Genomic DNA, 72,089 nt, shown 5'->3' on the forward strand with positions numbered 1-72,089 from the left:
GTTTTGGTAACAGTACCATGCTGTTTTGGTTACTGTAGCCTTGTGGTATAGTTTGAAGTCAGGTAGCATGATGCCTCATGCTTTGTTCTTTTTGCTTAGGATTATCTTGGCTCTGCAGGCTCTTTTTTGGTTCCATATGAACTTTAAAGTAGTTTTTTGCAATTCTGTGAAGAAAGTCATTGGTAGCTTGATGGGGATGGCATTGAATCTATAAATTACCTTGGGCAGTAAGGCCATTTTCACGATACTGATTCTTCCTATCCATGAGCATGGAATGTTCTTCCATTTGTTTGTGTCTTCTTTTATTTCATTGAGCAGTGGTTTGTAGTTCTCCTTGAAGAGGTCCTTCACATCCCTTGTAAGTTGGATTCCTAGGTATTTTATTCTCTTTGAAGCAATTGTGAATGAGAGTTCACTCATGATTTGGCTCTCTGCTTGTCTGTTGTTGGTGTAAAGGAACACTTGTGATTTTTGCACATTGATTTTGTATCCTGAGACTTTGCTGAAGTTGCTTATCAGCTTAAGGAGATTTTGGGCTGAGAAGATGGGGTTTTCTAAATATACAATCATGTCATCTGCAAACAGGGGCAATTTGACTTCCTCTTTTCCTAATTGAATATCCTTTATTTCTTTCTCCTGCCTGATTGCTCTGGCCAGAAATTCCAACACTATGTTGAATAGGAGTGGTGAGAGAGGGCATCCTTGTCTTGTGCTGGTTTTCAAAGGGAATGCTTCCATTTGTTGCCCATTCCGTATGATATTCGCTGTGGGTTTGTCATAACTAGCTCTTATTATTTTGAGATACATTCCATCAATACCTAGTTTACTGAGAGTTTTTAGCATGAAGCGTTGTTGAATTTTGTCAAAAGCCTTTTCTGCATCTATTGAGATAATCATGTGGTTTTTATCGTTGGTTCTGTTTATGTGATGGATTATATTTATTGATTTGTGTATGTTGAACCAGCTTTGCATCCCAAGGATGAAGCTTACTTGATCATGGTGGATAAGCTTTTGATGTGCTGCTGGATTCAGTTTGCCAGTATTTTATTGAGGATTTTTGCATCAATGTTCATCAGGTGTATTAGTCTAAATTTCTCTTTTTTGGTTATGTCTCTGCCAGGCTTTGGTATCAGGATGATGCTGGCCTCATAAAATGAGTTAGGGAGGATTTCCTCTTTTTCTATTGTTAGGATTAGTTTCAGAAGGAATTGTACCAGCTCCTTTTTGTACCTCTGGTAGAATTCGGCTGTGAATCCGTCTGGCCCTGGACTATTTTTTTATTGGTAGGCTATTAATTATTGCCTCAATTTCAGAACCGGTTATTGGTCTATTCAGAGATTCTATTTCTTCCTGGTTTAGTCTTGGTAAGGTGTATGTGTCCAGGAACTTATTCATTTCTTCTAGATTGTCTAGTTTATTTGCATAGAGCTGTTTATAGTATTCTCTGAAGGTAGTTTGTATTTCTATGGGATTTTAAACTAAAGAGCTTCTGCACAGCAAAAGAAACTGCCATCAGAGTGAACAGGCAACCTACAGAATGGGAGAAAATTTTTGCAATCTACCCATCTGACAAAGGGCTAATATCCACAATCTACAAAGAACTTAAACAAATGTACAAGAAAAAAACAAACAACCCCATCAAAAAGTGGGCAAAGGACACGAACAGACACTTCTCAAAAGAAGACATTTATGCAGCCAACAGACACATGAAAAAATGCTCATCATCACTGGTCATCAGAGGAATGCAAATCATTTTTTATCGTGGCTATTTGATTCTTCTCTCATTTCTTATTAGTCTTGCTAGCGGTCTATCTATTAGGTTGTTCTTTTCAAAAAACCAGCTCCTGGATTCACTGATTTTTTTGAAGGGTTTTTGTGTCTCTATCTCCTTCAGTTGTGCTCTGATCTTATTTATTGCCTTCCGTTAGCTTTTGAATTTGTTTGCTCTTGCTCCTCTAGTTCTTTCCATTGTGATGATAAGGTATTGAATTTAGATCTTTCCTGCTTTCTGTTGTGGGCGTTTAGTGCTATCAACTTCCCTCTACACACTGCTTTAAATGTATCCCAGAGATTCTGGTACATTGTGTCTTTGTTCTTATTGGTTTCAAAGAACATCTTTATTTCTACCTTCATTTCGTTATTTACCCAGTAATTCAGGAGCAGGTTGTTCAGTTTCCATGTAGTTTTCCAGTTTTGAGTGAGTTTCTTAGTCCTGAGTTCTAATTTGTTTGCACTGTGGTCTGAGAGACAGTTTGTTGTGATTTCTGTTCTTTTACATTTGCAAGGAGGGCTTTACTTCCAATTATGTGGTCAATTGTGGAATAAGTGCGATGTGGTGATAAGAAGAATGTGCATTCTGTTGATTTGGGGTGGAGAGTTCTGTAGATGTCTATTAGGTCTTCTTGGTGCAGACCTGAGTTCAAGTCCTGGATATCCTTGTTAGCCTTCTGTCTTGTTGATCTGTCTAATATTGACAGTGGGGTGTTAAAGTCTCCCATTATTGTGTGGGAGTCTAAGTCTCTTTGTAGGTCTCTAAGGACTGGCTTTATGAATCTGGGTGCTCCTGTACTGGGTGCATATATATTTAGGATAGTTAGCTCTTCTTTTTGAATTGATCCCTTTACCATTATATAATGGCCTTCTTTGTCTCTTTTGTTCTTTGTTGGTTTAAAGTCTGTCTTATCAGGGACTAGGATTGCAACCCCTGCTTTTTTTTTGCTTTCCATTTGTTTGGTAGATCTTCCTCCATCCCTTTATTTTGAGCCGATGTGCATTTCTGCACATGAGATGGGTCTCCTGAATACAGCACACCGATGAGTCTTGACTCTTTATCCGATTTGTCAGTCTGTGTCTTTTAATTGGGGCATTTAGCCCATTTACATTTAAGGTTAATATTGTTATGTGTGACTTTGATCCTGTCATTATGATGTTAGCTGGTTATTTTGCCCGTTATTGATGCAGTTTCTTCCTAGCATTAATAGTCTTTACAATTTGGCATGTTTTTGCAGTGGCTGGTACTGGTTGTTGCTTTCCATGTTTAGTGTTTCCTTCAGGAGCTCTTGTAAGGCAGGCCTGGTGGTGACAAAACCTCTCATCATTTGCTCGTCTGTAAAGGATTTTATTTCTCCTTCACTTATGAAGCTTAGTTTGGCTGAATATGAAATACTGGGTTGAAAATTCTTTTCTTAAAAACGTTGAATATTGGCCCCCACTCTCTTCTGGCTTGTAGAGTTTCTGCCGAGAGATCCACTGTTAGTCTGATGGGCTTCCCTTTGTGGGTAACCCGATCTTTCTCTCTGGCTGCCCTTAACATTTTTTCCTTCATTTCAACCTTAGTGAGTCTGACAATTGTGTGTCTTGGGGTTGCTCTACTCAAGGAGTATCTTTGTGGTGTTCTCTGTATTTTCTGGATTTGAATGTTGGCCTGCCTTGCTAGGTTGTAGAAGTTCTCCTGGATAATATCCTGAAGAGTATTTTCCAACTTGTTTCCATTCTCCCTGTCACTTTCAGGTACACCAATCTAAAGTAGATTTGGTCTTTTCACATAGTCCCCTATTTCTTGGAGGCTTTGCTCATTTCTTTTCACTCTTTTTTCTCTAATCTTGTCTTCTCACTATATTTCATTAATTTGATCTTCAATCACTGATACCCTTTCTTCCACTTGATTGAATCAGCTATCGAATCTTGTGCATGTATCACGCAGTTCTCGTGCTGTGGTTTTCAGCTCCATCAGGTCATTTAAGGTCGTCTCTACACTATTTATTCTAGTTAGCCATTTGTCTAACCTTTTTTCAAGGTTTTTAGCTTCCTCATGATAGATTCAAACATCCTCCTTTAGCTTGGAGAAGTTTGTTAGTATCGACCTTCTGAAGCCTACTTCTGTCAGCTCGTCAAACATATTCTCTGTCCAGTTTTGTTCCATTGCTGGCGAGGAGCTGCAATCCTTTGGAGGAGAAGAGGCGCTCTGGTTTTTGGAATTTCCTGCTTTTCTGCTCTGGTTTCTCCCCATCAGGCAAGGCTAACATCGGGACAAACAAGTGTTAAGGGGTACAAATATATAATCTATAATGATAAAAAATGCAGTTCACCAGTTACAATGTTATGAATACCTAAGCACCAAATAACTTAGCACCAACATGACTGTTAATTAAAACATAAAATCACAGGATATACAAGAAAAAATGGAAACATTGTAGTAGAAGCCAAAACGACAGAGAAGGGCTAAATAGCATAATTAATAACACAGATAAAACTTGGTACTCAAGAAAGGAATACACCTTTTTTTAAAGTATCTGTGGATAAGTCACAAAAATTGACCATTTATTAGGCCAAAATGAAAATATTTGTGAGGTATAAACTATAAAAATAGTACAGATAACATTATCTAAATACAAGGCATTAAAAAAGAAGAGAAGAACCAGGTGCAGTAGCTCATGCCTATAATCCCAGCAGTTTGGGAGGCCAAGGCTGGTAGATCCCTTGAGCCCAGGAGTTCGAGACCAGCCTGCACAACAAGGTGCAACCCTGTCACTACCAGCAACAAAAAAAAAACAGAGAACACTTTATAACTTGTTTTATGAGGCCAGCATAACCTTCATATCCAAAACAGACAAGGACATTACAAGAAAGGAAAATTACAGGCTGATGTCTCTCATCAACATAGATGCAAAAATTCTGAACAAAATATCAGCAAATCTAATTGTATTAATACATTCAAATTCAAAGCATGTATAGTTTTTTTGTTGTGTTTTTTGTTTGTTTGTTTTTGAGATGGAGTTTTGCTCTTGTTTCCCAGGCTGAAGTGCAATGGCACGATCTTGGCTCACCACAAGCTCTGCCTCCCAGGTTGAAGCTATTCTCCTGCCTCAGCCTCCCGAGTAGCTGGGATTACAGGCATGTGCCAAGACACCTAGCTAATTTTTTGTATTTTTTGGTAGAGACGGGGTTTCTCCATGTTGGTCAGGGTGGTCTTGAACTCCTGACCTCAGGTGATCTGCCCGGCCTCCCAAAGTGCTGGGATTACAGATGTGAGCCTCCACACCTGGCCAAGCATGTATAGTTTTTAAAAACTCAACAACATGATCTGATGTGCGGTCAGGTTTGATCCACTGTTGTACATGATACAAGATGTCATCATCACAGACCATAATAGTAAATTCCCAATTGAATTGCCAGTTTAGAAGCTTGACTTTTCCCAGTCACTTCAGCATTATGTAGGAAAAGACTGAACTTTAAAATCAGACTGATCAGAGATGGAATCACAATTCTTTTTGTTGTTGTTGTTGTTGTTTTCACAGATTCTCGCTCTGTCACCCAGGCTGGGGTGCAGTGGCTCAATCTCAGCTCACGGCACACTCCACTGCTCGGGTTCACGCCATTCTCCTTCCTCAGCCTCTCCGAGTAGCTGGGACTACAGGCGCCTGCCAACACCCGGCTAATTTTTTGTATTTTTAGTAGAGACGAGGTTTCACCGTGTTAGCCAGGATGGTCTCAATATCCTGACCTCCTGATCTGCCCGCCTCAGCCTCCCAAAGTGCTGGGATTACAGGCATGAGCCACCGCGCCCAACTGAAATCACAGTTCTTAGAATTTACTAGCTATGTGATTTTGGACAAGTTACCAAACCTGTTAGTGTCCCTTTTTTTCAGATGTAAAATAACAATAATGCTAACTCTCTGTAATGTTCATTTGTGGAATTAAGGAGACAGTATTTATACAGGCAATATGTTGGGATGACACCCCAAAGTATCCCTAAAACTTAGAATAAAATCAATGGGACCCAAATAAAAAGGATGAGGTTAGACACCAGTAGAAATGACACAGCCAAAGAGATTATTGGATTATTTGTGGGTGCGTAATAGTTTCACCAACACCCAGATCAAATTTAAGTGGCCTGGGTATACTGTCATCTCTGGAAAATAGGAACTGGACTGCACTGGATTAGGTTAAGTCTCAACCTAATCAGTTGCATAATAACATAGGAAGAAAACAATGTGCCAATCCCCACAGTAGGGACACCCTAATAACAGACACGGAGGCATCAGGCCACTGAAGCAGGGTGGCATCAGCCGTTAGAACCATGGAGCCTCCCCTACTCCACCCTTCAGGTTTTATGCTCACTGGGCCACCTTCTGGTGACATTTTTACAGATGTGCCTATGGAAAGGGGATGACATGATGAGCCAACAAGCACATCCATCAAATCCCCTAGAGCGGTATCAGTGGAAATCTAAAAGCCCTAGGACTGGGACCTTGGCCACCTCACTGCCCTTAGTGCCTGGGTGATGCTGGAGAGGATATTTGTAAGCCTCCATCTTTTTCTCCCATCCCACTCTAGTCAGTTTATATGGCAATGAGGTGAGGAAAGGAAGCTTTGGTGATTCAGGTTTCTGGGGTGGCCACTACATGATTCATCATGACAAGACTGTGATGATGATTTCTCAGACTTAGCAAATACTAGCACTTACTCCTTCTGAAGTAAAGCAGGTCCATTATGAGATGGATTTTAATATGGCCACTTCTGGTATCTTCCATTTTTCAGAGAAAATCTTCTATAACTCAAACTCCTTCTCCTCTCCTTCCTTAGTGCTGCAGCCTTGTTTGCTTCTTTCATCTCCCAGAATGCAGTCTGAACTTCAATCACTTCCACTGCCCCCCTTTTCCTCCACACGACCCTTTTTCCCATGATCATTCAGAATACTTGTCACTGACCCTGTGGAGCTCTCTTTCTCCACAGTTCATTTCCCAGTTTCACTTTCTCCTACTCAATGATGTCCATCTCCTACCCATTCCCAGGATGTGCTGAGTTTAACCACAGTCCATCATGCCAGAAAGACTAGTATGTGCTGCATGAATGAAACACTGTTTATTTTTCATGAGACAAAATGTAATGTTTTCCTGAAGGGTTGTTGTTGTAATCTCTACCTGTACCAGACCAACAGACAGGCTGACCTTTAGAAGGTAAAACTAAACTTCCTTTTCAACTCACCCCTCTCACCATGCCAGCCTCTAGGGGTTGGCAAATAAGGAGGTAGAGCTTGTTCTGTTTGATCAGTATTCTTGCACTTAATGATCCTTATGTGCTCCAGCTTTGGCAGTTAAATCAACGATATTAATTTTGTTTTCAGTATGTGCAGAGCACCAAACCACAAGAGAAAGTGCATGACAGACAGACTCCTTGTCCTGAAAGAGGTGACACTCTATGGGGAAAGACCACCCCTACTCCAAGAATACATACAACAACTCAAATGATTCAAATGGAAAAGTAGAGTGAGTGTCACCCTTACCACAAGTGCAGTCATAGGTGTGCTCCCCAAATCAGCCTGTACAGAGGCTAAGAGCATGGGCTCTGACACTTGCCATCTGATTTTAGGCAACCGCTTAAGCTCTCTAAGCCTCTTTCTTCTCTGTAAGATGGGATACCCGTAGTCTCTGCTTCATAGTGTTGTAGTGAGGATTAATTAGCACATAAAAAGTGCTTAGCACAGCAATAATAATAGCTAGTTTCTTAAGCATTTACTTTATACAACTGTGGCGGCTAAATAATGGCCGTGAAAGATATCTAGGTGCTAATCCCTGGAATCTGTGAATGTTACCTTAATGGAAAAAGGGTCTTTGCAGATGTTATTAAGTATCTTGAGATGGGGAAATTATCTTGGATTACCTGGGTGGGCCCTCAATGTAATCACAAGTGTCCTTGTAAGAGGGAGACAGAGGGAGTAAAATCTAGGAAGGGTTTTACTGAGGAAGGCAGCAATGTGATGATGGAAACCAGATGCTATGCTGCTGGCCTGAGGTGCCACCTTCATCCTAACCTAATATAAAAATCCAGATTTACAAAACAAGTCAGTGAAAAGATAATTATTTTTTCCTTGTTGCAACTTCTTTCACTCTGGACCCTGGGTTATGGGGTTATGGGATTCGTGAGGAGTGGTTTTGGAGAAAGCTGTGGCTTGAGGCTCTTCAGGTCTCTCCCTGGCCTAGAATAAAGTGAGTCAGGAAGGTTCTGCACATGTGAGTACAGGGTGTGGTGTGTGGTGAAGCCTAGTGAGGATGGTAGATTAGTAAGTATGATCCCTGGATTCACCTCCCCACCATCAGTGAGGAGATGGGAAGAGGTGAGAGTTGGATGAACCAATACAAGGGAGTTCTTTAGAATAGTGCCTGGCTGTATTCTTTTCACATGGCTGCTGTTATAAATTACCACAAACTTGGTGGCTAAAAACAATACACATTCATTCTCTCACAGTTCTGGAGGTCAGAAGTCTGAAATCAGTGTCACTGAGCCAAAATCCAAGTGTCTGCAAAGTCGAGCTCCCTCCAGAGGCTCTAGGGGAGAATCTGTTTGTTTCTCCTTTCCAGCATCTAGAGCTGCATTCTTGGGCACCTTCCTTCATCTTGAAAGCTGGCAGCATAGCATCTTGTTTCATTCGTCACCTTGCCACCTTTTTCTGTATAGAAGAAGTCACCTAGGTAAGCAGTATGCTAACTGATTAATGATCAAAAGCTTAGTTGCTATTATAGAAGACTCTACCAGACTGGCTCCTTATCATTGCCATTTAGAAGCTATTTGTGTCTTCAAGGAAGCTGCTTGAAAGAAACACAAAAAACAAACCAACACCCTGTCACATTTGTCCTTGTCGCCTGAGTCACAGGGAAACCCAGAACGGAGAGAACCAAGTTTCCTCTCTGTGACCTGACTCCGCCATAGCCTAGACCCCAGTGATGCCTATAGCACTTCCAAAGTCCCTGGGAGTTTGGATCCAGGTCAGGACTGGTAAATACCAGTGGGACTGGGTCCCGGCTCAGTATCAAGATCTATCTGTTTCCCCCAAGGGTTTTCCAAATTTCCCAGGGTACCTGAGCCTGGGGAACAGCCTTTAGAACAGCACTGTCCAATAGAAATACAGTGGTCTCTTGGGATATGCAGAGGATTGGTTTCAGGACACCTCCAATACAGCTACCAAAATCCACGATGCTCAAGTCCCTTATATCAAATGGTGTAGTTTGTGCTTATAACCTACACACATCTTACTGTATACTTTAAATCATCTCTAGATTACTTGTAATACCTAAGACAATGTAATTCTATGTAAATGGTTGTTATATTTTTAAAATTTATTTTTATTGTTGTATTGTTATTTTTTTCTAGATATATTTGATCCGCAGTTGGTTGAATCCACAGATGCAGAACCCACAGATATGAAGGGCCAACTGGATAATGTGGGCCATGCACAGTTTTATTTATTTATATTTTTAGAGACAGAGTCTTGCTCTGTCACCCAAGCTGGAATGCAGTGGCACAATCATAGCTCATTGCAACTTTGAACCCATGGGCTCCAGTGATCCTCTTCCCTCAGCCTCCCGTGCAGCTGAGACTACAAGGATGCATCACCATGCTCAACTAATTTATTTATTTTTATTTTAGAGATGAGGGTCTACACCCTATATTGCCCAGGGTGTACCTAACTTTAAATGGTCAAGTAGCCACATTAAAAAAGTTAAAAAAAGGCCGGGCGCAGTGGCTCACGCCTGTAATCCCAGCACTTTGTGAGGCCGAGGCGGGTGGATCACGAGATCAGGAGATCGAGACCATCCTGGCTAACACGGTGAAACCCCATCTCTACTAAAAATACAAAAAAGTAGCTGGGCATGGTGGTGGGCACCTGTAGTCCTAGCTGCTTGGGAGGCTGAGGCAGGAGAATGGCATGAACCTGGGAGGCGGAGGTTGCAGTGAGCCGAGATCATGCCACTGCACTCCAGCCTGGGCAACAGAGCAAGACTCCATCTCAAAAAAAAAAAAAAAAAAAAAGAAACAGGTGAAATTAATTTCAACAATATATTTTATTTAAACCAATATATCCTGAATATTATTTTAACATGTAATCAACATGAAAATTATTCTGTTTTTGGCTGGGCACAGTGGCTCACGCCTGTAATCCCAGCACTTTGGGAGGCTGAGGTGGGCAGATCACTTGAGTTCAGGAGTTTGAGAATAGCTTGGCCAACATGGTGAAATACCACCTCTACTAAAAATTCAAAAATTAAAGCAAAAAATAAAAATAAAATAAATACAAATACAATTCAAAAATTAGTCGGGCTTGGTGGCACATGCCTATAATCCCAGCTGCTCGGGAGGCTGAGGCACGAGAATCACTTGAACCTGAGAGGCACGAGGTTGTAGTGAGCGGAGATGGTGCCACTGCACTCCAGCCTGGGTGATGGAGTGAGACTCTCTGTCTCAAAAAATAAAAATAAAAATAATTCTTTTTTTGTGCTAAATCTTCACAGTTCAAGGTGTATTTCACCCTTAATACATCTCAGTTCAGACTAGCCACATTTCAAGTGCCCACTAGCTACATCTTGCTATATCAGACAGCACAGGTCTACAGCAACTTGACTTGCCTGCTCCTACCCACTCTACCTCGCACTCTCATCAAATGCAGAGACAGAGCCAGGGATTTGATGAGAGGTGGACCAGAAAAGCTCAGGGGGCTTTTTTTTTTTATATAAGGCAATAAAGTATGTTGCCCAGGCTGGCCTCAAGCAATCCTCCTGCCTGGGCCACCCAAAGTGCTGGGAACCTGTAAAGGTGTGAGCCACCATGACCGCTCACTTTTTTTTTTATTTTAACAAATCTTTGTTGTATATATTTATGGCGTACAATGTGATGTTTTGATATATGTATACAATTGCCATGATTAAATCAAGCTGATTAACATATCCATCATTTCACTTACCTATTATTTTTTATAGTGAGACATTTGAAATTTACTCTTAGCTAGTTTGAAATATATATTACGATTGACTATAGTCACCCTGATGTGCAGTAGATCTCAAAACCTGTTCCTCCTATCTGAAATTTTGTACCCTTTAATCAACAATTCCCCATTCTCTCCCTGCCCACCTTCCCCCAAGCCTCTGTTAACCATCGCTCTACTTTCTACTTCTATGAGTTCAACTTTATTAGATTCCACATATAAGTGAGATCATGTGGTATTTATGTTTCTGTGCCTGGCTTATTTCACTTAGCATAACAGATTCATCCATGTTGTTGCTGGAAATGACAGGATTTCCCCCTTTCGGGGCCTCGTTGTTGTTATCATGGTGATGCTATGAGTCCACCAGGAAAAACAAAGTTGCCCTTCTTCTGAACCATCCTGATTTTTTCCAATATCCCTCTTTTCTGCCCTGCAGAAACCAAGGACTAGTGCTCTCAGAGAATTTGACCTATATGTTATTCTAGCACCTACTTCACTTTGCCTTACAGTCAGTTGTTTATATTTCCAACTCTCCAACCAGATTATAAATGCCTTAATGGAAGGGTCCCACTCCCTGTTATCTCACTTTACAGGAAAAGAAAAAAAAAAGCTGTGAGTTTAGCACTCAGTCATCAACAAATGTTTGTTGAATGAATGCATAAATGAATGAATGAGACAACCCTAGCAGGGTTGATGAATGTGTATTATGGAAGCCTTCGTTTTATCTCGCACCTCCAGGTCCATACAACCTGCTTCCTAATAGTGAAACCTGTCAGGGTTGGGTTGGGTCCAAGTCTGGAAACTGCAGGAAATACTTTCCTTTATCTTCTGGATTCTTACACGTATGAATTCAATTCATCATATAGTTTCTGAGTAACTCCCATATTCCAAGCACTGTGCTGGGTGCTGTGGGAGCTGCAAAGATTAGTAAGAAATAATCCTTGCCTTCAAGTACCTAACAATGTAGTAGGGGCTTTTGGCAGGTGAACACAAATAATTATAACTTTAGGTTGAGTAACCTAACTGCTCTGAGTGGACTAGACTCCTGTGGGAAGAGGGGGCAAGAAGAGGAGGTTGCCAAAGAAGTTTCATTCAGAGATATCCTTTGAGATGATGCCTGAAAGAAGGACAGTATTTGGACAGATGGGAATGGGGAGAGGGAAAGAAACAGCTTTTAAAAACCTGACAAATGGGCTGCGTGTGGTGGCTCGCACCTGTAATCCCAGCACTTTGGGAGGCCGAGGCAGGCGGATCACGAGGTCAAGAGACACAGAGCATCCTGGCCAGCATGATGAAACCCCGTCTCTACTAAAAATACCAAATTTATCCGGGCGTGGTGGCGCATGCCTGTAGTCCCAGCTACTCAGGAGGCTGAGGCAGGAGAATCACTTGAACCCCAGGAGGCGGAGGTTGCAGTGAGCCGAGATCGCGCTACTGCACTCCAGCTTGGCCATAGAGCAAGACTCCGTCTCAAAAAAAAAAAATCTGACAAATGACGAAGAAACACAATACAGAGTAGGTATGGTGAGGAGCCTAACTAGGACAAGGAAATGAACCCGATTTTAAAGATAAGAGCAAAGTTAAATAAATCAAAACACTGTGACAAGGAAATGGACCTCATTAAGAGGGGTGAGGGCCCCACAGTTGGCAGGCACCCTCGTTTAAGTCAGCAACACCATGAAGAAAAGCTCTTGAGACTGGGAATTCCAGGAAGACATGAGATCTGTGTCACACCTTCATCTGTGTCACACCCTCATGACTGCAGAGGCAAGGAATGGAGGAATGAAGGGCTCTCTGATCAAGAAAGAGGGAATCTCCTAAAGACTGTGACACAACCGGCCGGGCACGGTGGCTCATGTCTGTAATCCCAGCACTTTGGGAGGCTGAGGTGGGCGGATCACGAGGTCAGGAGATCGAGACCATCCTGGCTAACATGGTGAAACCCCGTCTCTACTAAAAATACACACACACACAAAAATTAGCTGGGCATGGTGGTGGGCGCCTGTAGTCCCAGCTTCTCCGGAGGCTGAGGCAGGAGAAGGCGTGAATCCAGGAGGCGGAGGTTGCAGTGAGCCAAGATCGTGCCCCTGCACTCCAACCTGGGCGACAGAGTGAGACTCCATCTCAAAAGAAAAAAGAAAAAAAAAAAAAGATTGTGACACAACCAGATTGAGCAAAGCCCCCGAGTGACAGAGAAAGGATGAGAAGAGATCAGATACGCTGGCAATAACTTTATGTAACACGGAAGACATGGGCAATATTCTGGCTAGTGAGTACTACATGCTCTGGAGATTAGGGGAATCATACGAACAGGAAATCAAATAGCAAGCTGGGAAACCACGCCAGAGTGGGGAGATGGAAGAAGAATGGAGACAGTAATAATGAGGACTGGAGTGTAAATTCTAAGTGATAGCCTCTTCCAAGCCACTAAGGTCAGGATCCAAGGTCTAGAGTAGGGTAGGTGGTTCTGTACATATCACAAAAATTGTACCCACAACAGCGGGAAAAAATTCCAAGACTGATGTTGAGGCAGGTGTGCAAAACAAAAGCAGAGACAAGCTGATTTAAGGCAAAGATTGATTTACTTTCAATTTTATTTTTAAATTTCAGATCCACCTAATGCCCTGAGCAGTTTTACTTCAGAACAAAGAGGAGGCCCCTTTACCTTTCAGAGCATGCACACAAGGGAGCCTGAAGAACACACACATTCTGCATTCAGTGATACACCATAGCTGTAAAGAAACTAATAAAAGCAAGCATGCATTGATCATGTGGCACATGCTAGGCCCTGTGCAACGCACTTTTACAGGCATTTTCTCATTTAATCCTCCAATATTACTAAGGCATTATGTTACTATCTTCATTTCTCAGATGCAGAAACAGGTTACATAGCTCACTAAGATGACAAAAACTAGTAATTAGTGGGGCTGTAGGAAGATTTTTAATATTATAAAATCATTATTTTTCACAGTTATAGGACTGCTCAGATTTCCTCTTTTTTATGGTAGTTTTTGTAAGATATATTTCCTAGAAATTTAAATAGTTCATGTAAATGTTCAAATTTATTGACATTAATTTAGTCATAATTTCCTCTAATTTTTTTAAATGTCTCCAGAATCTGAGATGTATTCCTCTTTTCATTTTTGATATTATCTGTGCCTTCTTTCTTTTTCTTGGCCAATCCTGTCAGAAATTTATAAATTTCTTTTAGTCTTCAAAACTCAACTTCTTGATTTGTTGATCATTTCTATTGTAAGTTTGTTTCCTATTTTATTAATTTCTTCTATCTCTATTATAATTCCGTATTATTTCCTTCCTTCTATTTTTTGGGGGGTTTTTTGGTGATTTTTCTTTTTTCAATTTCTTTCTTTTTTCTTTGTTTCTTTCTTTCTTTCTTTCCTTCTTTTTTTTTTTTTTTTCAGATGGTCTTGCCCTGTTGCCCAGGCTGGAGTGCAGCAGCACAAACATGGCTCCCTGCAGCCTCAACATCCCAGCTCCAAGCAATCCTCCCACTTCAATTTCCTGGGTAGCTGGGACTACAGGTGCACGCCACCACACATAGCTACTTTAAAAAATTATTTGCAGAAATGGGGTCTCCCTATGTTGCCCAGGCCTGTCTCGAACTCCTGAGCTCAAGCAATCCTCCCGCCTCGGCTTCCCAAAATGCCAAGATTACAGGTGTGAACCACCACGTCCAGCCCCTATTTTCCATTCTTTTACTTTCAACATTTTAACATCCTTAAATTTTAAATTTCTTTTAAGAACAGCATATAATTATTTTAAAGCCCTTGCTGCCGAAAGTGGTGTTTTAATTGAAGCATTTAATCCACTTACCTTTAAGATAATTGTTGATATACTAGGGTAAGTAATAAACATTTCTACCATATATCTCCCCTAAAGAGAGAAAAAAATTTCCTTGGGAAGAAATGAGGGATATTACACTGATGCCATCTACTGAAAAAACTAAAAAACTACTCCCAAGTAACATTGTTTCCATTAAGCAAACTTTTAAAAAGCTTTTGTTCAAGGTTTCAACTATGTTATTGTATTGGATAAACACATTCTGCTTTCAGCTATTCATAGATTCCTATCTCTTCCAACCTGTTAGGGTAAAAATGGAGCTGTCATGAACTCTTTGTGTCTTAGGAGGTAAAAAGCTCCCTAACTCTATCTGCTTTCCCCACACTCAATAACCCCAATTTGAGTGTTTTTTGGTTTGTTTGTTTTTTAGACAGAGTCTGTGTCACCCAGGCTGGAGTGCAATGGTGCGATCTCAGCTCACTGCAACCTCTGCCTCCCAGGTTCAAGCGATTCTCCTGCTTCAGCCTCCCAAGTAGCTGGGACAACAGGTATGCTCCACCATACCCGGCTAATTTTTGTATTTTTAGCAGAGATGGGGTTTCACCATATTGGCCAGGCTGCTCTCAAACTCCTGACCTTAAGTAATCCACCCACCTTGGCCTCCCAAAGTGCTGGGATTACAGGTGTGAGCCACTAGTGCGCCCAGCTTTGAGTGTTTTATTGAACTTAATTTTTTAAGTAAAGACTGGGTTCTTGCTATGTTGCCCAGGCTGATCTTGAACTCCTAGCCTCCAGAGATCCTCCTGCCTTAGCCTCTAAAGTGCTGAGACCACCATACCTGGCCCCAATTTGAGTTTTCAAAGTACCAGTTTGATAATCATTTATCACTTACTTTGTGACAGGAACTAGAATATGCTAATAATAATGAAGCTGTATAGCTTTTTTATTGAGCACTTACTAAGTACCAGGTACGGTCCTAAGCACTTCACAGGTATTACCTCACTTAATCCTCACAATTTCCCTATAATTTTGGCATTAAGATCCCCACTTACCAGGAAACTGAGGCACAGACAGGTTAAGTAACTGGTCCAAGATCAAAAACTAGGTAAGAGTTATAGTTGGAATTTAAACCAAGACAGTCTCTGACTCTGTGGTCTTAGCCACTCCCTTATACTGCTACTGAGATGCAATGCCCTCTCTAATACAAAGGGTATGAGTTCAAGTATCATTTACAAGCATGTTTGCTATGGTTTAATGTAGAATGCAAAGTAAACACAAAAAAATAAGGTATTCTAGGGAAGTTCTGTAGATTTTAATAAAATTATTAATAGCTTTAGGTGGGTTCTCCTATCCAGCAGTAACAGGATGATACCTGTATCGCTGGGCCACTAGGCCTTTCATTTAAGTACTTCAAGGAATCACTCATACAAATAGAATTTTCTGCTAAATAGTTATTTCTGGGAATTATTTGTGCCTAGTAAAATTTTATAGACTCACAGATCTGGAAGATCCCTTAGAGATCTATTACTCCAGACCACTCATTTATAGTATTAACAATTATCTTTGAAGGTGGTTTTGTTTGTTTCTTTGTTTGTTTTTTGAGACAGTGTCTTACTCTGTCACCCAGGCATACAGTGGTGTGATCACAGCTCACTGCAGCCTTGAACTCCTGGGCTCAGGTGATCCCCCTACTTCAGCCTCCTGGGTAGCTGAGACTAGAGGCACGTTCAGCTAATTGTTTGTATTTTTTGTAGAGACAAGGTTTTGCCATGTTGCCTAGGCTGGTCTCAAACTCCTGGACTCAAGCTATTCTGCCATGGCTTCCCAAAGTGCTAGGATTACAGGCATGAGCCATCACACCTGGCCTGGAGGTGGTATTTTGAGGGCCTTTTTCATTTTTTTATTTATGTGATGTTTAATTTTTTACAAGAACACATCACACATAGTCAGAAAAATAAACTTAAAGATGGTTATTTCTGCTAAGATAAGTCAATGAAGGAAATAATAGTCACTTCAACAAATGGTGCTGGAACAACTGAATATTCATGCCAAAGAATGAAACTGGACTCCTACCTCAAACTATACTAACTCAAATCATAGACCTAAATGTAAAAATTAAAACTATAAAACTCTTAGAAGAGAATGTAGGAGTAAATCTTCATGATCTTAGGTTGAGTAGTGGTTTCTTAGGTACAAACCAAAGGCACAATCAACAAAAGAAAGTATAGATAAATTGGAATTCATCAAAATTAAAAACTGTGTGTTGCAAATAATGTCATCAAGAAAGCAAAAAAAAAAAAAAATACAAACCAATCCATGAATAGGAGAAAATATTTGCAAATCATATATATGATAAAGGACTTGTATCCAGAATATATAAAGAACTCTTATAATTCATTAACAAAAAGACAATTAACCCAGATTAAAAATGGCAAAGGAGGTGAATAGATATTCTATTCCTTCTATTCAATATTCTTCAGAAGATATTGAAGTATATTCAATATCTTCTTTTATTGGCTTCTTTTTTATCTCCAAAGAAGATATAAAAAATAGCCAGGCTGGGCACTGTGGCCCACGCCTGCAATCCCAACACTTTGGCAGCTGAGGTGAGTGGATCACTTGAGTCCAGGAGTTCAAGACCAGCCTGGGTGACATGGCAAAACCCTGTCTCTACAAAAAAAAAAAAAAATCAGCCATGCATGGTGGCCTTGCCTGTAGTCCCAGCTACTCAGGAGGCTGAGCCAGGAGGATTGGTTGAGCCCAGGAGGTGGAGGTTTCCATGAGCCAAGATCATGTCACCACATTCCAGCCTGGGTGATAGAGTGAGAACCCATCTCAAAAAAAAAAAGCAGGAGAGATAGCCAATAAGCACATGAAAAGATGTTCCATATTATTAGCCATTAGAGAAATGCAAATCACAGGAGACCACTTAACACCCACTAGGATGGCTATATTTAAAAAGACAGATAAATGTTGTCAAGGATGTGAAGAAATTAGAACCCTTATTCATTGCTGGTGAGTATGAAAATGGTGTAGCTACTTTGAAAAACAGTTGGCACTTCCTCAAAATGTTAAACATAGTTATTACATGACACAGCAATTCCACTCTTAGATATATACGCAACAGAAACAAAAACAAATATCCACATACAAATGAAATGTTCATAGCAGCATTATTCATAGTAGATAAAAAGTGTAAAGACCTAAATGTCTATCAGTTGATGAATAGGTAAATAAAATGTAGTATATCCATACAATGGACTATTATTATACTTAGCAATAAAATAATGAAGTACTGATACATGCTTTAACATAAATGAACCTGGAATACATTATGCTAAGTGAAAGAAGCTAGTCACAAAAGAGCATATATCGTATGATTCCATTCATATAAAATGTCCAGAATAGGAAAATATAGATAGATAGAAAGTAGATTCATGGTTGCCTAGGGCTGGGGTGTGTTTTGGGGGAATGGGGAGTGACTGCTAATGGGCAAGGGGATGATGAAAATGTTCCAAAATGTTCTTTTGGGAATGATGAGAATGTTCTAAAATTAGACTGTGGTGATGATTGTACAACCCTGTAAATGCTCTAAAAACCACTGAATTGTATACTTTATATGAGTGAATTGTAAGGTCTGTGAATTATTATTATTATTATTATTATTTTTTTTTTTTTGAGACTGAGTCTCGCTGTCACCCAGGCTGGAGTGCAGTGGTGCGATCTCGGCTCACTGCAGGCTCCACCCCCTGGGGTTCACGCCATTCTCTTGCCTCAGCCTCCCGAGTAGCTGGGACTACAGGCGCCAGCCACCTCGCCCGGCTAATTTTTTGTATTTTTAGTAGAGACGGGGTTTCACTGTGTTAGCCAGGATGGTCTCAATCTTCTGACCTCGTGATCCTCCCACCTCGGCCTCCCAAAGGTCTGTGAATTATATCTTAATAAAGCAGTTAAAGGAAAAATGGCTATTCCATTAAATTGGAATATCAATATGATTTAAGATGCCATTCTATCTATTCATTATTAAACATTGAGGTTATTTTCAGTTTTTCACTCTGCTAAATAATAGTGTAACCAAGCACTCCATTACAAAGAACTTTTTACTAAAGCTGCTATAAATCTAATAAACATGTGATGTCACTAAAGTCACCTACCTCACTTTAAGGTTACAAATCTGTCAATACTTTACAGATGTAAATAAATGGTATCTTCCACACAATTCTCATCCATAGACCAAGGTCAACAGCTTGCCCTTAAACCTCAATTATAATTGGTTTGGCAATAATAGGCAAAAATATAGTGACTTAAACAAAACAGAAGTTTGTTTGTCTGCCACATAAGTCTAGATGCAGGCAGCCCAAGGCTGGGATGGCAGATTTCTCCACAATATCCTCAGGATCTCAGGCTCTTTTCAGTCCACTGCTTTGCCAACCCTAGGGTATGGTTCTTGCTCTTATGGACTGAAGTGGTAACTACCACATCCTCTAAGTAACAGGCTGAAAGAACACAGAAAGAATGGGAATGGAAGGAAAGGGAGATAGAGTATGTGCCAAGGCCTTTAAGAAAAGTTCCCAGATGCCATTTCTGCTGTATATCCATTGGCTAAACCACACTGACATAGCCATACTTAATTTCAAGTGAGACTGAGAATATATTCTTTATTCTTGGTAGCATGTGCTTAGATAGAAATTAGGGGTTCTGGGGCCAGGTGTGGTAGCTCATGCCCATAATCCCAGCACTTTAGGAGGCTGATGCAGGAGGATCGCTTGAGCCCAGGAGTTTGAGACCAGCCTAGGCAACATAGTGAGACCCTGTCTCTACAAAAAAAAAAATTAAAAATTAGCCAGATGTAGTGGTATATGTGTGTAGTCCTAGCTACTTGAGAGGCTGAGGTGGGAGGACTGCTTGAATCCAGGAGTTCAGGGTAATTGCTCCACTGGACTCCAGCCTGGTGAAACAAGAAAGAAAAGAAAAAGAAAAGAAAAGAAGAGATTGGAAGAAAGAAAGGAAGGGAGGGAGGGAGGGAGGAAGGACGGAGGAAAGAAAGAGAAAGAGAGAAAAAGAAAGAAGAAAAGAAACAAAGAGGAAGGAAGGAAGGAAGGAAAGGAAGGAAGGAAGGAAGGAAGGAAGGAAATAAATAAATTAGGGATTCTATATCATCATGGAAAAAAGAGAAACAGACATTCAGAAATTAACTGGCAGACTTGGCCAATGACTCATAACTTATCTAATTATAGAAAACAATACCAAAAGCTAGAAAAAAATAATCTAGTCACAAAAGATGAAATAACAAAGATGAACGACACACTAAATTAAACAGTATAGGAAATGACTATGCTTAATAGTTGAAAGCATCAGAGCAGACATGCTTGCAAAAGGATGGAGAAATAATCAAAAATTCTAAAGTGAGGAGAACATTCTTTTTTCTTTTTTTTTGAGATGGAGTCTCCCTCTGTCTCCAGGCTGGAGTTCAGTGGCACGATCTCAGCTCACTGCAACCTCCACCTCCCAGGTTCAAGGGATTCTCTTGCCTCAGCCTCCCAGGTAGCTGGGATTACAGGCACATGCCGCCACGCCCAGCTAATTTTTGTATTTTTAGTAGAGACGGGATTTCACCTTGTTGGCCAGGATGATCTCAATCTCCTGACCTCATGATCTGCCCACCTCAGCTTCCCAAAGTGCTGGGATTACAGGCATGAGCCACCGCGTCCGGCCAGAGAACACTTTTTATAAGGATATTCAGAGGCAATATCCATCAGCTACATTAAAGCAATTTTTTAAAAAAGGTTACATGAGCAATAACTAAGATCATATTGCTTTTCACTTCCCATTAAGACAATAAACTTAAAACTAGTTCAACTTTGCTTATTTTATTTTTTCATATGCTTCTAATTCCTGGAAGGCTTATGTTATCACTGATTTTACTGTGTCTGACAATATTTCAAGGATATAGGTTACATTTTGCTTTACTATATACATCTAAAGATATAATCACTTTGGGAAACAAACCTAAAAAAGTGTTTCATTATAATTTTTGATTTACACATGCATAATATATCAGAAAAATGCTGGATACTCTTTTTCAAGAAATTCCAACATATACAACTTGGTGTACCTTTACTTAATCCTGTAAGTCATTAATTTAAGATTTATAGACAGGCTTGGTTTGTATACAAGAAACAATCAATGGTGTGTAACTACGATAAAGTATTCAGGAGAAATGTGTTTCAGGGAAAGATAATTAACATTTAAGGTTTTTGTCTTTTCTGTTTTTTGTGTAATTTACAAGATCAGAAGGGCTTAACCACAGATGTGAATATAAATAAGAAAAAGTTATCATATGGAAAAATATAATTCTCAAATGCTGATGCCAAAAGCAGTGTTAAAATTTTGTATTATGAAATTTATGTCATGGGAGAAGGGCCAGGGCCAGGGCACACATATACCTAAATGGTCCAAGCACTAAAAAAAGTGTGCATTTTCTTTAGATAATCCTACAGCTGGTATTCACTTGCTTGGAAGAAGTACAGTTCTAAGATGATAGCTTCACAAATAACACTGTCATTTACAAGTCACAAAAATGTAATAAACCAGTCAGACTCTATATAGCATGGCCATATGAATAAAGATAACAAACTGCCTTCTTGAAATCCCTGCAACTCAATACTAATGAAACTGTCTAGGGTCAATGGTCTTGTAGTCTGAGGTGTTATCTGAGCTCATTGTTTCACAACCAAGAAAATTAAGGAGCCCGGACACAAGGGTGAGGTTGGAGCAAAACTTTTATAAGCAAAAGAAAGAAAGCTCTCCACAGTGGAGAGGGGACCCGAGTGGGCTGCTCTTTTTACAGTTGAATCCCAGTTTTTATGTGAAACTCCCCTCAACTCTGTAGCTGTTTGTGTAACTTCCCTTATCTATGAAGCTGCGTATGTAACGCTCCTTATCTGTGTATGTCTTGGGTGAGCACAAAGTGCAGCTTCTCTTGTTTGTGTAACTGTGGGTCTGTTTTAGGTAAGCCCCCCACCTCCCTGTGCAAGTTCCCACGGAGCCCACCACGTAAATGCCTGAAAAGGGGAGGAAATTTTTTCCTGAGAGCCTGCTAATCACACAAAGAATAAAGGCTCTATGCTGGGCCTTGCTTTCTTATCAGTGCAGCTGCCATTTGGTTTTTCCCCAGGCTGTTCTATTTATGCCTGTAGCTGTAATTTTTTCAGGCTGTTTCTCAGAGGACTAGCCTTAGTGGTCTGCCTAACTGATTTTTCCTTTTCTTCTCCCTCACTATTTCAGCTTATTTAAAAGACAAGTATGTTTGCTTGTTTCTGGGTCTGCTTTGCGGATCTGCAGTCCTATTATACCTGGCACATAAGCTACAGCATATGCTATTTGGGAGAGTGGGGAAGTACTTGCCTAGAAAATCAAGAGGGTTGTGTTCCAATTCTGTTTTGGCCCCCAGTTAGTCCCCCTAAGTAAGACATCTTCTCAAGGTCCTTATTTCCTCATTAAAAGCAATAAGTGAACTGGACTCGTTCTTTAAGTTCCATTCTAGAACTGTGATTCTAAGGTGACTTGCAGGTTCATCTAACAAGACATAACACTCATAGTCTGTTTATGTTAAGTCGCTTTTGAAATATTTATTATCAGAAACCATCCAACATGAAATATGAGTTATTAAAATGTTTTTCTTCATGTTTCAAATCAGAAACAGTAATTCAGAATTCAACTAGCATCCTAATTTTTAAAATCAAAATAAGATGACCAGAATAATAAAACTTACATTCACAGTATTCAATCTAGAAAATATATAATTAATAGAATGTTAAAGCCAAAAGAACATTTGAAAGACAGAAAGAGAGAGAGAAGGGGAGGAGAGAAAGAGAGAGAGAGAAGAGAAAGCAAGAAAGAGAAAGAGAGAGACAGGAGGAGGAGGAGGATTGAGAGATGGAGAGTTTGAGATTGAGACTTCTTATGAAATGTATTTTAATGACAATTACTCCTTAACAACTGTGCATTGAGAATATTTGAACATATTGTTAAAAGCTAGGGGAAAAAATGTCAAAACACAGAAGCAAAATGATTCTGTATTTCCTGAAGATATATTTTGAGAAACAGAAAAATTATTTCCCATTTCTCTATCCCCCAGTACCAAAAGGGAGCATTTTACATTATGCACATCTCGATAATATTTTATAGAAAATAAATGCAAAGATATTTACAATTTAATTTAATATTTCTTCTTCAATTTGTTTTTTATAGCAGACATATTAATTTCATTTTGAACATGATATGCCAAATATCCTGAACTTCCAGGAATGAAGTCATGTAGCTCCCCAAGGAATTTCTTCATGGCATCAATTGATATATAACCTACAAAATAAAATTTAAAAAAATAGATAGATATATACTTGAAACCCTCTCATACTATTTGCTTTTCAGTGTCTTTGATTTATTAAAGACTTCTAAAGAATGTTTTTAGAAAATAAGTAAAAAGAAGAAATAATACCAGTGAGAAGATTCTCCATGAAACCTTATAATTATCAGGGAACACCTCCTCTTCCCCTCCCCATAAATTTCTGCCACCTTTTAAAAGATTAAAAGGTGGATTAAAGCCACTTTGACTATTGAGATTGTGATGTCTAGGTTGGGGCTACAACATAAAAGCACTTAGACCAAAATAACTGGGAAGTGTATCTAGCTTAGAGGGTAATCACTTAGAACTATCCATCCAACTAGCTACTAACAGTGCAAAGAGTTCAGCTTCCCTGTTTCAGCAGGCAACACTTTCCTGCACTGCTAACACTGGAATAGGATTCTTTTAACAAAAAAAATTAACAAAAAATCGATTTTACTGCTCAGTCAACAAAGATCATGGGTGAGAGTAATTTTGATGTCAATTAGTTATCCAAAACAGATATGAGTCATATAAAAAAACACTGCCTAGAATGGAGACAGCTTAAGGACTCTATGACTAAGCAATATTAACTTGATATCAATTGGTTACTATTTAAATGATCACATTTTATGTGTAACACAAGTGTTTGTGGCTTTTACTAAAATTGAAATCTAATTTAAAAATAAATATTGTGTGAAAAAAATTCTGGTAGAGCTCAAGGATGACTGAATTTAGAACACCATACCATCAAGATCAACAGGATATCCTTGCATATTGTTTAATCATTTTTAATGAAAATAATAAATTCACAGTTAATAAATTAACTATGAATCCAAGCATATAAAAATTGACTAGTATCTTTAAAGATATTTTAATCATGGTCATTTACTTTAGGAGCTCTCGAAGCACTATTACTGTACTCCATGAGTTCATAATCTTTGCCTAATGGTTATGTATCTGTGTAAAATAAACTAGTGCAGAAAAATATCACTATTAGTGTTTAGTTAATTTCACATATACACTGTGCAAAACCTCTGAAGATGTGTGAGGATAGGAATTTAAAAATTACTACATTACTAAAAAATATTCCTGTAAGTATAAGAAGGATAGGACATTTATGGCATCAGAAATAGATTATTGTAGCATTTTTGAATAGTCAAGGACTTTAGGATGAAATGGACAGAAACCTAATTTAAACTAACTAAAACAAAAGGGGAGTTTACTGGAAGGACATTGCCATATCATCCAAGCTGTGAGGAAGGCAGGCATATCGCTGGGACTCAGAGTTAATTAGAACCAGCTATGATCGCTCTCACCAGTCTGAAGTTTTTAGGGTTTTTTTTTCTGGGGTGTGTGTGTGTGTGTGTGTGTGTGTGTGTGTGTGTGTTTTGACAGGGTCTTATTTTGTTGCCCATGCTGGAGTGCAGTGGCACTATCACACCTCACTGCAGCCTTGGTCTCAAGGTTTTCTCTATGTATTAGCCTCATTTTCCTTTTTGGAGGCAAGTTGGCTTTTTTTTCATGGTAGAAAATATGGCCAATGACAGCTCCTAAGTTTTACATCTCAGAGTTTTGATCACCTAAATGAGAATGACTTGAGATGCTATGTTCCACATCTAAAAATCCAGAAGATCTGCAATTAGCCCAGTTCAAATCAGGCATTCACTCTCAAAGCAAATGTTGAGGGTGGGGAGCAAGCTCATGTTTAAAAAAATGTCTGTCCCTGTGTTATCCAGATAAATTGGGAGGGAGAAGGGAATTCCTAAGAAAGGCACTCCTGGTGGACAATCCCACATGCATCTGTGATAGCCAGCCACCCAGTGGCCCCAACTGATCCCCACCTCCTGATATTCACAGTCCACTACCATTTTGTACTTGGTTTGATCTGTGTAACCAATGGCATATGACAGAAGTGATGCAATGTCACTTCTGAGAGTCGGATGTAAAAAAGACTATGGCTTTTTTTCTTGGGCATGCTCTTTCTTATTCTTGGATTTTTCACTTTGAGGGAAGCAAACTACCTACCATGTTGTGGATGGTACATATGGAGAGGCCCATTTGGTGAGGAGTTGAAGCCTTTGGCCAAAATCCAGCAAGGACCCAACACCTGCCAATAACCACTTGAGTGAGGTTTGAAGTGGATTTTTCAGTCCCAGTTGTGCCTTGGAATGACTGCATTCCAGCTAACAACTTGACTGCAACCTTACAAAAGGCTATGAGACAGAAGTACCCAGCTAGGATACTCCTGGATTTCTGACCTTAGAAACTGAAATAATAAATGTTCACTGGGTCAGGTGCGGTGGCTCGTGCCTGGAATCCCAGCACTTTGGGAGGCCAAGGCAGGAGGATTGCTCGAGCCCAGGAGTTTGAGCCTGACCTGGGCAACACAGTGAGACCTCATTTCTATAATAAATAAATAAATAAATGTTCATTGTTTTAAGCTGCTAAGTTTTGGAGCACTTTGATTTACATCAATAAATAATACAGCATCTATTACAGATTTCCAAACTTTTAATTATCAGAATCTTTTGATTTGAAAATTGTTGCCAGCAAAGTATTTATAATTATTAGTAATTGCTTTCTTACTCTTATTAATCACATATGTAACTGTCAATCAGAACTTCTTATCATGGGTGGTAATAAGTGATATTAGTCTGAGAAAATTTAATTCCAGTCAAAAGCTGAAAACAAAACAAAAAATCTTTTGATGATTTAAGGAATATTTGGCAATGTCTAGGGACATTTTTGGTTGTCACAACTGGGGGAGAGATGGGTGATGCTGTTGGTATCTAGTGGGCAGAGGCCAAGGTAAATATGCTATAATGCACAGGACTGACACTCACCTACCCTCGCCCTAACAAAGAATTATCTGGCCTAAAATGCCAGTAATGCCAAAACTGAGAAACTCTGTTCTAGGCTATTGCCCCAACTTGTATTTTCTATAACAAAAGACCACAATTAATTCTATTTTCAGAAATTTAATAGCCAATGTGTTGAACCCAACCCATTCCAAAGAAGAGATAGTCAAGTTTTAGTCACAAAAATTGATACCACAGCCTAAATCAGAACTCTTAGTCACTAAATGTTTAATTAACACAAGCTGATTTTTTCCAACAAGAAGTTATTCCTTCCTGTGCAGCAGACGGGCTTGATAAAAAAAAGAGAAGTACTCGTCATTTCACATCAAAATTAAAAACAAATACATTATCTCTAAAAATGAAGATTTCTTCCAAGAAATTGCTATTATTTAATGCAGAAATACAAAAAAGGAAATTTATTCAACTGAGCAAGTAAAAAGATTAAAAATTTTTAGTTTAGTTCTACCAATAAAATTCACAACAGAGTATTACCACAGGTTGAAATTATACTTTTAAAATTCTGACTAATTTTTTAATGGTTTTTTTTTTTTTTTTTTTTTTTTTTTTTTTTTTTTTTTGAGACGTAATCTTGCTCTTCCCCCAGGCTGGAGTGCAGTGGCGCAATCTCGGCTCACTGCAAGCTCCACCTCCCGGGTTCACGCCGTTCTCCTGCCTCAGCCTCCCGAGTAGCTGGGACTACAGGTGCCCGCCAACGCGCCCGGCTAATTTTTTGTATTTTTAGTAGAGACGGGGTTTCACCGTGTTAGCCAGGATGGTCTCGATCTCCTGACCTCGTGATCCGCCCGCCTCGGCCTCCCAAAGTGCTGGGATTACAGGCTTGAGCCACCGAGCCCGGCCTAATAGTTTTTTAAAATTTGTTTTTGTGTTACACTGTTATGTCTTTTTGAACAATCAGACTGTTTCTTTATCCAGCAATAATACAAAAAGCAGCACTATTACATGTCCAAATGTAGGTATATGTCCTTATCTATGGTTGATTTTAATATTTATCATTGCTCTTTTAAATATATTAATAAACGTTTGGTAAGTCCAAATGAACAGGGATAGTAACATGGCAAGACATCTAGGATTTAGGAAACTGTGGACTAGCTGCAAGAGGTAGTTTTAACATTGCTAAATACAGAGAAAATGATAAATATACAAATTATTTTTTAAATAAGCTTTCAAAAACCCATACTTTAAAAATTGCTCCTTTAAAAGCAATTTTTTAAAAAAATCTCTATTTTTGGCCAGGTGCGGTGGCTCACGCTTGTAATCCCAGCACTTTGGGAGGCCGAGGCGGGTGGATCACGAGGTCAGGAGATCGAGACCACTGTGAAACCCCGTCTCTACTAAAAATACAAAAAATTAGCCGGGCATGGTGGCGGGCGCCTGTAGTCCCAGCTACTCACAGAGGCTGAGGCAGGAGAACGGCGTGAACCCGGGAGGCGGAGCTTGCAGTGAGCCGAGATTGCGCCACTGCACTCCAGCCTGGGCGACAGAGCAAGACTGCGTCTCAAAAAAAAAAAAAAAATCTCTATTTTTAAAATTGTTATCAGTGACTCCACTGAATACTACTCAGATCAAAGTATCTAAATATCCATCTCACTCAACACAATTCAAATCCCAATGACCACTTTTCAGTTGGTTCCCTTGGTTCTATCCTCTCAATGTCAGCCGTGGTTAGTTGTCTTCTCTTTATGTAGGGCACTAGGATAGGAAACCCAAATAAGGAGTCCATGGACATCTGGGTAATCCATGTATAGGCTTCTGGGCATCTGTGAGTCTTTTACAATTATATGTAAAGTTTGTGTGTTATGTTTTTGTTTGGTTTTTAAAATATTTATGTATTTGATATTGAATGGAATGGCAGTGTGTGTGTTATGTTTGTATGTGCGTATGCTGAGGAAAGGGGCCTATGTTTCATCAGATTCTCAAAAGAAACTCTGATTGGAGCTGTTCATATAATTTATCTTCCAAACTGGGACACTTGAGAATTCAAAACTAATGCCAGAACAACAGCATAAACTGGGACTGTCTCATGTAAATAGGGACATGTGGTCACCCTACCTTGATACCATTGTTTCAGCACAGAAAATATAAAAGCATATTCCTGGGTCAATTCTGCAGGTAATTTATTCAATATATAAATGACGTGTCCTCCATTACGAGGCTTAATAGAGAAGGCTCTACTCTCTAGGTATCTGAAGTACAACAGCTTTATTCAACACAATATTCCCTTGTTTCTTCCCTACCTGAGTTTACTCTAAATTTTATTTTAAACTACCTGTTACCATGTTGTTAACTGGGTAATTCTGTAGAGGGAAGTACATCTGCTTTTCTACAACTGGAGTTCTTATAAAATGCTTTTCTGGGCTGTAAAATAAAACGTACAGAAAGTCACATATACATAGTATATATATATATATATATGTCTATATGTATTATATTTATATTAAAGTATATAAATAAATATTTATAATACATATTTACATTTACTATAGTATATTACACCACATATGTATATATTTGGATTTGTTTTACAAGTGAGAATTTATTCCAGGCAATATATATAGTGATTTTTTAAAAATATATAGAATGCTTCACAAATTTGCATGTCATCCTTGAGCAGGGGCCATGCTAACCTCTGAATAGTTCCAGTTTTGGTATATGTGCTGTCAAAGTGAGCACATATACAGTAATTTAATTGCTCTTAGATCAGACTTCAGTCTTAATGGGTGAAAATGTTAATTATGAACTTCTTTTGTGCTTTTAAGTAATATAAAGACCCATATAGATATTCTAGTGTTCTTGGCCACTTCACAAAACAAGTATTTGAGTCTATAGAGTCCTGGGTCTTTTTCTCAATATCCCTGAAAGTACAATAATGCAATACTATATATTTAGACAAAATACACATATACATATACAATATTAAATCTGCCAAAAGAAAAGCATAGTAGATTCTATTTTAAATGATCACAATATTTTTGTTAGTGTTCAAATAATTGGGCCTCTATTAACTATTATTTCCATAGTTTACTGTAACAACTAAAAACTGATGTCTAGACCAGGCACAGTGGCTCACACCTGTAAATCCAGCACTTTGGGAGGCCGAGGCAGGTGGATCACCTGAGGTCAGGAGTTTGAGACCAGCCTGGCCAACATGATGAAACCCCATCTCTACTAAAAATACAGATCAGCTGGGTGTGGTGGCACGTGCCTCTAATCCCAGCTACTCGGAAGGTTGAGGCAGAAGAATTACTTGAACCCAGGAGGCAGAGGTTGCAGTGAGCCAAGATCCTGCCACTGCACTCCAGCTTGGGCAACAGAGTGAGACTCCATCTCAAAAAAAAAAAATTGATGTTCTAATTACACAATTATAAAATCTAAAAAAATTATATTCTTATTTTTAAAAGCTAAAAGGTGGCCAGGAACAGTGGTTCATGCCTGTAATCCCAGAATTTTGGGAGGCAGAGGCGGGCGGATCACTTAAGGTCAGGAATTTGAGACCACCCTGGCCAACATGGTGAAACGCTGTCTCTACTAAAAATACAAAAATTAGCTGGGTGTGGTGACAGGCAGCTGTAATCCCAGCTATTTGGGAGGCTGAGGCGAGAGAATTACTTGAACCTGGGAGGTGGAGGTTGCAGTGAGCCAAGATGGCGCCGCTGAACTCCAGCCTAGGTGACAGAGCCAGACTCTGTCTCAAAAAAAAAAAAGGTACAAGGATCTTGGCTAAAAGATCCTATTTTCATTCATGCCTTTTTGAACAGTCACTATTCAAAAATGACAATGTTTACTATACTTAGACCACATATAACTAATAATGTAATTGTATAAAAATAAAAACCTCAATAATTAAAAATTGGAGTCATCCTTAAATTTATTATTTTCCTAAAAATCTAGAAGTACACTGAGTAATAGCAAAGGCTTTATTTTCCATTTTTAAGGCCTGGTACAGTAGCTCATGCCTGTAATCCCAGCACTTTGGAGGCTGAGGCTGGTAGATCACCTGAGGTCAGTAGTTCATGACCGGCCTGGCCAACATGGTGAAAACCTGTCTCTACTAAAAATACAAAAAATTAGCCGGTTGTGGTGGCACACGCCTGTAATCCCAGCTACTCAGGAGGCTGAAGCAGGAGAATCACTTGAACCTGGGAGGCAGAGGTTGCAGTGAGCCGAGATCGTGCCATTGCACCCCAGCCTGGGCAACAAGAGCGAAACTCCGTCTCAAAAAAATTTTAAAAAAGCTTCTATTTCATTTAAACTCTCTCAAAAGAAACTCTACTCATTAGGATGAGATCCTACAAATAAAGCAAAATTGTGTTCCCAGAAAAGTCAGGGACCACCCATTATTTAATTCTGGCCAAACAATAAAAGATAAAGGGAAAAAGAAGGGGGGAGGATTAAAAGGAAGAGATATTGTGAAAGAAGGAATACTTTCATTATTTTATTTTATTATTCTTTTTTGGGAGGACAGAGTCTCGCTCTGTCGCCCAGGCTGGAGTGCAGTGGCGTGGTGTCAGCTCTCTGCAAGCTCAGGCCTCCCAGGTTCAGGCCATTTTCCTGCCTCAGCCTCCCGAGTAGCTGGGACTACGGGCGCCCGCCACCACACCTGGCTAATTTTTTGTATCTTTAGTAGAGACGGGGTTTCACCGTGTTAGCCAGGATGGTCTCGATCTCCTGACCTCCTGATCTGCCCACCTGGGCCTCCCAAAGTGCTGGGATTACAGGTGTGAGCCACCACGCCCAGCTGGAATACTTTCATTATTAACAAATGATATGACTATGCACCATGAAGAGCCAAGAGAATCGATTAAAATATCCTTAGAATCAATTAAAATATCCTTAGAATCTTAAGGAATTCCAAATGGGTAGATATAAGACCAATACCCTCAATTCAATAACTCAGAGTGGCTGCTTTTGCTGGTAAAGTGGAGGTTATCTTTAAGGAAATCGGAACCTGTAGTTATCCCTGGCAACCTGATCTGTTTTTGGCTGTTTCTAAACATTAGGGAATGGAAACTCGGTGGTGGCCCTAAGTAGCCTGGTTTCGGGCTCTCTTGGATGCACTGATAGAAGGTGATACCTGTATGCTAAATTATGTGAAAACTCCAGCAACTCCAGTTTCAACATACTGAGGAGATGCTTTTGTTGCTTCCCAATTTGCCCATATGAAGACATCAAAAAAGGACTTAAGGATTCAGAGAAAGAGAAATCTTATGTTAAAGAAAAGAATTAGATTTTTGGAAGAAAAGCTTATAGGAGCTCAATTAGATGAAGAAACAAGTTTTGTGGAATAGCAACAAGTAAATAAGGCCTATTATGTATATTGAAAGATTTGCATTGAGAGATGATTTAAAGAGCAAATTGGATAAAATGAGTAAACACAACTCTGAATCTTTAAAAGTATTGAATAAACAGATGCAATCTAAAGAAGTAGAACTCTAGCTAAGGACAGAGATGGAAACTCAACTGGTGATGAGGAATTTCAATCCACCTTCATCAAACTGGGAGGTGGAAAAGTTAAGCTGTAACCTGAAGATCCACGGTTTGGAACAAGAGTTGATGAGGAAAGAATGTAATGATCTCGAAATAGAACTACTCAAAAAACCAAACAAACCTATCTGTATCAGGAAGACAATCTGAAGAGCAGAGATCTCTGAAGAGTAAGAACTTCAAGTGATAACATGCAGAATGTATAATGGCAACTGAAGAGATAAATGTCTAATTTATATCTGGTGACTCAAGTGCTAGCTGAACTATTAAGAAAACTGGAAACCCCAACTGCAATCAAGAAAGTCTGCACCTCAGTAGGATGCATTGAAGACCCTTGGAAAGACGGCACAAAACTGCACATGATGAATTTTACTGCAATATATACAAGACTTCCCCTTCTCTCACCAAATGGCAAAGCTCTTTGTTATACTACATCTTCCCCTTTACCAGGAGATATAAAGGTTTTATCAGAGAAAGCAGTCCTCCAATCACGGACAGATAATGAGAGAACCATTCCTAATGAGGGCAGACACTCTTATGGCAGAAATTCTCTGGAAGATCATTTTGAGTATTCCCAATCCGTCCTGACTCAAGTGAGACAGCATTTAGGGAAATTAAAGTAAAATTTTGCCTTCTAACCAGTGTGCCACTACTGCATTACTTGGATCAACATAATCAAAATTTTCTTTATAAGACTTAACTCTGTAAAGACTCATCATTTGATCACAAGGACACTGTCTCTTAGTGGTTCTCTCAAGAAATTACTTAATAAACCAAATGTAGATTTTGATTAAAATTTTGTAGAGTTCTTCAGTACATGCATTTGAACATACTGTATGATATTATGTAGTTTATTTCCGGTATGAAAGAATACCCTCCAGCTCCATATTCTAAGAAACAGATACATGCTACTAATTTCTTTTTTTGATACATGGCCTCACTCTTTCACCTTGGTTGAAGCACAGTGGAATGACCATAAATAGCTCACTGCAAACCTCAGCTCCTGGGCTTAATCAATCCTCCTGCCCCAGCCTCCCAATTAGCTAGGACTACAGGAGTACACCACTACACCCAGTTAACTTTTTTTTTTTTAATCTTTCGTAGCGACTGGCTCTCTCTCTCTGTTGCTCAGACTGGTCTTGAACTCCTGGCCTCAAGCTATCCTCATGCCTCAGCCTTCCAAAGTGCTGGGATTACAGATGTGAGCCACCATGCCTGGCCTGCTACTATACTAATTAATAAATACCTTGGGCCCAGAAGTTCAAGACCAGCCTCAGCAACATAGTGAGATGCCATCTTGACAAAAAAAAAATTAATTAGGCTGGGCGAGTTGGCGCACACCTGTAATCCCAGCACTTTGGGAGGCCTAGGGGGGTGGATTGCTTGAGGCCAGGAGTTTTGAGACCAGCCTGGTCAACACTGGAAAAACAAGTTTCTATTAAAAATACCAAAAAAACCTGGCTAGGTGTGGTGGTACACACCTGTAGTCCCAGCTACTCAGGAGGCTAAGGCACGAAAATTGCTTGAACCCAGGAGGTGGAGGTTGCAGAGGATATAGTGAGCCAAGATGGTGTCACTGTACTCCAGCCTGGGTGACAGAACGAGACCCTGTCTAATTAATTTTTTTAATTAGCCAGGCGTGGTGCCACACATCTGCAGTCTTAGCTACTCAGGAGGCTGAGGTGGGAGGATTGCTTGAGCCTGGGAGTTCCCGGTTGCAGGGAGCTATGATCATGCTACCTCACTGCAGCTTGGGTGACACAGCAAGATCCTGTCTCTCTCTCTCTCTCTCTCTCTCTCTCTCTCTCTCACACACACACACACAAATTAAGTAAATAAATAAGTAAACATAAGGTGTTTAAGAAAGAAAAAAAATCCTCTTTATACCATAATTTCCACATCTGATAATTTACATGAAGAAAACTATCAAAAAAGTAGAGTAAGATTTATTTTTAAAAAGATGTTCATGGAGGTGTCATAAAAGTAACAAATTCTAGGCCAGGTGTGGTGGCTCATGCCTGTAATCCTAGTGGCATTTTGGGAGGCTAAGGAGGGAGGATCTCTCACTTCAGCCTGGGAGGTTGAGGCTGCAGTGAACTGAAATCACGCCACTGCACTCCAGCCCTGGGGGTCAGAGTGAGCTTTTGTCTCAAAAAAAAAAAAAAAAAAAAAAAGGTTAAACAAAATGAAATGCCATATGCTGCCATACACATCATAATATCAAATAAGATTTTTCAGCCAGGTACAGGTGGTTTATGCCTGTAATCCCAGCCCTTTGGGAGGCTGAAGCAGGTGGGTCACTTGAGGCCAGGAATTTGAGACCAGCCTGGGCAACATGGCCAAATCCCGTCTCTACTAAAAATACAAACAATTAGCTGGTGTGGTGCGGTGGCATGTGCCTGTAGTCCCAGCTGCTTGGGAGGCCAAGGCATGAGAATTGCTTGAACCCGGGAGGCAGAGGTTGCAGTGAGCCGAGATCACGCCACTGCACTCCATCCAGCCTGGGCAACAGAGTAAGATTCTGTCTCAATTAACAACAAAAAACGAAGGTTATTACTGGAAAGGTTATTACTGGGAGAGGATTTGGGAGAAATTAGGATTTTATACTAATTCTGTACTGCCTGATTTTTGTACATCAAGTTTGTATGGTGTAAAAAATCAATGTCCCTAGTACTATGCTAACAAATGCTTCAGCGGGTAAATTGAGGGTATATTTTATCTGTGTTCACACTGCACCGTCTGGTGTTTCCACAAAGAAAAGGCTCTAAGTAGACACCTACCTAGGGTTTATTCATATCCTTTGTCCATTTCTGTTGTTTTTGGATTGGACATATTTTTCCCAGATTTGTAATACCTCTTTGTATATTAAGGAAATTAGCCCTTATGGGAGAAAAACTTGAAAAAATTATATAAATTACATCGTTACTTTTTATTTTGAAGAAAGATAACTATTACTTGATCATTTATATTACAGCAGCTAAATACCAGACTGTAGGGTGCCCCAGTCCCATCCTCCCCTCCCCCAATTCCACTCCTGGCTTGCTTTCTGTGTCCTGACCAAAAATCACAGAGTGCTTTGACTGCTCTGTGAGACAGCCCAGTGCAGGGTTTTCCCATCGGGCTTGAACTCAAACCAGGACCTTAAACATTTCCAGACACTGATAAAGGTATCTAGGTTACTGCTCAAAACACTGAAAGAAACTGGCCTCAGCCCTGAGTCAGATTCCTTAAACCCTCATATAAACTCCATACCCAGACCCCCTCACTGTGGATATACCTAGATAGAACACCCCTTATATCTCGTCCATTGCAAGGATTGGTGCAATGCTCTAACAAGTTCCCTCAATAAATGCTTTAGACTGATTACTCTAGTTAGTGGTTCTTTCTTTAGAATCCCAACTGGCCCCAACTTGGGACAGTTTGGGGCACGCCCTTGTGGGGATTCCCCTGCCTCCACTTTTAGGTTGACTCCGACCACAGGTTTGGAGGGATAAAACATAGACTTCTGAAGAACCAATGTTCCCTATGAATATTTGAAAACCAACTGAATTGGAAAATATGGAACTAGGACTAGATCATGTAAAAGCCTGCAATGAGAAGGCCTCTCATAAACTGGTCCTAATATAACGGCAAGGCCATGTTTGTTTGTCTTTTTAAATTAATTTCTTGTTTTTCTTTGAGACAGAGTATTGTTCTGTCACCCAGGCTAGAGTGCAGTGACGTCATCACGGCTCACTGCGGTCTCAACCTCCTGGGCTCAAGCGATCCTCCCACCTCAGCCTCCAAATAGCTGGGACTACAGGTATGTGCCACTATGCCCAGCTAGTATTTTAAATTTTTTATAGAGATGGGGTATCCCTATGCTGCCCAGACTGGTCTCAAATTCCTGGGCTCAAGCGGTCATCTGGCTTCAGCCTCCCTAAGTGCTGAGATTACAAGCATGTGCCACAATGCCCAGTCTAAATTTAATTTCTTAAACCAACGTAATATATTACAAGCAATTTGGAAAGAAGAGGGAAAATCACTCACCACTTTTCATCCTAATTAAATTACTGCTAATATGTAGTGTATTTCCTTCCAAGTAAAAAATATATTTTAAGACTCTTTTGTAGTTCATAAGCATGATGATTGGGTTTTCACACACAGATACACATAATTTTTAAATAATTTATTAACCGTTAACCTACATAAAATCCTTGTCTCCATTCTGCAGAGACAGTATAGTGTGCTGTATTATGAGATAGTATAGTATTCTACATAGGAAATACCTGGTATAGTATTTAATGACTACCATTTAAATGAATGGGCTCTGACTCAGTTCAAATCCTGCTTCTCCCCTACTTAATAAAGTTTGTATGACTTTGGGGAAATTGCTTATCTTTCTAATCATAGATCTCTTTTTTTGTATAATGGGAATTATTATAATGCTGTCGATCTCATAGGAAAACTGAAAATTAAATGAGATAAGCACACAATCAGTGTTCACAGATTTCTACATTGAATTGAATATCAATGAAGTTTATGAATTCAATACCTTTCGGATAATTCTTTTTTGTGCTCTGTTGCTAGTTCACTGTTTTCCCTAAGGGTCTTTATTTCATTTGGTGTTACTTCATCATGCTGTGGATAGAAAAATAAATCACATTTTAAAAAATCGTCATTCCAATGATCCAATCAGTAATGTTTTTAAAAAGGAAAAATAAACTGGCAATATATATATCAAGAGCCATAAAAATATTTACACATTTAAGTACACTCAATCTAGCTTGGTGGAGAAAATTTATAAAATTTTGTCCACACACACATGTAATTATACTATATATTTTTAGAGACACATAAAGAAGACCAGAATTTTAAATATACCAGCTGTGGTTATGTCAGATAAGTAAAACTTTAACTGATTTTTTTCTCCTTTCAATTATTGAAATTTCCTCTAATGTGGTTATATTACCTTCTAGTCACAAAAATAAGGAAACAAAAAAATTTGCTACTAATTTAAACTTTCTTAAAATCCTTGACTTAAGGATTCCTGTGAGCTACAAATCAAAAATATAAAGTAAGCTGAACAAATTATATTTCTCCTTCAACAGGACAGTGAAGTATTTAGTTGTAAAGATGTAAAATAACTAAATGTATGTTAAGCTTTTTCTAAATAATTCTGTGAAAGCAACTTAGATACTGGTACCTATCACATAATCTATTTATTTTATATACCAGTAAGAAGTTTCTTTTCTTTTTTTTTTTTTTTTTTTTGAGACAGAGTCTTCCTCTGTCACCCAGGCTGGAGTACAGTGGCACAATCTCGGCTCACTGCAACCTCCGCCTCCCAAGTTCAAGCAATTCTCCTGCCTCAGCCTCTCGAGTAATTGAGATTACACGCACCAGCCACCACGTCTGGCTAATTTTTTGTATTTTTAGTAGAGATGGGGTTTGCCATGTTGCCCCGGCTGGTTTCGAACTCCCAAGCTCAGGCAATTGGCCCGCCTCAGCCTCCCTAAGTGCCAGGATTACAGGCGCGAGCCACGGCGCCCAGCCACCATTAAGAAGTTCCTATAGTTAAATAAAAACTTAAATCCACTCCAAACAATAGTAATGCTCCCCAGATTTACCCCTGTTATTGCCATTCAATGAATACCTTCCACGTATATATGCTATGGTTACATGATTATAATTGGCTAATACTCATATCAACCAATATTTTGAAAGAATCGACAAACTCTTTTATCATGTAATAATATAACTTCGAGTCAATGTCCATACAAGCATGTTTTAGTAATTTTTTAGTAGAAAAAACATTGGATTGGGTTAGAGCTGAGAAAATTTGGCTCCACTTTGCTAGTATCTGCCAATGTGTACTAAAATGGGTCATTATATTTTCTTTACCTTAGTTTTCTCATGTATAAATCTAAATGATGAAATTAATGATCTTTAAACTCTAAAGTTCTGGTAAAGTCAATAATTACCACCAAATAATAACCACTGCATTACTGCTCACGTTCCTGGAAACACTGTGAAAAGTCAAGGATTAGATATTTCAGTCCTTAGTACAGCATACTATTACCTCCTGGGCAAAAAGACTGAAAGAACTATTATTTTCAGATGCTGATGCCTTGGGAAGAAAAAGCAAATTAATGACAGAAATATAAAATATATAAGTTGATAGCCTGATTTTGGACATAATGTAAAGGTTTTCTATATGATATGGCTGTGGGTTTAAAGTTTTAAAAAATAAAAAATAAAAATGAAAGATTTTCTCCCTAACTCTTTATTGTGAAAATTTTCAAACTTACCAAAAAGTTAAAGAACAGTACAATAGGCCAGGCGCGGTGGCTCATGCCTGTAATCCCAGCACTTTGGGAGGCCAAGGCAGGCGGATCACGAGGTCAGGAGATCGAGACCATCCTGGCCAACATGGTGAAATCCCGTCTCTACTAAAAATACAAAAAGTAGCTGGGTATGGTGGCAGGTGCCTGTAATCCCAGCTACTTGGGAGGCTGAGGCACGAGAATCACTTGAACCCAGGAGATGGAGGTTGCAGTAAGCTGAGATCCTGCCATTTCACTCCACCCTGGTGACAGAACGAGACTCCGTCTCAAAAAAAAAAAAAAAAAAAAGAATAGTATAGTAAATACCATATACCTTTCACCTAGATTCACAAAGTGTTAACATTTCCAACACCTTGAGTATCTCCTCTCTCTTTTTATTTTTGTGGAACCACTTGAACACATTTGCAGATGTGACATTTCCACTCTCTAATACCTGGCATGTGTTTTCCAAAAATATACATTGTTTTATCTTTACAACACCATCACACTTAAGAAAATAAAATGTAATACAGTATCACCCATTATACAGTTCATTGTTAAATTTTCCCAATTGCTCTCCAAATGTCTTTTATACCTCTTCTTTATTTCTCTTAATCTACTATGCTCCTATTGTTTTTTTTGTATTTTGTGACATTAACTGATGTTAGAGTCCAGGTCAGTTAATTGTTTTGTGGTATGGTCCATATTCTGGATTTGTCTGAATGTTAACTCATAATTAAATTCGTGTTAAATGTTTTGAACAAGAATACTGCACAGATAATATTGTGTATTTATTATATAATATCAGACTGAACATAATGAAAGGTTGTTCCAATATTGGTGATGCTAAGTTTGCTAAGTTAGTTAAATGGTGCCTGCCAGATCGCTCCATTGTAAAGGTATACTGTTTAACTATGTAACTAATAATCAATCTGTGGGTGATAATTTGAGATCATAGGTTTAGAATCCATTAATGACCTTATCTAAATCAATTATTATATTTAGGGTTTTTAAAATGGTGATTTTTCTATTTTATCTTTCTTTCTATATTTATTAGCTGCTATTTTTGTAAAGGAAAATTTTCCTTAACCCACCCTTATCTTCCTTATTTTCTTCCTTCTTTCCTTTCTTCCTTCTGTCCGTCCTTTTTTCTTTATGTCTGCTTTTGGAGTATCATATACACGTATGGAATGCTTCACGAATTTGCGTGTCATCTTTGTGCAGGGGCCATGCTAATCTCTGTATTTCTGATTTTAGTATGTGTGCTGCCGAAGCAAGCACATGGATGCTTTTTACCTAACATATTATGATCCATTATTGTCATTATTAGTTTTAATGCTCAATTGTTCCCAAATTTGGCTATTACCTAAAGATTTTGAAGTAAGTCAAAAGCATAAGTAAATCTGAGGCAGGATGGCGAAAGCTACAAAACAGCCATTTTTCCAGTATTGTACACTTTTTTTCTTCTTGTTTTGGTTAATTAGGCAGCCCCCGAACCAGAATAGGTTCAGACAGACTCTTGTACACATTTATTGAGGGGTGTTATTCAAAACATTGAACAAACAGCACATCATAGGAATTAACCAATCAGAGTCCACACTGGCAGTAAAGAACTGGTAAATGGCAGGGCGCGGTGGCTCACGCCTGTAATCCCAGCACTTTGGGAGGCCAAGGCGGGCGGATCACGAGGTCAGGAGATTGAGACCATCCTGGCTAACACAGTGAAACCCCGTCTCTATTAAAAATACAAAAAAAAATAGCTGGGCGTGGTGGCGGGTGCCTGTGGTCCCATCTACTCTGGAGGCTGAGGCAGGAGAATGGCATGAACCCAGGAGGCGGAGCTTGCAGTGAGCCGAGATCGCACCACTGCACTCCAGCCTGGGCGACAGAGCAAGACTCTGTCTCCAAAAAAAAAAAAAAAAAAGAGCTGGTAAATACTACGCACCTATTATTCTCTTCTTATTACTAACAGAAGCAAATTTTCAAGTTTCTTATGGGAATAATTTTATGTATACATAATAACCTCAATTTTACTAACGTACTACTCTAAAACAATGTCGAACCAAAGAATATTCAATAACAGCATGCCCTTTAAATTTCTTATTCTGGACCGGGCACAGTGGCTCACGCCAGTAATCCCGGCACTTTGGGAGGCCAAGGTGGGCAGATCACTTGAGGCCCGGAGTTCGAGACCAGCCTGGCCAACATGGTGAAACCCATCTCTACTAAAAATACAAAAATTGGCCGGGCACAGTGGCACACGCCCATAATCCCAGCTACTTGGGAGGCTGAGGCAGGAGAATCGCTTGAACCCAGAAGGCAAAGGTTGCAGTGAGCCGAGATCGCGTTGCTACACTCCAGCCTGGGAGACAGAGTGAGACTCCGTCTCAAAATAAATAAATCTCTTAATCTGATTCATTGGTGCTAACATGTCACAAGTAAACATTTTAAAGATAACTTTGCTTTCAGAAAATGTTGAAACTGCAGATTCTAATCAAGTACCTTAATTTACTCTTACCTTTTCTATCAGAAAATGTTGGTCTTGTTCCCAAATAAAACTACCAATTTTTCTTCTTATTTCTGTGATGAGAAAAACAAATCCAATACTGGTTTTTTTTTTTTTTTTTAGAATCTTCTGAATTTTGCTAAAGTCTGAAATTTCTAGGCCAGTGTTATTCTATTTGCAACAAAATCACATAACACACTTGTTAAAATGCAGATTCCTATTGAATCAGATTATTGAGGAGGAGCTCTGGAATTTGCATTTCTAACAGACTCTCCAGATGATTCTAATACACTTTGCTAATCATTGTTGTAGATGTTTCCTGCTAGAATATATCTATATATATATTTGTATCTGTGTATACATTAGATATGTGTGTGTACATATATATAATATATACATCATTGAGGTATGTTCATCCACTCTTTTTATATCTATATTTGTATATACATATATATTAAATATACACCAATATCTATATCTGTATCATTAGATATACATTAGATGTATATGTATATATGTATGTATAGATATACCTCTGCATTTATAGATATATATATAATAATGCATGTATCTATATAATGCATTAGCTATATATTAGATGTATATCTAATGTCTATATAGCTATAGATATTGATACAGATACACATATATAGATATAGATATAATAAAGGGTGGATTAACAATATGTCTAGTAAACATGGGTACAGGAATTCTACAATGGTCAGCATGTCGAAGGACAATGTCATCATCCAAACTCAATGATCTCAAAAGTTTTCACAGTAGCCAAAAGGACAAAAAAGGTAATATTACTCTAGACTTCTGCTGTCCAGTATGGCAGCCTCTAGCTACATGTAGGTACTGAGCACTGGAAATGAGTGGTTAATCCAAATTCAGAGGTGCTGTAAGTATGAAATAAATATAGGATTTTGAAGACTTAGTATCAAAAACAGAATGTAGGGTATCTCAATTTTTATAGATTATATATTGAAATAATATTTTAGATATATTAGGTTAAATAAAATATATTCCTAAAATTAATTCTACTCACTTAATTATGTAATTAATTTTTTTAGAGAGGGGGGTCTCAGCATGTTGCCCAGGCTAGAATGCAGTGGCTATTCACAGGGGTGATCATGGTTCACTGCAGCCTCAAATTCCTGGGCTCAAGGGATCCTCCCACCTCACCCTCTAGAGTAGCTGGGATTACAGGTGCATGCCACCTCACCCGGCTATTTTTTATTCTTAGTAATGTGGCTACTAAAAAATGTAAAATTAATATGTGGCTCAAATTTGCATCTCACACTTCTACTAGACAATAGGCAGATTAGAAAGGTTATACTTTTAATTTTTTATAACAAGCATGTTTTCATTTAAAACAGATTTTTGAAAGTTTAAATACATGTTAATATAAGATGCTGAACTCAAAGATAGAATAGGAGTGATAATTTAAAATCATATAAGTAAATAGGAGTGATAAATTAAATCACAGCCATTCTACAATATAAGCTCCTTGAAGGTGGGTATTCACTGATTGGCACAAGTAGTTTTTAAAATCAATTCCCCCATCCAGCCATTAATTGATTTATGTAACGACTTAGAACAATTTAGTGTTATTACTTATAAGTAGGTTTCACCAGGACATCGACTATGGAAGGAACCAAATCTCTGGGGTTTCTAATGGCTTTTTTATAGAAATAATTTTTAAGTTGTTTGTTTTCTTTTCTTTTTAATACTCTCCTCACTGGGAATATGTACTCATCTTCACTCTGTCTTTCGGGAGATGAACACGTATCTATGATGTGTATGATAACACGTATCTTGATATGTAGGCAAGCTACATATCAAGAATTGATATGCTTGCCTACATATCAAGAATTGGGTAATAATACAAAACCTACCCATGGGGTAGTTAAAGTTAGCCCAGGCCAGGCACAGTGGCTCACGCCTGTATTCCCAGCACTTTAGGGGGCCGAGGCAGGCGGATTACTTGAGGTCAGGAATTCAAGACCAGGCTGGCCAACATGGTGAAACTCCATGTCTACTAAAAATATAAAAATTAGCCGGGTGTAGTGGTGGGCGCCTGTAGTCCCAGCTATTTAGGAGGCTGAGGCAGGAGAATCGCTTGAACCCAGGAGGTGGAGGTTGCAGTGAGCCGAGATCACACCACTGCACTCCAGCCTGGACGACAGAGTAAGACTCCATCTCAAAATAATAATAATAATAAAGTTAGCCCAGAAAAAATAGGCAGGATTTGGGTAGAAGAACAGGATAAGAAAGGGTGTTCCAAGCAGGGAAAACTAAAAGCACCAATCTCAGAAGCAGTTTATTTACTTCCCCATCCTATTTCCTAGGGCTGCTGAAAAAAATGATGTGAAGGTGCTTTCAAATGTATTTTAAAAAATACAAATACATGGGTTTATCATAACCAGTCTTTAAATATCAGAAGAAAAAATTAGAAAAATAATGAAGAGATTCAAAACTAGCAAAGAATACATTTATTAAATGCTCACCATATCAGACAACTTAATATATTATCTTATTTTTAGAAATAATTTGAAATTATTAAAATAAATAGAGACAGTGTCTCACCATGTTACCGTGTTGCCCAGTCTAGTCTTGAACTCCTGGGCTCAAGTGATCCGCCCACCTCAGTTTCCCAAAGTGCCGGGATTACAGGCACGCCCTACCACACCCGGCCTATTATCTCATTTTATCCTCAAAACAACTTCAGAGAAGTAACTTGCTAAATGGTCACAAAACTAGTAAGCATCAGATTGTAGCCTGTGAAGGCAAGATCTGCATCTGTTTTATTCTCCACTGAATCCCCAGCACCTACCCAGGTTGAAACCTGGCCCACAGGAAGAGCTCAATGAATGTAAGAATAAACAATACATAAACAAAGTCAGGATATACACCCAAGGCAATCTGATCCAAAGTCCATGCTTTTTCCACTTAGGTTAAATAGATAGAAAATTCAAAAATATGTGACTGAGAACAAAATAAGTACAGTTGAATTTGGCTGTTTAACAGAGATTAGCCAGGTTTGGCTGTCTGACAGGGATTGGCTGAATGATCTTTGCTAACCTTTTTGCAGGCACGCAGGAGGAAGAATGAAATGACCCAAAGCCACCGAGTTTTTTATTTCGGCATTAGCTACTGCAGAGAGATAGTAGGCATGAAAAACTGTAGCATTATCTTCTATGTAATCAAGGCTCTGATATATTCTAGGAGAAAGAAAGGAAATATTTTAGGTTATGAAAGAAACAAGAATGTATTTAACCTTTCAAAAGAATAAATAACTGGAAGTAGGGAGACAATTACATTGAAGCATACATGTATGCTGTCCTTTTCTGGCAAGGAAGGAAAAACACATGGCATAAGATACTACTTTCTGGGGACCTATATCTGGCACATCTCAGCTTTACAGGGTTGGTTAATGACCATATGAATTAGGAAACTTGATCTAAAACGGTCGTGTTTACTGGGCATCAACAGTGGATTGAGCTAGCAGCCTATGGGGCTTATCCATGGTCATTGCTATAAAGAGGGATCAATTAATCCTGAGGTGAGGAGTGTGCATGCAGTCAGAGAAAGCTTCACATGTAAAAAGCAACATCTTTTCTATAGGTGGAGATAAGAAGAGCATTACAAGAAAAAGGCATGCATGAAGGTACAATAATGGCAGTTCGGGTTGACTGGGCTACGGAAGGCATGAGAAAAACTGGGAAATAAACAAGGTAGGCACAGCCACGATCTAAATCTGTAGGAAATCGCGGGGGCAGGAGGAAGTGGGGAAAGGAGGGTGGTAGGGCCCTGATCTGATGTCTGGTTTGTAAACGAAATCTGACAGCCATGCGAAGGGGGATCTCAGGGAACAGATTCAAGGCACAGTAGCGGCTTAGGAAGTTACTTTGATAGTCCCGGCCAAAAGGGAATTAAGGTGCTACTAAGTTAGTGGCAGTGAGGATGAAGAACAATTACAGGGATCTAATTCATGGTATTCGGCCACTGACTGATTCATGGCGTAGGGTTATTATTCAAAGTTTTGGAGAACACAGGCCCTAGCGCAGGTATGAGGGGAAATGAGAAGATTTGATTTAGACATTGAGTATGAGGGGCCTTCAAGGCGCTACATGCGGGTGTAGAAGAGGCAGCTGGAAACACACACTTGGAATTCAGGAAGAGGCCCGAGGACCAGAGAGAAGCCTGTGACACTGCAGCAGAAAGGAAAGGAGGTTGTCTATTTCTTTCCCTCAAATCTAGGACTGAAAACTTGCCCGTTTCCAGTCTCACCCTATCGTCAATATTATTTATTTATTTATTTATTTTATTATTTTATTTATTATTTTTTTGAGATGGAATCTTTCTCTGTCACCCAGGCTGGAGTGCACTGGTGCCATCTTGGCTCACTGCAACCTCCGCCTCCCGAGTTCAAACGATTCTCCCGTTTCAGTCTTCCGAGTAGCTGGGATTATAGGTGTCCGTCACCGCGCCCAGCCTCATCAATATTTATTAGTGGACTGCAACTTCCATCCCTAACTCCCGGCTCATCCTAACATAAGAGGCACTGCCAGGTCGCCCTCAGTACCTCAGCGTGTCTGGGTGCGAGGCATCACAGCTGAACAAGAAGTCGGCGGCTCGCGGGTCACTGATCGTTCCCCCTTCAGCCACTGTGGAGGTAAGAACACAGGGTGAACCTATCAAGCGCCCTGGACCCAAAGCATCAGACAGAGGAGGATGCTCCCCTCACCACCTAACCCGCTGCTTCCACTCAGCTTCCTACCCCAGAATTGCCTCAGATCGCGGCTAACGCTGCCGCAAAACCAACCGCGCTGCCCTTGAAACATGGCGTCGCCAAGCCTGCCGAGACGTGAGAGAGGAGGCCGCAGAGCTGAGATCCCTGATTGGTTCCAGGACCAAAGCCAAGCTCGATGATTGGTTCTCAAGAGAAATGGCCGGGAAAGGCCTGAGGCCCTCAGATGAGGGACAGTCGCTACCAGACTGAGCTGACTGGTTCTCGGGATCACTTAGGGGCCTCTCAGCCTTTCCCTGATAAGAGGAGGGCGGCGACTCGAGTTGGTGAGGGTTTTTTTTTTTTGTTTGGTTGATTTCGTTTTAAATTTTGAGGTGGGGAGTTTTAAACCCTAAATATTAACAAAGTTACCATGCTGTATGTGTACAGGCATAGGGCAGATTCTGCAGCATCAAGTATTATTTTTGAAGCAAAATTCATTTCATCATTTCATCTATAAATGTTTCACTTTGAATCCCTTAAAAGTGAGGACTTAAAAAACACACACACAACCGCGACACCATTCTCGCACTTAAAAGATAGTTCAATATAGTCAAATAGCACCAGTGTTCAAATTTCTGTTTTACTCAAAATTGTTTTCCTTTTACAGTTTCCCGTCTCTTACATCAGTTGTGATAAGTAGTTATAGTTTTCTGGTGTTGTGTTCCTTTAAACATTAAAAAATTGTTTATGTAAAGTCCATAAAATCTTTCACTTTTTTAATATCTGTGGGATCTCTAGTCATGGTTCTTGTTTTCATTTTTTTGTCCTTGTTTTTAAATTTTTCCTCCTACTTTAGTCACCTCTCTGACAATCTTTTTCATTTCTGATACTGGTTATTTGTGCCTTCCCTTTTTTTATTTCCTAGTCTGATTGGAACTTTGTCAATTTTTTAGCTTTTTCAAAGAACATACTTCTGGTTTTATTGATATTCTCTTCATGTATTTCTTTTCTATATCATTAATTTTAGCTCTTTATAATTTCCTTCCACTTTTCTTTCTTTAAAATTGCTGTTCTTAGGCTGGGCGCAGTGGCTCATGGCTGTAATCCCAGCACTTTCGGAGGCCGAGGTGGGGGGATCACTTGAGGTCAGGAGTTCGAGATCAGCCTGGCCAACATGGTGAAACCCCATCTCTACTAAAAATACAAAAAATATCTGGGTGTGGTGGCGCATGCCTATAATCTCAGCTACTAGGGAGGCTGAGACAGGAGAATCTCTTGAGCCCGGGAGGCAGAGGTTGCAGTGAGTCGAGATCACACCACTGCACTCCAGCCTGGGTGACAGAGCAACACTCCATCTCAAAAAAAAAAAAAAAAAATGCTGTTCTTTTTCTAATTTCTAGAACTGGATAATTATTTTTGATCCTTTATTTTTCTAATATGTGCATATAAAGCTATAAATTTCCTTTGAAATGTGTGTCACATGTTTTTAAGATTTTTTATTATTTTTTTTTATTATTTTTACTATTACTTTTTTTATTATTATTCAAAGTATTTTCAGATTTCCCATATGAGTGTTGTGACTTGTGGATTATGTGAAATGTTTTTAAATCTCTAAGTACATATGATTTTCTAGTTCTCTAGTTGTTATTGATTTCTGGAGTTCAAGACCAGTCTGGCCAACATGGTGAAACCCTGTCTCTCTAAAAATATAAAAATTAGCTGAGTGTGGTGGCACGCGCCTGTGGTCCCAGCTTCTTCGGAGGCTGAGGCAGGAGAATCACTTGAATCCGGGAGGTGGAGGTTTCAGTGAGCCGAGATTGTGCCACTGCACTGCTACAGCATGGGCAAGAGAGCGAGACGCCATCTCAAAAAAAAAAAAAAAAAAAAAAAAAAAAAAAAGGTGTTTTGTGTGATCTTTTCTCTTGAAGACCAGAAAGAATTTATCTTTAAATGTCCCATTTTACTTCATGTGCCCTTCACAATTGTAAATTATTCTTCACCTTTTTTATCCTAATATATGCATAGTTACATTGATATATTTGTTTTTAGCCATAACAAGTTTTGATGTGCATTCTTGACAATATTGTTTGCTTCAAAATCTACAAAGGCTAATGATTTTTCTAGCTTATGACTTAAAGTTTACTGTTTCAGGAGAATTTTCCTAAATACTCAGTTGACTCAAGTTTATTTCAGCATAAATTTCTTGCAACGTACTTTTAAATGTTATCTCTTATTAGTTTATTCCATTATTTTATTACTTTTTTCCTGGGACTCCAACTTTGTGAATAGTGCCTTTGCTTAACTTTGATTTCTACCACTTTTCTGTGACCTCTTTTTACCTTATGTCATTTTCATTATCCAGGTGTTTTTCTACCTTTCTTCAATGCTAGTCATTATATTTTCATTTGAGTCTATACTCTTTTGTGACCTCGTGGTTCCCTTTTTCTTTAGGAGATAACTTTGTCTTTCTTTCTTTCATTTATCTTCCGGCTTTAATTAACTATATTTTCATTTCCTTATGTTTTTGCCCATTTTTGTTTGTAGTTTTTAGATATGTGACTCCAGGAGCTTTTCATATCCACAAATGCTTATTTGAATAAATTTTATTCTATTTGAAGTGTTAGCTTAGAATTTTATTCTGAGTCATAGTTATTTTATTTGGGGAGATTTGAATTAGTCAAAGTATACTGGATCTGATTTTTTAATTTGTTTATTAATGATTTACGTAAGTTACATGAACTTGAAAATTTCTTAGACTAATTTAAATAATTTATGAACACTCTTAGACTGATTTAAATAATTTATGAATACCCCTGACCTCAGGTGATCTGCCTGCCTTGGCCTCCCAAAGTGCTGGGTTTATAGGCATGAGCCACCACCACACCTGGCCTATCAGACCTTTCAGAAACAACATACAAAGCAAAACAATCATGAGGTGGGTAGCAAATTCAAAATACTCTATAATATGCAGAGGGCTTTATATCCAGCCAACTAACCTTGTGTAGTACCAGGACTACACAAGAAAGTATTAAAGATATAAGAACATATAAAATCATTTACCTACAAGCCTTTCTTGAAGAAATTACAGGATGAGTTTCATCCAAACAAATATTACTGGGAAATCCTCATTAAAATGATGAGTGTGAGTATTTACACATATTGTAGCTCTAAGGCTAAAATGAAAATAGGACAAGGGTGAGTTACTAATATGGAAATCTTATGTATTGTGTAAGTTAAAAATAATGAAACTAAAAATGGGAGGAGGAGAGAGGGAAAGAAGAAAGTAGAATAAGTTAAATTTTTTTAAATACAGAAGCAATTAATACAGGACTTGTAGAAAAGGAAATACAGCAATTGTAATAAAAATAATTATAAAATATTGTGACACAGTTGAGGCCAAATCTATCAAAAGTCATACTTATCCATACGAATGGCTTAACTACCAAAACAGGACATCACTTTGAATCACAAAATACAGCCCAAATATTTGCAGAATATAAGAGACACACCAAAACCAAAGTGATTAAGAAAGGATAAAAATTTACACACAAGGCCGGGCGCAGTGGCTCACGCCTGTAATCCTAGCAATTTGGGAGGGTGAGGTGGGCAAATCACCTGAGGTCAGCAGTTCAAGACCAGCCTGGCCAACATGTTGAAACCCCATTTCTACTAAAAATTTATAAATTAGCTAGGCATGGTGGCGGGTGCCTGTAATTCCAGCTACTCAGGAGGCTGAGGCAGGAAGGCAGAGGTTTCAGTGACCTGAGATCGTGCCATTGCACTCCAGCCTGGGTGACAAGTGCAAGACTGTCTCAAAAAAAAAAAAAAAAAAAAAATGCACAAAGGCATACTAGGCAAATGAAAACATTAAAAAAACAAGGTATAGCAATCCTTATGTAAGTAGTATTCAGGCCACAAAACATTAAGCATGACAAAGAAAGCAAGCTTTTAATGCTAAAACCCCATTCACAATGAAGATACAATACTTATGAATGTCTGCATACAAAAATCACATTCTGCATAAATAGAAATCAGAGGCACCAATCAGAGGTAAATAGAAATCAGAGAGGCACTAATGAGTAGTTAGGAAGGCTGTCATCATTGGGAACTTTAAAACTCTACTCTCAATACAACACAGATCAAGTGGACAAAATAACTAAGGATATAGAAGACCTAAACATCGTAAAATCAATAAGAAAAATCTTAAGAATAAATACAAACATTACACCCTTACAAAATATAATTTTTTTTGGAGACACAGTCTCACTCTGTTGCCCAGGCTGGAGTGCAGTGGCACGATCTCAGCTCACTGCAACCTCCAACCCCCTGGTTCAAGCAGTTCTCCTGCTTCAGCCTCCCAAGTAGCTGGGACAACAGGTGTGTGCCACCACGCCTGGCTAATTTTTGTATTTTTAGTAGAAACGGGGTTTCACCATGTTGGCCAGCTGGTCATGAACTCCTGACCTCATGATGCACCCACCTTGGCCTCTCAAAGTACTGGGATTACAGGCGTGAGCCACCACGCCCAGCCTAGAGTATATATTTCGTCAAGAACACATAGAATAGTCACAAGAAATTATCATATAATAGATTACAAAGACATATCTGCAAGTTCCATAAGTATAAATATTATAAACAACACTTGCCAGTTACAATGCAATGACGCTAGAAATTATTAGCAAAGTCATAAACACAAACACTCTTTCCCATGAAAAATTTTTAAAAATTGTTAACTATGGAGTAAAAGGGGAGATGGAAAAATTCCAAAAACAATGATAATTAAAATATTACAGATCAGCATCTATGGGTCCATTTAATGTAGAAATCAGAGGAAAATTCTTAGCACTGAGCACTGTATTAGACCATTTTCACATTGCTGATAAAGAAATATCCGAGACTGGGAAGAAAAAGAAGTTTAGGTGGACTTATGTTTCCATGTGGCTGGGAGGCCTCAGAATCACGGCGGGAGGTGAAAGGCACTTCTTACATGGTGAGGGCAAGAGAAAATGAGGAGGAAGCAAAAGCGGAAACCCCTGATAAACCCGTCAGATCTCGTGAGACTTACTCGCTATCAGGAGAGGAGCACAGGAAAGATCTGCCCCTATGATTCAATTACCTCCCCTTAGGCGGCTCCAACAACACCTGGGAATTCTGGGAGATACAATTCAAGTTGAGATTTGAATGGGGACACAGCCAAACCATGTCAAGCACATTTATTAGAAATGAAAGAATTCAATATATGATTTAATTTCACAGATGGAAAATATAGAAAAGTAATACAATAAAAAAAATACAAAAAACAAAAAACACAAGAAAAGTATAATAAAGATGAAAGGAAAAGTAAATGAGATAGGGAATAGAAAAACAAGAGTGAAATGCAGTCATTTCTCCAATTTGGTCCATGGAGAAGACAGACCGATATTGGAGAATGATAGTGGATTATCATAAATTATTCAGATGGTGACTCCAGTTGCGGCTGCTCTTCCAGATGTGGTTGTGTTGCTTTAGCCAATCAACCATCCCCTGGTACTTGATTTGCAGCTACTGATCTGAAGAATGCCTTTTTTATTTTCTTTATACCTATTAGTGAAGACCACTAGAAGCACTTTGATTTCAGCTGGCTAAGCTAGAAATACATTTTTGCTATCCAACCACAGGTGTTTATCAACACTTCAGCCTATACTTGATCACCTTTCCTTTCCACAGCACCTCACACTGGTCTATTACTTTTATGATATTATATTGCTTGAACTTGATGAGCAGAAAGTAGCAATTACTCTGCAATGTAAGTGTCTCAGGAAATAGATCTCATAAATATTCATGGACCTTCTGTCTCACTGAAGTTTCTAGGGGTACCATGGTAGGAGAATCCCTCCCAAAGTGAAGGAAAATTTGTTGCATCTGGCCCTCCTATGACCACAAAAGAGGTATAATCCCTACTCGGTCTCTTTGGAGGCAACATGTATCTCATTTAGGTGTGCTATGCCAGCTCATTAACCATGACCTGAAAAGCTGATAGTTTTGAGTATAGCCCATGACAAGGGACAAGAGAAGGCTCTGTAACAGGTCCAGGCTGCTACATTTGTATTACCATCAGCAATGAGATTTTTCCAATAAAGTAATTTTTGCCAATTTACATGGATGTAATAAAATATCTTGCTGTATTCCTGCTTTTCATTTAATTGGTTATTAAATGGCATGTTGGCCATTTGTGCTTACTCTTCTGTGAATTGTATGTTTGAGTCTGTTGCCCCCCATTTTTTGTATTGAGTTGTCTTTTCCTTATTATTTTATAGAATATTTTTATATTCTTTAGATATTCATTCTTTCTCATATGTTACCAGAAAGTAAACCAAAAACAAAAGAAAGCAAAAAAAAAAAAATACAGATAATTGCTTGTGTTTTAAATTTCTTTATTTTCTTTTCATTTTTTTTTTTTTTTTGAGACAGAGTTTCACTCTTGTTGCCCAGGCAGAAGTGCAATGGCACAATCTCGGCTCACCACAACCTCTGCCTCCCAGGTTCAAGCGATTCTCCTGCCTCAGCCCTCCCGAGTAGCTGGGATTATAGGCATGTGCCACCACGCCGGGCTAATTTTGTATTTTTAGTAAAGACTAGGTTTCTCCATGTTGGTCAGACTGGTCTCAAACTCCCGACCTCAGGTGATCCACCCACCTCGGCCTCCCAAAGTGCTGGGATTACAGGCATGAGCCACCGCGCTTGGCCTATTTTCTTTTTTATAACTGAAGTTCTTATTATTATTTTAGCAGTTGTCAACTTAAGTAATACACAGAAGAACTCTCTAAAATAAAGATATTTGAGAACAAAGGATTGTGATGAGAATATGTGTGCCATGGTAAACTATGAGCACATTCAGAGAGGAAATGGAAGACAATCGTTTTTAAAGGTAATAATGAAGAGGTTTACATTATTGTTCTCAATAAAGGAGATTCCAGTCCAAGGTTGGACAGGCCGTTGCTAGGCAGATGTCATCACAGAAGCATTTTTTGTACAAGGTTACAATGACCTTTGTGCAAAGTTGTGTTTTTTGCAGTCTTTTGTGATACTTTTTGTTATCAGGCATACAAGAATTAGAATTCTCTTTTCATGGCCTTCCCTGGCTCTATTTGTCAAGCTTTCTTTTTTTTTTTTTTTTTTTTTTAACATTAATGACTCCATTTTGATTTTGAAAACGTTCATACAGTATTTATCATTATTTCTACTTTTTGATTCATGTTTTATAACAATTTTAAGAAATCTTTATCACAAAGTCTTCTTTATTTTTTATAACAAATTTAGAGTATGTCTTTGCTATTATGACCTTAACCCTTCTGGAGTATTCTGTAGATAATAAATTATATGAAGTAAGAGACTTTTTTTTTCTTTTTTTTTTTGAAACAGAGTCTCACTGTTGCCCAGGCTGAGTGCAGTGCTGCGATCTTGTATCACTACAGCATCAGCCTCCTGAGTTCAAGCAATCCTCCCACCTCAGCCTCCTGAGTAGATGGGACTACAGGCACGTGCCACCATGCCTGGCTAATTTTTCATTTTTTTGTAGAGATGGAGTCTCACTATGTTTCCCAGGCTGCTCTAGAACTCTTGGACTCAAGCAATCCTCCTGCCTCAGCCTCTCAAAGTATTGGGATTATAGGCATGAACCACCACATCTAGCCATATAAACTATTTTTTTCTCTCATGTGGATAACCAACTGTCCCAGCACCTCTGCTGTCCTTCCTCCTTAGCCTTCTGCTGTGATAACTTCATCATATGTAAAATCGTCCTCAACGTTTAGCTCTGTTATGTGGCTCTCCATTGCACTCCAATGCTTCATTTATTTATCCTTGAATCAACACTAGTGTGTCTTAATTACACTTTTATAGTAGATTATAGTGAATTACTGAAAATATTTCAAAGTGGCTCGTAAAAAAAAAAAGAGAAGATATGACTTCTGATAAATGGAATTTTTCCGATTTCTATGGATCCGGGTTTCCAGTTAGATGGTCAGATCTTCCTATGAGATGGTAAACCGTCCTTCCTGTCTACTGGGATAGGCCCTTGAGCTTCCCCTTCAGACGCTTTTGCCTCTGCTTGTCCTTTACTCACATCTTACATTGTTAGGGTCAGCATGTGAAGGAGTTCCCCATGAGAATTTTGATAGGATTTCACTGAATCTATAAATCCTCTTGGGAATTATTCACAATGAAGTATAATTATGTAATTTTACAAAGATGGACATTGTATGAGTCTGCTAGGACTGTCATAAGGTAATACCACAGACTGGGTGGCTTAAACAGCATAAATGTATTTCTCACAGTTCATGAGGCTGGATGTCCAAGATCAAAGTGTGAGCAGGTTCGATTCCTCCTGAGGCCTCCCCGCTTGGCTCGTGGACGCCACCTCACTGTGTGCTCACGTGGCCTTGTCTCTGGGCACTGCATCCCTGTTGCCTCTCTCTCTTCTCATAAGGACACCTGTCCTATTGGATGAGGGCCCCACCTACATGAGCTCATTTACCTTTAGGAGCCCCCTAAAGTCCCTGTTTCCAACTACAGTCACATTGGGGGTTAGGACTTTAACATATGAATTTTAGGGCGACACATTCAGCCTGTAGCAGACATTTCAGTTGTTTCTCGTGTCTTAATCTAATTCAAACAGCAGTGAGAGCTGCAGTAATCTCAGCCTCTGCCATCTCTCATAGCTGGGTAACTAGCCTTTCACAGGGTCTCACCTTGCTTGCTGAGGGTAAGTGTTAAATCACCCTTGTGACTGGCAGCTTTAAGCAAATGCCTCATGAGGTAATAACCTACATTGGTCACATTTATTTTTTATTTCCTTTTTTTTTTTAATTGAGACAGAGTCTCACTCTGCCACCCAGGCTGGAGTGCAGTGGTGTGATCTCTGCTCACTGCAACCTCCACTTCCCAAGTTCAAGGGATTCTCCCACCTCTGCCTCCTGAGTAGCTGGGATTACAGGTGCCTGCCACCATGCCCAGCTAATTTTTTTTTTTATATTATTAGTAGAGACAGGGTTTCACCATGTTGGCCAGGCTGGTCTTGAACTCCTGACCTCAAGTGATCCACTCGCCTTGGCCTCCCAAACTTCTGGGATTACAGGCATGAGCCACCATGCCGACCTTATTTCTTTATTGCAAAATAAATAGATAACAGAATAAAAATTTTAAGATGTAAAATGATATTAAATGAAAAGCATCTCGTCTTCCCTTCCTATCCCACTATCTATCACATACCTCTTAATTTTCATAATTTCCATTACTTTCATAAATAAGGGCTGTTTCTTTTATGAATTACTGAAAGCAATTCAAACTGGCCTGTAAAAAAGTGAAAATGAATGACCTCTGAAAAATGAACATTTTCAGATTTGTCTGGATTGGGTTTCGATTTCAATTTTTTTTCTTTTTTCTTTTCTTTTCTTTTTTTTTTTTGAGACAGGGTCTTGCTCTATCACCCAGGCTGGAGTACAGCGACACAATCTCGGCTCACTGCAGCCTCAATCTCCTGGGCTCAAGCAATCTCCCCACCTTAGCCTCCCAAATAGCTGGAACTACAGACATGCACCACCACGCCTGGGTAATTTTCATCATTTTTGTAGAGATGAGATTTTCCATGTTGCCCAGGCTTGTCTCAAACTGAGCTCAAGCGATCCACCCACCTTAGCCTCCCAAAGTGCTGGGGTTACAGGCGCAAGCCAGTGTGCCCAGCACTTTACTGTCTTTTACCATTTATCTCTTGTATGAGATGAAGCACAGTGAATCACCAGGCCTGAGTTATGTGACTACTTTTATGGTGTGGATTGGGATGGATAATGTGTTTTCTGGAAAAAAAAGAAAAAGAAAAGAAAAAAAAAAGAGAAAGAAAGAAAGAAAAGAGAGAGAGAGAAAGAAGGAAAGAAAGAAAGAAGAAAGAAAGAAGAAAGAAGAAAGAAAGAAGAAAGAAGAAAGAAAGAAGAAGAAAGAAAGAAGAAAGAAAGAAAGAAAGAAAGAAAGAAAGAAAGAAAGAAAGAAAGAAAGAACACAAGATACAGTTAACAGAAAAGGAAACAGGCGATAGGTAAGTCAATGTTACAGATATTCACATTTAATGACAATGTAAAATATAATGCATATATTTCTTTTTTTTCTTTTTTTTTTTTTTAACCGGCGCCCGGCTCATTTTTGTGTTTTTAGTAGAGATGGGGTTTCACTATATTGCCCAGGCTGGTCTCAAACTCCTGGCCCCAAGTGGTCTGCCCACCTTGGCTTCCCAAAGTGCTGGGATTACAGGCGTGAGCCACTCTGCCCAGCCTACACTTATTTTTTTTATTGTGGTAAAATGTTTGTAACATAAAACATACCATTTAACCACTTTTAAGTGTACAGTTCAGTGCCACTAAAGTGCATTCACAATGCTGTACAACCATCACCATTATCCATTTCCAGAACTTTTCCATCATCCCAGACAGAAAATCTGTACCCATTAAACAGTGACTCCCCAGCCCCTAGTAACCATTATTCCGCTTTTTGTCTCTGTGAATTTGCTTATTCTAGGTACCTCATGAAAGCAGTATCATACAGTTTTGTCTTTCTGTGTCTGCCTTATTCCACTTAGCATAATGTTTTCAAGGTTCATCCATGTCATAGGCTGTGTCAGAGTTTTATTCATCTTAAGGCAGAATCATGTCCCATTGTGTGTATTGTACAGATGCTCTCGATTTATGATGGAGTTGCATCTCAATAAACCCACTGTAGATGGAAAATACCGTGTTGCAAATGCATTTAATACACCCAACCTACTGAACATCATAGCTTAGCCTAACCTACCTTAAACATGCTCAGAACACTTAGATAAGCCTGCAGTTGGGAAAAATCATCCAACACAAAGCTTCTTTTATAATCAAGTGTTGAATATTTCATGTAACTTATAGAATACTGAAAGTAGAAATCAGTATGGTTGTACGGGTACTTGAAGTACAGTTCCTACTGAATGGGTATCACTTTGCACCATTGTAAAGTCAAAAAATATTAAGTCAAACCATCGTAAGCTGGGGACTATCTGTGTTTGTTTTTGAATAGATAGTACATGCACAGAGTACAACATTAAAAGATGCAAAGGAGCTAGAGTGAAGAGTAAATCTCTCTCTTATCCCTTCCTTCTCCCGGCCCCAGCTCCCCTCCCAAGAGACTACCAGTGTGACTGCATTCTTGTGTATCTTTTCTGAGAGTGTCTGCACACTCAGCATCTAGGTTTAAATAGTATTTAAAAATATATTTTCACACAAGTATTAGTACACCACGCATATTGTTCCTGCATCTTGCTGGTATCCTCTTTCTTCACCGCCCCCTCCTTTTTTTTTTTTTTTTTTTTTTTTTGAGACAGAGGCTTAGCTCAGTGTGCGAATCCAGAGTTTTTTTGAAGAAGGTTTAGGGGAGGGGAAAAGTTTGATATAATAATGCAGGGTTGCTCCTCGGGGTATCGATCTAGAAACAATTTTACGGAACTTCAGTTGTAAACTCAATAACATTACTTTTATAATGGTGATGGCCATGTTGTTGTTTCAATCAGTTGCCTCTTTTTAAAAGAAATTTTTATGGAAAACACATTCAACTATCATTAAAAAAATGAAGTTGAGCTGTTGGGACCATTTCTTTAAGATTTAACAAAAGTTCAGCCTTTTAGGTAGTTGAAGGGAAGTACACCCCGTATTCAGCACATGTTGAGTTTTCTACACCAGGAATTTTCAATATGTATATTGATGAAAACAAGCTCAATTCAAACTGGACAGTTTTAAGATAATGTTAAAATCAGCACTTTTAGAGACAACGAAGGCCAAGAATCAGTACAGTAGTATTCCAAAATGATTTTCTCTAGAAATTTGAAAGTGGGTCGAATAGAATGTTTTCAACCGCCAGTACAATCTTTTGTGGAAGATACTTTGAAATCACTTTCTAGTTTGTTAGTAAAGTTCTCTCTTTCCAGAGCTGCAACTTTTACAGTGTTACTTATACAGACCAACAAAGAATAGTGCTGAATTAAGTGGCATTTAGTATCTAGAAGCCATTTTGATCCAAGAAGCTACTTAAGTGTCAAAGTCAGCATGCAGCACATGTAGCTTTTCTGTAAACAAGGGTGTGATATGAAAGCTGCTTTTTTAAGAAGAGTAAAAGCACATTCCATGTATGTAAGTGAATTTTTAAAATAAATTGAGGCAAACAGTTAAGAGGTTTTATTTTTAGAGCAACAAGTTAACTGTAAATATTTTAATGTTAGTTTGCTCATCTATGATCTGAGATCATGCCAAAGTGAGAAAAATGTCCCCAAAATACAATTTAATGCATTGGGAAGAAAAATTTTAACAGTAATTCCAGCCACAATCTTTAGATCGCCCTTGTAATGTGTTATGGGTCCATTTTTCCTGGAATAGTTTAATCTAAAGCAGTTTCCCCTGTTTTGGAGATTTTGTAGTTAATTTTAATTTTGGCTATTGTTTGGAAAAGATGAGCTGCCTGTGTAGATATGAAGTATAGTTTTTCCATAAAACAGATGTTTATTTTGTATTAAAAATACCACTGTGCTTGTTTTACACCATTTGTATACATGTGGTGATATTAATGCTAAACTGTAAAATTCAGGAATTAAAATGTGACCCTGTAATTCCGTAATTGATGTTTGTGTTTGGTTTGTTGTAAATATAAATTAACTCCATTTTGAGATATGTCAATTTTACAGTATCTTTTAAAAGCCAATAAAATTATCCATAAATATTTATTATAAACTGCTAGGTCATACCCCAATTTTAATGAAATAATTCTAAACAAATGCGGGTCAACAGCACTTTATCACTGACTGCTTATAGAAGGTAAGCCTTGGGGAAATCATAGCAACACAGTATGGAGCTTTTCTCACCTCTTCAGTTAAAGGTGTACATATAATAAGAAAGAAAGACCTTCCACCTCATAAGGCAGGTGACTCAGGATATTTTAAACCAAGATCAGTAAAGTTCCCATCCACTTTCTTTGAATCAGCAAGTTTTATCGAGACCCATCTCTCAGCTTTTAGTAAATTCCTTCTTATAATAAGCCCACATGTAAAACACTTTCCTAGTTACTTTTTGTTTGTTTGTTTGTTTGAGTCTCGCTCTGTTGCCCAGGCTGGAGTGCAGTTGCATGATTTCGGCTTATTGCAACCTCTGCCACCTGGGTTCAAGCAATTCTCTGCCTCAGCCTCCTGAGTACCTGGGATTACAGGTGCCCATCACCGTGCCAGGCTAATTTTTGTATTTTCAGTAGAGACGGGGTTTCACCATCTGGGTCAGGCTGGTCTTGAACTCCTGACCTCACGATCCACCCGCCTCAGCCTCCCTATCTCTGTATCTTATGAAGACCCTTTTTCTTTCTGAAGAGCTGCCATAAGCCTTAAACATTTAAATCATCAGAACCTTTTCTTGTAGCAGAAATGTGAATGTTTTCTTGAAGTACAGGTTACAGTTTTCATGGTACAAGTGCTTACTTACCTACGACGATAAGAGAACAAGGCTTAAAATATCCCTTAAAAGAACAATTGTGAGAATTCCATGTAGCGGCTGTCTTTAAATGACTACCCTCAGACAGATCTGGATTTTTATATCTTTATCTTCATTCAGTGAAGCAAGCCAAGAGCCCACATTTGTATGACTTAGGTCCTCTTAAAATGGTATCTGTAAACATGTGTCCAATATAAAAACTATTTTTAATAAAAAGTTACATGAAACAGAAAATAAATAAATAAAAATAAAAATAAATAAGCTTGCATTTGAGTTTGTCTGACTTTATGTCAGAAACTCATAGAGGAAGTAATAGTATAATAACTCTATTCAGCCAAGTAAATAAATGGAGCTTTATCATCCATGCAAAGTCATGCGCATTGTCCCAGAGCTGGTAGTTTCAGCTACGCACAAGAGAATTATCAGCAAGACAAAGAATTTGTTCTAGGAGCAGTAAATTGTGGGGTGAGTTTTTCACTTCTGCTGATTGGTCTGGGCCTTCCAAATGGACAAGACACCATCATCGGGTGACCAGCCTGGATACACTATCACTGGGAGGTGTTAGCAGCCCAGCTGATGTGAGCAGAAAAGGATAGAGTGTGACCTGCCAAGAGATACTGGACAGTGGCCTCCACTTTGTGTACCCGGGTTGGCCATTCTCCTTGTCGGCACAGTCAGGATAAGAAAACTCTAAGTTTATTTGGATCCCTTGGAGGACACTTCCACATGGGAACAATTGCAGCTGTCATCTTGGACTTTACTTCCCAGCCGACTCAATGGGGAAAGAGGGGAGCATTCTGGGGACCTCTGTAGAGGGGCTTCAACCTGGATAGATTCCCAATCAGAGTGAAGTTCAACATCCTCCAGGATATTTCCTCCCCCTGGCTGCTTCGTTTTGCAATGTCCTCCCTTCATATTCTCTAGAAATCCACACTCTCTACTTTTTTTTTTTTTTTTTTTTTTTGAGACAAAGTCTCACTCTGTCGCCCAGGCTGGAATGCAGTGGCACAATCTGAGCTCACTGCAACCTCCACCTCCCGGGTTCAAGAAATTCTTCCTGTCTCAGCCTCCCGAGTAGCTGGGATTACAGGCACCCACCGCCACACCCAGCTAAATTTTTTATTTTTAGTAGAGATGGGGTTTCACCATGTTGGCCAGGCTGGTCTTGAACTCCTGACCTCAGGTGCTCTGCCCACCTCAGCCTCCCAAAGTGCTGGGATTACAGCCCTGAGCCACTGCGCCCAGCCTATTTTACAACTTTATAAATTACAGATAAATTATAACAATGGAAAATAGGCTGGGCGTGGTAGCTCACACCTGTAATCCCGGCATTTTGGGAGGCCGAGGTTGGTGGATCACTTGAGGTCAGGAGTTCAGAACAACCAGGCCAACATGGTGAAACCCCGACTCTACTAAAAATACAAAAATCAGCTGGGCGTGTTGGCAGGTGCCTGTAATCCCAGCTACTTGGGAGGCTGAGGCACGAGACTTGCTTGAACCCAGGAGGTGGAGGTTGCAGTGAGCTGACATCGCACAATTGCACTCCATCTTGGGTGACAGAGCAAGAGTCCATATCAAAAAAAAAAAAAAAGGAAAATAATTATTGTTTATACATATGCAAACGAACTCCATACAATGGAGTGACGATTCTCCCCCTTCATCACCACCACCTCCAAGGAAAAACCTGTTTCAGGCCCGGCGCAGTTGCTCATGTCTGTAATCCTAGCACTGTGGGAGGTGGAGACAGGCGGATCACCGGAAGTCAAGAGTTCAAGACCAGCCTGGCAAGCGTGGTGAAACCCCGTCTCTACTAAAAATACAAAAATTAGCCGGGTGTGGTGGATTACAATCATGTGCCTGTAATCTCAGCTACTAGAGAGGCTGAGGCAGGAGAATTGCTTCAACCCGGGAGGTGGAGTTTGCAGTGAGCCGAGATCATGCCATTGCACTCCAGCCTGGGTGACAGAGCAAGACTCCATCTAAAAAAACAAAACAAAACAAAAAGCAAGAAAGATGTTTCACCTCCCCTTAAACATTTATGTTAATATTCCCGATCTGTTCTTTGGATAGCCCTTTTGTTTTGAGAGTCTCCCTCTGTCACCCAGTCTGGAGTGCAGTGGCACAATCTCAGCTCACTGCAACCTCCTCCTGGATTCAAGCAATTCCCATGCCTCAGCCTCCCGAGTAGGTGGGACTACATGCCACCACGCCCAGCTAATTTTTATATTTTTAGTAGAGACAGGGTTTCACCATGTTGGCCAGGCTGGTCTTTAACTCCTGACCTTAGGTGATCTGCCTGCCTTGGCCTCCCAAAGTGCTGGGAGCCACCGAACCAGGCCTGGATTATCCTTTTTTTGTTGTTATTGTTCATTGTTTTTTGAGACACAGCTACACTCTGTTGCCCACGCTGGAGTGCAGTGCCATGATCTTGGCTCACTGCAAATTCTGCCTCCCGGCTTCAAGTGATTCTCCTGCCTCAGCCTCCAGAGTAACTGGGATTGCAAACGCGTGCCACCATGCCTGGCTAATTTTGTACTTTTAGTAGAGACAGCATTTCACCATGTTGACCAGGCTGGTCTTGAACCCCTGACCTCAAGTGATCCACCTGCCTTGGCCTCCCAAAGTGCTGGGATTACAGGTATGAGCCACCGCACCTCTCCTGGATTGTCCTTTGAACTGATTTTAACACCTTGCCAGTTTTCTTTTTAATGAGTTAAATATCATCTTTATTTATTTATTTATTTTTTGAGACAGGGTCTCACTCTGGTGCCCAGGCTGGAGTGCAGTGGTGTGATCATGGCTCATTGCAGCCTCGATTTTCAGGCTCAAGCAATTCTCCCACCTCAGCCTCCAGAGTAGCTGGGACGATAGGCGTGGGCCACCAAACCTGGCTTTTTTTTTAATTTTATTTTTTGTAATGATGGGATCTTACTACGTTGCCCAGGCTAGTCTCCAACTCCTGGGCTTAAGCAATTCTCCCACCTTAGCCTCCCAATGTGCTGGGGTTACAGGCATAAACCACTATGCCCAGCAAAATCTTATCATGTATTAACTTTAAAAAAATCTACTCCTGGCCAGGTGTGGTGGCTCGTGTCTGTAATCCCAGCACTTCGGGAGGCCGAGGCGGGTGGATCACCTGAGGTCAGGAGTTCAAGACCAGCATGGCCAACATGGTGAAACTCCGTCTCTACTAAAAGTACAAAATTAGCCGGGCGTGGTGGCACATGCCTGTAATCCTAGCTACTCGGGAGGCTGCGGTAGGAGAATCACTTGAACCCAGGAGGCGGAGGCTGTGATGAGCCAAGATCACACCATTGCATCCAGCCTGGGCAACAAGACAAAACTCTGTCTAAAAAAAAAAGGGTGGGGAGAAGGGAGGTGGCGAAGAAAGAGGATACCAGCAAGATGCAGGAACAATATGCCTGGTGTACTAATACTTGTGTGAAAATATATTTTTAAATACTATTTAAACCTAGATGCTGAGTGTGCAGACACTCTCAGAAAAGATACACAAGAATGCAGTCACACTGGTAGTCTCTTGGGAGGGGAGCTGGGGCCGGGAGAAGGAAGGGATAAGAGAGAGATTTACTCTTCACTCTAGGTCCTTTGCATCTTTGAATGTTGTACTCTGTGCATGTACTATCTATTCAAAAACAAACACAGATGGTCCCCAGCTTACAATGGTTTGACTTAATATTTTTTGACTTCACAATGGTGCAAAAGTGATACCCATTCAGTAGGAACTGTACTTCAAGTACCCGTACAACCATACTGATTTCTATTTTCAGTATTCAATATGTTACATGAGATATTCATCATTCGATTATAAAAGAAGCTTTGTGTTGGATGATTTTTCCCAACTGCAGGCTAATCTAAGTGTTCTGAGCATGTTTAAGGTAGGTTAGGCTAAGCTATGATGTTCAGTAGGTTGGGTGTATTAAATGCATTTGCAACACGATATTTTCCATCTACAGTGGGTTTATTGAGATGTAACTTCATCATAAATCGAGAGCATCTGTACAATACACACACAATGGGACACGATTCTGCCTTAAGAGGAATAAAATTCTGATACAGCCTACAACATGGATGAACCTTGAAAACATTATGCTAAGTGAAATAAGGCAGACACAGAAAGACAAAACTGTATGATACTGCTTTCATGAGGTACCTAGAATAAGCAAATTCACAGAGACAAAAAGCGGAATAATGGTTACTAGGAGCTGGGGAGTCACTGTTTAATGGATACAGAGCTTCTGTCTGGGATGATGGAAAAGTTCTGGAAATGGATAATGGTGATGGTTGTACAGCATTGTGAATGCACTTTAGTGGCACTGAACTGTACATTTAAAAGTGGTTAAATGGTATGTTTTATGTTACAAACATTTTACCACAATAAAAAAAATAAGTGTAGGCTGGGCAGAGTGGCTCACACCTGTAATCCCAGCACTTTGGGAAGCCAAGGTGGGTGGACCACTTGGGGCCAGGAGTTTGAGACCAGCCTGGGCAATATAGTGAAACCCCATCTCTACTGAAAACACAAAAATGAGCTGGGCGTCGGTTAAAAGAAAAAAAAGAAATATATGCATTATATTTTAAATTGTCATTAAATGTGAATATCTGTAACATTGACTTACCTATCACCTGTTCCTTTTCTGTTAACAGTATCTTGCATTTTTTCTTTCTTTCTTTCTCTTTTTTCTTTCCTTTTTTTTTTTTTTTTTTTTTTTTCAGAAAACACATTATCCATCCCAATCCACACCATAAAATTAGTCACATAACTCAGGCCTGGTAAATCACTGTGCTTCATCCAATATAAGAGATATATAGTAAAAGACAGTAAAGTGCTGGGCACACTGGCTTACGCCTGTAACCCCAGCACTTTGGGAGGCTAAGGTGGGTGGATCGCTTGAGCTCAGTTTGAGACAAGCCTGGGCAACATGGAAAATCTCATCTCTATACAAATAATGAAAATTACCCAGGCGTGGTGGTGCATGCCTGTAGTTCCAGCTATTTGGGAGGCTAAGGTGGGGAGATTGCTTGAGCCCAGGAGATTGAGGCTGCAGTGAGCCGAGATTGTGTCACTGTACTCCGCTTGGGTGACAGAGCAAGACCCTGTCTCAAAATAAAAAAAGGAAAAGAAAAAATTGAAACCCAATCCAGACAAATCTGAAAATGTTCATTTTTCAGAGGTCATTCATTTTCACTTTTTTACAAGCCAGTTTGAATTGTTTTCAGTAACTCATAAAAGAAACAGCCCTTATTTATGAAAATAATGGAAAATATGAAAATTAGGAGATATATGATAGTGGGATAGGAACGGAAGATGAGACGGTTTTCATTTCATATAATTTTACATCTTAAATTTTTTTTTCTATTTATTTTGCAGTAAAGAAATAAGGTCGGCATGGTGGCTCATGCCTGTAATCCCAGAAGTTTGGGAGGCCGAGGTGGGTGGATCACCTGAGTTCAGGAGTTCGAGACCAGCCTGGTCAACATGGTGACACCCCTATCTCTACTAATAATACAAAAAAAAAATTAGCTGGGCATGGTGGCAGGCACCTGTAATCCCAGCTACTCAGGAGGCAGAGGTGGGAGAATCCCTTGAACTTGGGAAGTGGAGGTTGCAATGAGCCGAGATCACACCACTGCACTCTAGCCTGGGTGGCAGAGTGAGACTCTGTCTCAATTTAAAAATAAAAAAGGAAATAAAAAATAAATGTGACCAATGTAGGTTATTACCTCATGAGGCATTTGCTTAAAGCTGCCAATCACAAGGGTGATTTAACGCTTACCCTCGGCAAGCAAGGTGAGACCCTGTGAAAGGCTAGTTACCCAGCTATGAGAGATGGCAGAGGCTGAGATTACTGAAGCTCTCACTGCTAAGTTTGAATTAAATTAAGACATGAGAAACAACTGAAATGTCTGCTACAGGCTGAATGTGTCCCCCTAAAATTCATATGTTAAAGTCCTAACCCCCAATGTGACTGTAGTTGGAAACAGGGACTTTAGGGGGCTCCTAAAGGTAAATGAGCTCGTGTAGGTGGGGCCCTCATCCAATAGGACAGGTGTCTTTATGAGAAGAGAGACAGGCACCAGGGATGCAGTGCACAGAGACAAGGCCACGTAACGACGAGGTGAAACAGGCGGATCACAAGGTCAGGAGATTGAGACCATCCTGGCTAACACAGTGAAACCCCATCTCTACTAAAAAGAAAAAAATACAAAAAAATTAGCTGGGCGTAGTGGTGGGTGCCTGTGGTCCCAGCAACTCGGGAGGCTGAGGCAGGAAATGGCGTGAACCCAGGAGGTGGAGCTTGCAGTGAGTAGAGATCTCACCACTGCACCCCAGCCTGGGCAACAGAGCGAGACTCTGTTGCAAAAAAAAAAAAAAGTAATAGACCAGTGTGAGGTGCTGTGGAAAGGAAAGGTGATCAAATATAGGCTGGAGTTGATAAACACCTGTGGTTGGATAGAAAGAATGTATTTCTAGCTTAGCTCGCTGAAATCAAAGTGCCTCTAGTGGTCTTCACTAATAGGTATAAAGAAAATAAAAAAGGCATTCTTCAGATCAGTAGCTGCAAATCAAGTACCAGGGGGTGGTTGATTGGCTAAAGCAACAAAACCACATCTGGAAGAGCAGCTGCAACTGGAGTCACCATCTGAATAATTTATGATAATCCACTATCATTCTCCAATATCGGTCTGTCTTCTCCATGGACCAAATTGGTGCATTGAACAGGAATGTGGTGCAATCATCACCCCTGTATCCTAATGGTAGCACTGATTTCTGCAATCCTTCCAGAATGCAGTATTGCTTGTGGCTAATTATTTTTGTAGAAAGAGCAGCACTTCTAGGGGCTTCTCCTTGACCTTGCCTACCATAATAGCCCTTACTCCACGGGTTGGAAAACTGTGGATTTGGGGATTCTGCCAGTTGCTGAGACTGTCTCTTCCAATTATGAATTCCAGAATTAAGGAAATTAGTGCAGGTTGGGTTCAGGGAGACAGTCGGTCAACTATGAGACAGGTCTGAGCTAAAAGTCCATCAATCACCTGACCTGCATGAAGACCTATTCTGACTGATGGGCCACAGGCAGTATTCATCTTCAGGAATTAGTGTCAGCTTAGAGCCAGCAATCCCTTAAAAGTCTTATTACTTCCCTTTCCTCAAGGCACTCACTGTGACAAAGGACTGTGGGTGCCTTTGGGGATGGCTGGGAGGAAAATCAGCATTACAAGTTTCTGACATTGTATTGTGTTCCTTCCTCAAGGGAACCTTTCCTCTTAATTCAAAGGAAAGAATTCTATAAACTGGTTCTAGTTTGTGAATTGATTGTGGAGCAGTAACTCTCTTTTGATGATTTAAGTCAGACTTCTGTTCACTGGACCTAGATCTTTCTGACTGCACAGGCTAATGAGAATTTAGTAAACTGGCTGCTGTGGTTTGGATATGGTTTGTTTGCCGCCACCAAAATAAGTGCTGAAATTTGATCTTCAAGGTGAGGTGTTGGGAGGTGGGGCCTAGTGGGAGGTGTTGGGTCGTAGATGGTTTGGTGCTGTTCTCACAGCAGTGATCTAACTTTATAACTAACTTATATCACAGCCTGATCTAACTTTCTATTGCTTCTGCCTTGATCCCACTTAATGTCTATATAAATTGGGATACTGTTATTAAAATAGGTTCTGGTGAGACTCAGCAGTGTCTTTCAAGTCAACTACCTCACAGGGGGGCGTTACATGTTCTTCAGGCAAAGGGAGGTACCCTCCTCAGCTGAGTGCTGAAGGGCTGCTTTGACCAGGGGATGGAGAGGGGAGAACTCGGTAAATTTAGTTTGAGGTCCACTCTTTCACTGGGGGCTTGCCTGTGTTTCCCCATTTCAATCTTCAGGGTTCAATTTCTTCTCAATCAATGTTCTAATATTAGCAGATACCCTGGTCAGTAGGATTACCTTTAAAAAATGCTGCAGGCCGGGCGCGGTGGCTCACGCCTGTAATCCCATCTCTTTGGGAGACTGAGGCGGGCTGATCACAAGGTCAGGAGACGGAGACCATTGTGGCTAACATGGTGAAACCCCGTCTCTACTAAAAATACAAAAAATTAGCTGGGCGTGGTGGTGGGCTCCTGTACTCCAGGCTACGGGGGAGGCTGAGGCAGGAGAATGGCATGAACCCGGGAAACGGAGCTTACAGTGAGCTGAGATCACGCCACTGCACTCCAGCCCGGGTGTCAGAGCGAGACTCCGTCTCAAAAAAAAAAAAAAAAAAAAAAAAATGCTGCATTTGATTCGCCAATATTTTGTTAAGAAATTTAGCATCTATGTTCGTAGGGATATTGTTTGCTTCTGGGGTTATGCTGGTCACTTAAAATACGTTGGGTACGTTGGGAATTGTCCATTCCTTTGTTGCAATTGTAATAGTAGCTTCCCTTTCATTCTAGATATTAGTAACTTACTAAAGTGTTACCAATTTTATGGATCATTACCAAAAAAAACCCTTTTGTTTTCATTGTTTCTCTCTATTGCTCATTAGCTTTCATTTTCATCAATTCCTTCTGTCACCTATGTTTTTTTCTACCTACTTACTGTCATCTAAATTTGCTCTTTTTGCTTTGCTTAGCTTCCTAAGATTTAAATGTAGCATTGACATAGGGCTTTTGCTTTATTTCCTAACATATACATAAATCTATACATCTGCACTGTTTTCCATACCTCTCAGAAATATCGATACGCTGTGTTTTAATTTTCATCCATTTCGAAATATTTTGTTTTTAGTTGTGATGTGTTCTTTGAGCAATCTGTTGTTTAAAAGTGAGTTGTTTAGCTTCCAGATATTGGGGAATATCTAGATGTTTTATTTCTGTTAATTTGTAATTTAGTATAAATTTGGTCAGCAAACATATTCTGTAAAATTTTAAATTTTAAAGCTTATTGAGCCTTGTTTTATGACCCAGTATGTGCAAAATCTTGGTAAATATATTGCATTTGGACTTGAAAGGATATTTATTCTCAACTTTTAGGATTTTTATAAATACATTTTACTATGATTAAAGTAGTTGATGGCATTCATCAGATCATTTATTTGGAAATGTTTTTTTTTGTCACCTCTTCTATTAATTGCTGGAAGATTAGCATTAAAATCTCCAACTATGATTTTGGAGTTTCTTTTCTCCCATTAGTTGTTAAATATTTTATATTCTACTTCTGTTTGGGGGCACATGTGTAGCGATAATTTTTATGTATTACTGATAAATTGACACTTCTAACATTATTAACTGTCCTTCTTTGTCCCTTTTGTCTTGATGTTTGATATTTACATAGAATTTTTTGCTTATAATGTGCATGGTATTTCATTTCCCATTTGTTCAATTTCATCTATCTGTGTCATCATATCTAAATGTTGTACCTAATAAACAAGAATTCAGTTGTTTCTTGCTTTTATATTCTGTCTGGTCTTCTGTGCTTTTTGGTTGGGGTCATATACCTATTTACATTTAATGCGCTACTAATATAGTTCTATTGAGGACTGCATTTCACTCTTGTTTTTCTATTCCCTATCTCATTTACTTTTCCTTTCATCTTTATTATACTTTTCTTGTGTTTTTTTGTTTGTTTTGTATTACTTTTTTATTGTATTACTTTTCTATATTTTCCATCTGTGAAATTAAATCATATATTGAATTCTTTCATTTCTAATAAATGTGCTTGACATGGTTTGGCTGTGTCCCCATTCAAATCTCAACTTGAATTGTATCTCCCAGAATTCCCAGGTGTTGTTGGAGCCGCCTAAGGGGAGGTAATTGAATCATAGGGGCAGATCTTTCCTGTGCTCCTCTCCTGATAGCGAGTAAGTCTCACGAGATCTGACGGGTTTATCAGGGGTTTCTGCTTTTGCTTCCTCTTCATTTTCTCTCGCCCTCACCATGTAAGAAGGTGCCTTTCACCTCCTGCCGTGATTCTGACACCTCCCCAGCCACGTGGAAACATAAGTCCAACTAAATCTGTTTTTTTTCTCCGTTTCAGGTTTGTCTTTATCAGCAATGTTTAAATGGTCGAATACAGTGCTCTAGTGCTAAGAATTTTCCTTTGACTTTTACATTAAATGGACCCGTAGGTGCTAATATGTAATGATTTAATTATCATTGTTTTAGAATTTTTCCATCTTCTCTTTTACTCCATAATTAGGAGTTTTTAAAAATTTCCGCCGGAAAGTCTGTTTATGACTTTGCTAATAATTTCTAGTGTCATTGCATTGTAACTAGCAAGTGTTGTTTATAATATTTATACTTATGGAACTTGCAGATATGTCTTTGTAATCTATTATATGATAATTTCTTGTGACTATTCTATGTGTTCTTGACGAAATATATACTCTAGGCTGGGCGTGGTGGCTCACGCCTGTAATCCCAGTACTTTGGGAGGCCAGTGTGGGCGGATCACAAGGTCAGGAGCTCGTGACCAGCTGGCCAACATGGTGAAACCCCATCTCTACTAAAAATACAAAAATTAGCCAGGCACAGTGGCACACACCTGTTGTTCCAGCTACTTTGGAGGCTGAGGCAGGAGAACTGCTTGAACCAGGGGGTTGGAGGTTGCAGTGAGCTGAGATCGTGCCACTGCATTCCAGCCTGGGCAACAGAGTGAGACTGTGTCTCCAAAAAAAGTATATTCTCTAAGGGTGTAATGTTTGTATTTATTCTTAAGATTTTCCTTATTGATTGTATGATGTTTAGGTCTTCTATATCCTTAGTTATTTTGTCCACTTGATCTGTGTTGTATTGAGAGTAGAGTTTTAAAGTTCCCAATGATGAGAGCCTTCCTAACTACTCATTAGTGCCTCTGGTTTCTATTTACACAGAATGTGATTTTTGTATGCAGACATTCATAAGTATTGTATCTTCATCGTGAATGGGGTTTTAGCATTAAAAGCTTGCTTTCTTTGTCATGCTTAATGTTTTGTGGCCTGAATACTACTTACATAAGGATTGCTATACCTTGTTTTTTTAATGTTTTCATTTGCCTAGTATGCCTTTGTGCATAATTTTTTTTTTTTGAGACAGAGTCTTGCGCTTGTCACCCAGGCTGGAGTGCAATGGCACCGTCTCAGGTCACTGAAACCTCCACCTTGTTAAAGCGATTCTCCTGCCTCAGCCTCCTGAGTAGCTGGAATTACAGGCACCCGCCACCATGCCTAGCTAATTTTTATATTTTTAAGTAGAAACGGGGTTTCACCATGTTGGCCAGGCTGGTCTTGAACTGCTGACCTCAGGTGATTTGCCCACCTCACCCTCCCAAATTGCTAGGATTACAGGCGTGAGCCACTGCGCCTGGCCTTGTGTGTAAATTTTTATCCTTTCTTAATCACTTTGGTTTTGGTGTGTCTCTTATATTCTGCAAATATTTGGGCAGTGTTTTGTGATTCAAAGTGATTTTTTTTTTTTGGTAGTTAAGCCATTCGTATTGATAACTATGACTTTTGATAGATTTGGCCTCAACTGTGTCACAATATTTTATAACTATTTTTATTATAATTGCTGTGTTTCCTTTTCTACAAGTCCTGTAATAATTGCTTCTGTATTTAAAAAAATTTAACTTATTCTACTTTCTTCTTTCTCTCTCTCTTCTCCTCCCATTTTTAGTTTCATTATTTTTAACTTACACAATATATAAGATTTCCATATTAGTAACTCACCCTTGTCCTATTTGCATTTTAGCCTTAGAGCTACAACATGTGTGAATACTCACACCCATCATTTTAATGAGGATTTCCCAGTAATATTTGTTTGGATGAAACTCATCCTGTAGTTTCTTCAAGAAAGGCTTGTAGGTAAATGATTTTATATGTTCTTATATCTTTAATACTTTCTTGTGTAGTCCTGGTACTACACAAGGTTAGTTGGCTGGATATAAAGCCCTCTGCATATTATAGAGTATTTTGAATTTGCTACCCACCTTATGATTGTTTTGCTTTGTATGTTGTTTTTGAAAGGTTTGATAGGCCAGGTGTGGTGGCTCACGCCTGTAATCCTAGCACTTTGGGAGGCCAAGGCAGGCAGATCACCTGAGGTCAGGAGTATTCATAAATTATTTAAATCAGTCTAAGAGTGTTCATAAATTATTTAAATCAGTCTAAGAAATTTTCAAGTTCATGTAACTTATGTAAATCATTAATAAATAAATAAAAACTCAGATCCAATATACTTTGACTAATTCAAATCTCCCCAAATAAAATAACAATGACTCAGAATAAAATTCTAAGCCAACACTTCAAATAGAATAAAATTTATTCAAATAAGCATTTGTGGATATGAAAAGCCCCTGGAGTCAGATATCTAAAAACTACAAACAAAAATGGGCAAAAACATAAGGAAATGAAAATATAGTTAATTAAAGCCGGAAGATAAATGAAAGAAAGAAAAAGTTATCTCCTAAAGAAAAAGGGAACCACAAGGTCACAAAAGAGTATAGACTCAAATGAAAATATAATGACTAGCATTGAAGAAAGGTAGAAAAACACCTGGATAATGAAGATGACATAAGGAAAAAAGAGGTCACAGAAAAGTGGTAGAAATCAAAGTTAAGCAAAGGCACTATTCACAAAGTTGGAGTCCCAGGAAAAAAGTAATAAAACAATGGAATAAACTAATAAGAGATAATATTTAAAAGTAGGTTGCAAGACATTTATGCTGAAATAAACTTGAGTCAACTGAGTATTTGGGAAAATTCCCCTGAAACAGTAAACTTTAAGTCATAAGCTAGAAAAATCATTAGCCTTTGTAGATTTTGAAGCAAACAATATTGTCAAGAATGCACATCAAAACTTGTTATGGCTAAAAACAAATATATCAATGTAACTATGCATATATTAGGATAAAAAAGGTGAAGAATAATTTACAATTGTGAAGGGCACATGAAGTAAAATGGGACATTTAAAGATGAACTCTTCCTGGTCTTCAAGAGAAAAGATCACAAAAAACCACCTTTTTTTTTTTTTTTTTTTTGAGATGGAGTCTCGCTCTGTTGCCCATGCTGTAGCAGTGCAGTGGCACAATCTCAGCTCACTGAAACCTCCACCTCCCGGATTCAAGTGATTCTCCTGCCTCAGCCTCCCAAGAAGCTAGGACCACAGGCGCATGCCACCACACTCAGCTAATTTTTATATTTTTAGTAGAGATAGGGTTTCACCATGTTGGCCAGACTGGTCTCGAACTCCAGAAATCAATAACAACTAGAGAACTAGAAAATCATATGTACTTGGAGACTTAAAAACATTTCATGGCCGGGCGTGGTGGCTCACGCCTGTAACCCCAGCACTTTGGGAGGCCGAGGCGGGCGGATCACGAAGTCAGGAGATCAAGACCATCCTGGCAAACACGGTGAAACCCTGTCTCTACTAAAAATACAAAAAATTAGCCAGGCATGGTGGCAGGTGCCTGTAGTCCCTGCCATACCTGCGCCAGGGCCTGTGTTCTCCAAAACTTTGAATAATAACCCTACGCCATGAATCAGTCAGTGGCCGAATACCATGAATTAGATCCCTGTAATTGTTCTTCATCCTCACTGCCACTAACTTAGTAGCACCTTAATTCCCTTTTGGCCGGGACTATCAAAGTAACTTCCTAAGCCGCTACTGTGCCTTGAATCTGTTCCCTGAGATCCCCCTTCGCATGGCTGTCAGATTTCGTTTACAAACCAGACATCAGATCAGGGCCCTACCA

At 39.3% G+C, this 72,089-nt stretch overlaps 1 protein-coding gene, 2 non-coding genes and 1 pseudogene across 3 annotated transcripts; 1 reads left to right on the forward strand and 3 right to left on the reverse strand.

Moving 5' to 3' along the window:
• Positions 1-22,171: 22,171 nt before the first annotated feature.
• Positions 22,172-44,993, reverse strand: TERB2 (telomere repeat binding bouquet formation protein 2). Its single transcript, XM_030813796.1, has 7 exons — positions 44,904-44,993; positions 44,709-44,790; positions 43,205-43,344; positions 40,133-40,194; positions 35,844-35,929; positions 28,095-28,183; positions 22,172-22,924 (listed from the first exon to the last, which is right to left on the reverse strand). Exons 1-7 carry the CDS (start codon positions 44,965-44,967, stop codon positions 22,782-22,784), a joined length of 666 nt encoding a protein of 221 aa, XP_030669656.1. The 5' UTR covers positions 44,968-44,993; the 3' UTR covers positions 22,172-22,781.
• On the reverse strand, positions 28,395-28,498 carry LOC115835601. Its single transcript, XR_004030640.1, has one exon. It is a non-coding gene; the product is annotated as a U6 spliceosomal RNA (small nuclear RNA).
• LOC105739858 lies at positions 30,985-32,009 on the forward strand (annotated as a pseudogene).
• Positions 38,794-38,895, reverse strand: LOC115835607. Its single transcript, XR_004030645.1, has one exon. It is a non-coding gene; the product is annotated as a U6 spliceosomal RNA (small nuclear RNA).
• Positions 44,994-72,089: the final 27,096 nt, after the last annotated feature.

This window comes from Nomascus leucogenys, chromosome 6, assembly GCF_006542625.1.
Source record: "Nomascus leucogenys isolate Asia chromosome 6, Asia_NLE_v1, whole genome shotgun sequence".
In the NCBI taxonomy this organism is placed as follows: Eukaryota; Metazoa; Chordata; class Mammalia; order Primates; family Hylobatidae; genus Nomascus; species Nomascus leucogenys.

What these genes read in the sequence shown, in the direction of transcription:
- TERB2 (XM_030813796.1), bottom strand. Translation starts at nt 44,967, where the DNA reads ATGTTTCAAGGGCAGCGCGGTTGGTTTTGCGGCAGCGTTAGCCGCGAT. An exon ending in AACATTTTCTGATAGAAAAG is followed by an intron (nt 35,930 to 40,132) that starts GTAAGAGTAAAT and finishes TTCTATCCACAG; the next exon opens with CATGATGAAGTAACACCAAA. An exon ending in AGTTAACAACATGGTAACAG is followed by an intron (nt 22,925 to 28,094) that starts GTAGTTTAAAAT and finishes TTTATTTTGTAG; the next exon opens with GTTATATATCAATTGATGCC.